Genomic DNA, 72,089 nt, shown 5'->3' on the forward strand with positions numbered 1-72,089 from the left:
TAAACAAATAAGACACTTTTTTAAAAAAAAGTATATTTATGCACACATAATGGCATGCTCCCTTTATATCACTAGTGGTATTTTGTCAATTACGTGGATAAGATTTCATATTTTTATAGAAACGACCTTGGTACTAGTGTCAATAATTTCTTTTTGGCCAATTATGGACCAGATCAGGGAATGACAGAAGCCCTGAGATTCAATACATTTAAGTGCTAGGAACTTTTCAATTCACAAGAGGACTTATTAAACTTTGTTGTCTAACCTTGACTGAATCTCAAATAATTTAGATGGTTGTATGGGAGAAATGATGTATAGAGATAGTAGAAGAAGAAAGGTTGACTTATAGAGTATTTCTTTATATGCTTGCTTACTTGTTTTGCTTTCTTGTTCTTAAGTTTCAAAATCCTGTAGTAACTGGAATGTATTTAACAATGTGCTGCCCAGAGGGAATCAAGGCTATAAGAGAATGAAATAGAGATTCAGCCTGAAGAATGCCTGCCTATGCTACCATTGCAAATATGTTGTTTTATGAAAATATATATAATGCCCTTTGCTTAAAAACCTTGTACTTTGTTAAGATGTTAAATATGCCTCCTTTTCATATGGGCCTACTGTTTTTTGGTTATCACCTTAACAGAGAGAACAAGAGTCTACTTTTATCCTATGGACAAAGTCCCACATTGATGAAATTTTGCAGATAACAGCTTATGGCAGTCTTTTAGAAATGTTATTGTTCCTGGAAATAGGAGTAGACACCTCCTCTTTATCCAGATCTATAAAGCGTCAATTGTCCCCAAATGACGCTACTGACCTGGAATTTACATTTTTTGAAGGTAGTGATTTAATATTCCTCTGTTTTGCATAAGGTGAAAGTAGTATTTTCAATTAAACAACAATGTGCTTCAATCATTCACTCTGCCTCCTTCTACAAAAGAATCCCCAGACAAAAGAATGTATTATAAAATATGTTACTTCATTGAATATATACTAAAATGATATATCTCTGTGTAAATTGGTCACTTATGTGTTCGCCAGTATTGCTCTAATATCTTAAACAAATATGATACTTTAGCCAGAGTAGTTTCTATAACTGCTTTATAACTACTATAACTTTGGCCTTTATTTAGTCTATGTGAACTATTATTTCCTGAAATCCAAGTAGCAGGAACTAGCATTTATGGGAATTTGCTCTGTGACAAAAAGACTGTCAAGTAATTTAGATCTATCATCTCAGTTGATCTTCATGGATGTATCTGTGAGATAAATGTCATTATCCCTATTGCGCAGATGAGGAAATTGTGGCAGAGAAAATTCAAGTAACTTTTCTAAGGTCATTTAGATGATGTGTAGAATAAAATACTGAGCCTCAAATTTATACACTATTTACTATATCACCACTAGACCATTATTATGTAACTACAGGTAGTGTATGGAATTCATTTATTCATCTTTTCCTTAAAAAATATGCATGTATGAGCCGGGCGCGGTGGCTCACGCTTGTAATCCCAGCACTTTGGGAGGCCGAGGCGGGCGGATCACGAGGTCAGGAGATTGAGACCACGGTGAAACCCCGTCTCTACTAAAAAATGCAAAAAAATTAGCCAGGCGTGGTGGCGGGTGTCTGTAGTCCCAGCTACTCAGGAGGCTGAGGCAGGAGAATGGCGTGAACCCGGGAGGTGGAGCTTGCGGTGAGCCGAGATCACGCCACTGCACTCCAGCCTGGGCGACAGAGCGCGACTCCGTCTCAAAAAAAAAAAAAAAAAAAAATGCATGTATGGGCACAACATTGGGAGACTTTAAGAGGCATAATATGCACCTGCCATAGTAAGATGGGAAGAAAAAATCTAAATCATTGTTTTAAAAAACCCTCCGCATATGTGACAGAGAGAGACTGATTGACAACACTGGAGAGATGGGAGTTAGTTAAACAGTGACTTTTAGAGATGGAGGCAGAACTCAATGAAATCAGTAGGAATTAGCCTTGGAAAGAGCAGATGTCCTACCATGGAGGCATGAAGGATATGAAGATAGCTGAAGTCCAAGAGATTATTGGGTATAGAGAGAAGGAAAGGCATGGGATCTTGGTAGGGAGTCTTGGAATTGTTTAGCAAAGTATAAGATGTGTCAACTGTCCAGAGCGATGGGTGGAATTTGGAGTTTAAAGACAGAAAACAATTTGACTCAGTAAATTTTGGGACTGGGCTATACAAGGTGAAAGGGAAGGATGAGGAAGAGCAAAAGGATCCAGGAACATTTCGACAGCCAGATCAGCAGAGTCCCATTATCTCTACAGAGAAGCTTTTCAACCAGGCATTACAGCATACACTGTATAACATTTGTGCATGTCACTACCATGACACTAAGATCAACTGTTTCTGTGCCTGTCTTTACCTAACACTCTCTGATGGTGGGCACTAGATATTATTTGACTCCATGTTACCATGTTACCAGCATGGAGATGAATATCATCTAGTGCCTGCCATTGAGTGTACAATAGACGCTCAGTTTACATTTGGCTAATGAATATCGAGGGACATGGTGGAAGATCAGGCAGGGAAGAGTTCTCAACCACAATGCCAACCCACAATGGTGTGTCATTATGAGACTAGGGTTGATTACGCCTCTTAAAGTGTCACAGCCTGTAATTTGAGCACATCACAGGGAATTGCAGTGTACAGAGCTGCTGTCTTTTGTGGATGGGCAAAAAGTGAGTATGTGCTGATGCAGGCATTCTCCAGTGTCAGGTGAGGTAAGGCAGAACATAGCTTCGGTTATTAGTATATTAAAAAAACATGAGTAACAAGAGAGAGCAGAGATCCCTAAAGAGGCCAAAGGCAGTTGGAGAGGGATTCAATTAAGACATATACCATGATAGGCACTAAACATCTCACTTTATGAAGTATTTAAGGAAATGATTTATCTAGGTTAAGATCTTAAGACAAAAATTATTCATGTGAGACAAATTGTAGTGGAATTTTATTTTCAAGTCTTTTTTTTTAAAGAAAATTGCAGGCTGGGCGTGGTGGCTCATGCCTGTAATCCCAGCACTTTGGGAGGCCAAGGCAGGCGGATCACAAGATCAAGAGATTGAGACCATCCTGGCCAACATGGTGAAACCCCGTCTCTATGAAAAATACAAAAATTAGCGGGGTGTGGTGGCACAGGCCTGTAGTCCCAGCTACTCAGGAGGCTGAGGCGGGAGAATCGTTTCAGCCCGGGAGGCAGAGGCTGCAGTGAGCCGAGATTGTGCCACTACACTACAGCCTGGCAACAGAGTGAGACTCCGCCTCAAAAAAAAAAAAAAAAAAAAAATTCCACGATAGTTGTGTTGTAATAGGTTTTATTGTCACAGACTTTTACCATCACTGAGTGTATGATGAGAACATCCTGCTTTCTCACAATGGTCACTGCCAGAAGACAGAGAGCATGTTTCTTGTTGACCTTGATGCAACCTTGGACAGCATCTGTGAAGTATAGGGAGAAATTGCTTTGACTTTGGGATTTGGTGACAGAAAAGTAAGAACTTGAGAGACCTGAGCCTGGGTTCTTAATTATCTATGTCCTAAATGTAGGAGATATTTCATGCCTGAAGAAGACCTTGTCCAGTTTCAAAGTTGGCTTCTCTCTGTTGGACTTTGTTGGTTTCTGCTGCCCTGAGTCCTGACCATGGTGGGAAGCAAGGCGGGAAGTGAGTCCTGAGTCCTAATTTACCCCCAGTTTAACCCTATACCATTACTCCCCACCTTTCCCTGAGTCTTCCTGTTTGGACTGTTACCCAATCCTAACAAGATAGGCAACATATACCAAATAGCAGCACACAATCCAAAAATATTTTATGATGTGTCTCTGTCTAATCTACATTGATATCCAATTCATAGCCAGTTGGATTTGTGGGGGGTGGGTGGAAGTGGTGAAGCATCCCTTTCATTCTCTTTTTAAAGCACCTTCTAGAATTTTGGGTGGTTTTTAGTTTTTGGTTTGTTTAATTTTACATTGTTATGATAGCTTATAAGTAAGAAAGCATTCCAAGTGCTTTTAGTGACATTTTCTCATACAGAGGCTGCCATCAACACATTTGATGACAGACTTTTTTTTAAATGATAACTTTGCCCCTTTCTCTAAATCACAGATAATCACAAGCAGAGTTGGTGGTTTTTTCAAATGGTTGCAAATCTCCAACCCATGTGATAAAAGATGCTGACATTAATATTCTGGTGTGCAAGCTAATTCCTTCAGCCCAGCTGTGAGGCAGAGGCTCTGTGACTGAGGTGAGACCACCGCAATGTGCAGCGTGTACCGGGTCCTCCGGAAGGCTGATCTGTTACTTGCACCTTGTGCAAATTGTGGCAGCTTGACTGTTTCCATGGGTGTGCAGAAGTGGCTCTGTTTTCTCGCTGCTGCTTTCAATTTACTGGCTGCCTTGAAAGGTTCAGAGAGGGCCCAAGGTTTTACTGTTAACTATTTATGTCCTATCAGTTTCTAGACTTCATTCATCCTTGAACCCTCTGGCATCAGCACGTGTTTACTTACTTATATAGGAGGGACGAGTAACCCTAACAAATACCATTTAGCTCTTGTGTCTGCAGTATGTTCATTAAGCAAATCTCCATGTTGCTTCAGGCCCCATAAAGCAACCCAGTGTTTAGAGATGAAAACTATGTTAAGTTGCAAAGATGTCCCTTTGCAGAGGCAAAGTACCCCTACTCACCTTGCTACTTTCAGAATACAGCAGCAGTTAACCCTATAGTTTCTTATAGCATTGTCTAGTTATTTCTTGCATGTGCTCTTGTCTTTGCATACAGATTTTCAGGTCCTTTGGTTTACAAGGTAGTGTCACCTTCCTCGAATCCTCCCCAGCTTCCAACTATAGAGTAGGTTGCAAAACAACCCTTACTGCATGTGCAGAGCTAAGCACAGTGTGCAACATACAGGAAATGCCCCATAAATGCTTGTTGTTACTGAAATTAAGGAAAAAAAGAAGCGACAAGTTTTGATGCAATGAAAGAGTATCTGTATAATTTTGCCAAATTCCTTCTTTTCTGTCTGCTCTTCTTGACCTATGGACTGACATATGGAACCCATAAATACCCCCATCCCAATCTTTGTGATCTCCACCAACAGCATATGGTACTCTAGCTGAAACCAACTCTGCAAGTCCCTGCAGCCAAGTATCTGTGCCAGCCAGCTTCCTAGGTTCATGTGGTACTGGAATGCCCTCCTGTTCTTACCCAGGTGAAAACCTCAGGCCTCTGTTTGCATAAGGCTTTTTGGGCATGACCTCTACCATGAGGCAGATCACTCATTTGTGTCTCCAGATTAATCTGTACCCTCTTTATTTTATTGATCTTACTGATTGATTGATTTTATTTACTTACATCTCTCTCTTCCCTACCAGATGTAAGCCCTCAGAAAACCAGGCTGTGTCTTATTTATCCTTGTAGCTCAGTACATGACTGTATTAATCCGTTTTCACATTTTTTTATAAAGACTGGGCAATTTACAAAAGAATTACCATGAGACTGAGCAATTTACAAAAGAAACAGGTTTAACAGACTTACAGTTCCACATGGCTGAGGAGGCCTCACAATCATGGCAGAAGGCAAGGAGGAGCAAGTCACATCTTACATGGATGGCAGCAGGCAGAGAGAGAGAGCCTGTGCAGGGGAACTCCTGTTTTTAAAACCATCAGATGTTGTAAGACTTATTCACTATCATGAGAACAGCATGGGAAAGACCTGCCCCCATGATTCAATTACCTCCCACTGGGTCCCTCCCACACACATGGGAATTCAAGATGAGATTTTGGTTGGGGGATGGGATGCAGCCAAACCATATTAGTGACATATAAGGTGTGATAAATAAATGTTTTCAAATGAAAGCACCAACATCTGTCCTCATGTGCCCATTTCTAGGGTGACACTTCTCCTTCCCCACTCATACACTCCATCTCCCTAAGCTGTGAGCTCCTTCCAGCCTCTGACCAGCTTTGTCCATCCAGCAGGGCCTGCAACCTCTTCCTGATACTTGCCTGACAACTCTTAATTACTTTTGCTGTTTTGTTTGTTTACTGTTTGGATTTCCTCTGCTAACTCTTGATGGGGATCTACTAATTATTGTTTATCTCCAAAATTCTTTCTTCATCTGAGAGGGAGGTATGCTCATGACAGGTATTGATGGAGAAAATAAAAGATATTAACTATCTCGAAACAGTTTAGTTCACTCCAGCTCTCCAACACTAGGTGCTGGTGCAGATCTCACAAGAGACAGTTCCTGCCTGCAGGAGCTTAGAGTCTGGCTAGACAGAGAGAATCTATGAGAAAGAGGAGGCTGCATATATCAAGTCACAACTTTTCAAGACAGCAAGCTGAAAAATGTGAAGGAAAATGAAACATAAAGAGAGGAAACAAAAGCAGTCATTTGGCTCATTCAGTCAGAGATGGTCACGAAGCTGGTCAGTGGTTGAGCTTACACCCGAATCAAGGTCTCATATGGCCCTCCAAGGACTTGTTCTATGAGCATCTAGTCAGAATGAAAGCATTCTGTGCTGACAATCATGATGGATCTTTTGGGCATATGCATGGTTCTCCATAAACCTGAGTCTTAATGTTGCCTCTTAGGGGTGGAGAGCAGGAGATGACAGAGAAGCTTTTTGTTTGTTTGTTTGCTTGCTTGCTTGCTTTTAATGGATCAAAGAAACAAGATGGCTAAGAGAGAAACTGTGGACCCACCCTGACTGGGTTTCACTCTTGGCTCAGCCTGCCTTTAGCAATAAGAACTTGGTTATGTTACTGAATAGCAATTTCTCTGTTTGAAACGTGGATGATAATGATACCTACCTCCTAGGCTTGTCAAGAGGATTAAATAAGATAATGCCTATCATGCTATTAGCATTATATCTGGCATGTAGCAAGTGCCCGGCAAATATTACCAATTAACAATTAGAATATTTAATTTGACTTCCATGTTCAAATAGCTCTATCAGACTTGTTGATATTTCCACTGAATATTTGAGATCATTGTGATTTATAAGTCACTGCAAAGAAAATATTCTAATGTATGAGATTTACTCAGTTCTGTAGATCTATTGCGTCCTACTTTCAACATAGTTATTTTTTACATGATGCATTATGCATATAGCTGATAGATATACATATAGATGATATATGTCTGAAAGCAATGAAGGATGCCTGTTTTTCTAGTAGCCACAGATGAAGCAAGATAAAAGGAACGTGGCAGAAATACAAAAAGAATCCTGGTGCCTATGGAAATAAGGACAAGGTACAATGAGTAAAGAGGGTTCAGGCAGGGAACTAATTTGCCCCTTGTCACTCCCACACTCACCCAAAATCAGTGCATTGAGCTGAGGGAGAGCCCCTTGTGGGCTGTTCTTGGGCTCCTCTCCTTCTAGGGCAAGAAAATCTCCACTCTTCTGCCAACAGCTTTCACATATCTTACAGGAGATGTAACCTGTCCAAAGACACAAAACTTATGCTGGACAAGCCAACACCAGGATCTGCATCTACACCTCCAAAGTTAAAACTTGGAAAACTTCCCAGATACCTTACAGCCCTATTCAGGAGAGGATACTTCTGGGTGATCTTTCATTTCTCATAGCCCTACAGAAGTGTCATGAGGATAGGTCTATAATTCATGTGTGTCTTATGGACTAATGAATGAGTGTATGGATGGAATGAAGGCAGCAAGGATGAATGCAAATAAGAAAAAGTCCCAAGACCAGAATAACAGGAGGGAGAAGTATCCATATGGTTACTTCAACAAATGGCTTTGAGAACAAAAATTCTTCTTAGCTGTGTGGGAGAGAATTCTCTGCAGATACTCTACATAAATATGGTAGCTGCAATCATGAAGATCTGGGGGAAAAAACGAAAATGACCTAGCCTCCAACACATTAAAATGAGAGCACGGCAGGGAGTCAGAGAGAGAAAAATATTTTTTGAGACAGAAATGTTCTATTTTTTCTTTCCTTTTAACCATTCCAGAACTAACCATGGTGGGGTAAACTTTAGGAACAAGTAGGTCTTCATACTCAGTCCTGAATTTTTTTTTTTTTTAATTTGAGGAGCAAAGAATCAGGTCCCAATGGGAGGAAGAGCAGAGTTGTCGTGTTTTTTGTACTTTGGTAACATCTTAAGTCAAAAGAATCTTTTTTTTCAGTAGCTAAAGCTAGAAGAGCTTATAAGAAAGTGTAGAATCGATGAACGCAGTGCTGAAGGGACCTTGGGGTCCTCCTATAGACATATCTAATAGGTGATGGAACCTGTCCATGGTCACCTCACTCACCAGTGAATGAACCAATACCAAGATCTACATCTGCACCTTCAAAGTGAAGAAGCCAAAAGCTTTCCAGCCCCCTGTTGCACTATTATTTTTAAAATAGTAAACAGATATATTGAAGGAGGCCTACTGTTTATGCTATTAGAGATCTATTTGGTTTTAATTGAGATAAGCTGATTAATGTAACATTCTACAAAAAGAGAATTACTACAAAACCAATCAAACATGACTTTTCTTTTAGTTATAATAATATGTATATTCAATATAATTATTTTATGTTCTTTTGTTGATATGTGACCAGGTTGTTTGTGATTTAGTTTCAACACAGATAAGGAACATTTATTTTACTTCATGTTAAAAACAATAATGAGATAGCCCCCAGCAAAAAAACTTTGAGATTTGTATTTTTATTGGCATAGTTAGAGAAGATGTAAATAATGTACCTTTATCAGTGATGTTGTGGAAAACTGTAATATTTTAAACAGCACTACGATTTTTGTTGTGTTTTATGCCAATTCTATTAAGTCAAGATGTAATGAGTTGCCAAATTATTCCATTGACAGAAAATGGGCTTGATTCTATTCCTACCCTACCCCCAGGAGGGTGAGTTTAAATTATAATTGAAGAAATAGACAACAGTTGACAATAAGTGGTGTTTGGATAAACAAATGACTAACAGGATTAACAGAGGCCCTTTTGGTGTAGTACCCAGGTAAATTTATGTTGCACGAGATTCACCTTCCCACAGAACATATTTAGAAGCTGAGGTCATCTCCCTCTTTTAAAAACCTTCAGTGGCTCCCACTGCCTACAGGCTAAAGGTAGACCGTCTTGGCCTGATATTTGACACCTAGCCTGGCACCTGTGCACCTGTGCCAGAGGAGCTGTCTCTACTCCTTACAAAAGCCTTGTGCTTCACTGAACTAATTTCCTAAGATTGATATTTCTTGGTAAATAAGTAACATATAGTTCCAGAAAATGTAAAATGACTATGATCCAACAGAACTTTCTTTCATGATGGAAAAGTTTTATATGTGCTTTCCAAAACAAGGGCTAATGAGCACCTCATATGTGGCTAGAGATACTGAGACACTGCATTTTTACGTTTGTTTAATTTTAATTAATTTAAATTTAAGCAACCACATTTGGCTAATACCATACTGTAGCACACAGCTCTAGAATATCACAGTGGATTACGGATGCATGCTTTAAACAACTGTTTCAATTATTTACTGCTGCATAACAAAACACTCCAAAACTCAGTGGCTTAAAACAACGAAAAAATTATTTCTCCAATTTTGTAATCTATTCTAGGCCTAGCTGAGTGGTTGCTTTGCTCCCCATGATGGTTGCTGGGAGATCCAAGATGGCTCCTTCACTCAGCCGTCTGGTGCCTCAGCTGTGATGGCTGAAACAACAGGGGCCAGCTGAGTTTCTATTTCTCTTTCTCTTCCCACAAGGTCTCTCCAAGTGGCTAGCCAGGCCTTTTTACAACATGGTGGTCTCGAGGTAGTTAGAGTTTTTACATACAGCTGGCTTCCAAGAAAGAAAGTGGAAGCCTCCAGACCTCTTGACAGCTGAGATCAGAACTAGTCCAGTACCACTTCTTTCATATTCTATTGACTAAAGCAAGTCGCAAGGCCAGGCCAGATTTCAGGGGAAGGTATCTAGGCTTTATTTGTAAGGAGAGAAGTGTCATATGCATAGAAGGAGAGGAAGAATTGTGGCAGCCATCTTGTGAGATTACCACAGCAAGTCTAGCAGAGTTGACAGGGCATCAACAGAGCTGGTAAATGAAAAAATGAAGAGCCACTTAGAACATAAACAAAGGTAGCTTTGTACGGATCAGAGAAAAGAGAAAGGAAAGGGAAGTGGAGAATCAAGTCCACTCTAGGGAGGCCTATGAAAGCAAAACATGATCAAAACAAACAGAAACCATAAGATGACCACAGCCAAACTACAAGAGCACTGCTACCCATAAGAGGTGTGATAGATGAGCACTGATGGTTCCAATGCGAAATATGGACCAAAGGTCTCTCTGGTCCAACTTTGCCTGCTGCAGCTTCACTTGCAAGCTCTTCATTAGTGATCATCCTGACCCTCTCTAGGATACTTGTCTTGATGTTCCATGCCCTCAGACTTAATGGCCCCTCACATAGAACCAAGGAACCTATCAGATTACAGCGTAGAGCTGCAAGCTTTGGTCAAGGGGAAAAACATAACTGAGGAAGACTCTGAAGCCTTCTACCTAAAGGGCTTATGATGAGCTAAACCACATTTGCCTTGCAGCAGAATCACTCCCACATCCCAAATTTGTAGAAATGCCACAGCGCCACACATGGGGGAAAGTGCTGGCAATGTTCCTGTTGGAACAAAATGAGGAGTTTTGACGAGACATTGACCCAGTTATCAAAACAGTGCAGGCTTCCTTATTGCAACAGTGATAGTATAAGACAAGAGACATAAAAAACAGAGAGGTTTGAATTGTCTCTGTGTACCTTGGACAATTAATTTAACAACTGAATTTTTTATTTTTCATGCATACAATGAAGATAATTCCATCCACCTTGCAGGGTTGTCAGGGATAATGAAATGCCAGAGAACATGGATTCAATGCTACTTCCCCTCCCTTATCCTCATCCGGAGTTTCCTTGATATCTCTTTTAGGACACTGAGTGGAGATAATCTAACTGTTAAAGAAATTATTAAATGTTCCACTGAGAGGGACAACCTCAGAAATTTAATAGTATTCCTGTAATAAATAAAACGTTTTCAGAATTTAAGTTGCTTTCAATTGCATTCCACACTTTAGAGAGGTTTAAATTTAGTTGTCTTTTCATCTGGAAGAAATAATACTGCACCAGTCAGTAGCAGAAAGAGTCTTATCTAAGTTTGGTGAATTTAATCCAACACAAATCTGCACAGATTAACTGCCATGGGAATGTACCATGTTAACTTATCCAATTTCACAGACTCCCACACAATGCTTCATCGTTAAATCAGCCAAATGTCCTTGAAAGCCTACTATGTACTCAGGCCAAAGGGAACAAAGAGACATTTTGATTTCTCAGAGGACACATGATCTCACTGGAGAGAAAAATAGACACATTACAAGATAGATCACAATGCCAGGGTATGCGTGGTGTATGCCAAATTAATGGTAGAGACCATAGGTGCTGTAAGATATGGAAGGAGAGTACAGCCACACCATGCAGTACTGCAGGCATGAATGCACCAAGAATGGAAGCTTTATATTAGGCCCAAAAAGAGAGAGCATGTAAAGAATGGGAAATGAGAAGAAAGTGCATTACTGAAAAGCAAGAGGCATGACAGTGGTCTCACAGAGGATGTGCAAGGCTTCATGCAGACTCAATGAGAATGCATGTCTGACTGGGGCATGCATGACTCTTGGGCATGGTAAGAGAAACTGGGACTGGACCCCAAATCCTGGAGCAACAGGACTGAATAGAAAGCACTTGGGGAAAAATGTTGAGATCAGGAGAATGACATGCACCAAATGTTCTCTGGGAGTCTGGACTTATTGCTCTCCTCCGTCTCCATTTATATTTACCTAAATTTTGGTTTAAACATGACAGCCCCTGCTATAAGCAGATCACAGAGCACCTAGCATAAAACCTTATGCATTGGTGATCTGTAATTTCCTGTTGAGCTGAATTGAAATAATGACTCAAACAGCATTCTATAACTTCCCTTGCTGGGTTCTATGGAAGAAGTTCCCGACAGCTGTTATCACCTTGGTCTCCTTCCTAGAAATGTGATTTCTTATCCCCTTAGCCAAATATGGAGACCAAATAGTAGCCTGAAGTCAGCAGTGAGAGGGGCAGAAAAAAAGCTAAAGTTAGTAAATAAAGTTTTAATACAAACATTTCTTCTCATTCCTAAGTGTAGCAAAATGTATATAAAATACCTAGAAATGTGAGGGCCCTGCAGGTAGATTCATATTTTAGATGTGACCTGGGGCAACTGGAAAGTCCACTCCCTGACAGTCTTCCTTGCCATTCTAGAACCTACATTCAGAATTGTGGATTCCTGTGCACCAAATCTCTCTCAATCTGAGCAGACGAGTTGACTAAATGTTTACTCTTGAACTTCTTTGAACACTAACTTCTGCTTTTCAGTTTGTCGTGTCAATTTGTCTGAGCACTGAAATGGAAAACTGAATAGTTATTTCAAAAGTACAGATGGAGCCCCTTGTTTACAGTATAATTCTTTACACCAAATGGAACTGCAGGAGGTTCAAAATTTGTAAAGGTCTTCCAAAAATCCAAACACATTATTCATTTCCACAAATCTGACAATTTTTGAACTACATAAATTCTTGAACAATTTTTTTAGTCCATTCGTGTTAACTGAGGTTAATTTGAAGATATTGCTACTTTCCAAAAGAAGTAGTTGAATTTCAGAAGGCAATTTATTCAAGAACATAATTCAGTTGCATTCTTCTATCCTGGGTGAACAAAGAAATTACCTGTTAGTAAGGACATTAAATTAAAAAAAAAATCAAGTCAAACTCATGTTATAGTTACTAGATAAATGTTTTTAACAAAGTGGGTAATGCATATCAATCTGCTTGCATGAAAAATAAAATACAGACATCACTTTTTCATATATCTCATTAATTCTTATATTATTTTAATTACATTTGTCATAAGCATTTAGTTTTGTGCTTCAAAAACAGATTTTTTGGTGAGGTTGGGAGAGTGAAATTTAATGGAAAAAGAGAATAATTTTAATTTACTTTAGCAAATTGCATTGGCTAGAGAGATTATGGCCTAAACTAGCTAGTATGTTGACAATTCTCCAGTGACAGGGTGTTACCGTTATAGGTGATTTTCAAAGCATGCGTTCGGAGACAGCACTGTAAATATGTGTTCTTCTGGCATATTTTTAAATTTTGAATGCTAAAACTGCTACCTATAAAGGAAAATGAACAGAGAACAGTGAAAGCTGGAAGTCTGGCTGATTGCCGGGCTTTTCGACTTTCTTTTTTTTCCAACAGAGAAATAAAAATTGCTTCTCAAAATAAAATTAGTTTCTATATTTGGACATCCTCAGTGAGACGTTAGTGTTCAATTTGATTTAGATGGGGGAGAAACCCAAACCTGATTTCTCCAAATCACCTTTGCATTTCACTGCTGATTGACACAATAGTATCAGAGAGCTATGCCCCAGAGAGCAGGTTCCCAAAGAAAAAATAAACGATTTGCAAAGTGACTTGGATAATTATGTGAACGGCCACCCAAGTGTGCCTTGCTGATACCATCAAAGATAATTGTGGGGAGGACGGAATCTAACCTCTCCTTTCAAAAACGAATATCCTTCAAAACAACAAAAGAAAAATTTGGAATTTCATGAGGATTACTCAGAATCCTCCAAAATAGTCTTAGCTTTGTCAAATCTGGATTTAAATGTCAGTAATTTAAGGCTAGCTTTATGAATACAATGTCTCTCTCCTGCAGCTGGGCCATATTATTTCAGTGACTTTTTTATGCTGAAGTTGGCTATAAGTTCTATGCTTGATTTATGAAGCAAAACACTCTATTTACTGTACAATGCTATAGTGCTGACATGAGGGGTCACTCAGTAATGCATTTGGAGTGGAGCGTGGGAACAGGGTTAAATGAGCAACATGCAATGGTTTATGAATGCAAAATGTGGCTTTTACAAAAAGAAAGCAAGATTCTAAGGGCCCAAATGAAAATTGTGACAAACAGTAGCAAGCTGTTGAATTTATTTGTAAGCACAAAGATTACATTTGACTCGGCAACTTTGAATCACACTGTAAAGTGCAAAGTATAAAAAAGTAAAATAAAAATGAAAGTACAGACTTCTCAATCACCCTCAGGGTAGGAAGGTTCCAAATGCTCCTATGGGTTCTCCTTTATAACAACAGATTGTTTTTCAGGGACAGAGGAATATGGGAAATAAATAGGGAAATGGAGAGTACAAATATTTTTGGAATTGATCATAATTGTCAAATTTAAATGATCGATTACCTGAAAAACCACAGATATGTGCATTAATACAACACAGAGATAACTGTATCATATTCTGAATTTTAATTATAAAGTTAAAGCTAAGCACTCATATAGCTTCTTTCTTATAAAATCAACGAAAGATGAAATGAATGGATGAATGGTACATAGGGCTACTGATTTGTCTCTTCGGGTAGTTTTCTGTTTAGGGGAGAGGGGAGGAGAGAGAGCAATTTTTCAAATTTTATTAAATGGCCGTGAAAACCATATGGAATTCAGGTGTGAGGTGGAAAATATAAATGGAGAGAAGCAATCAAGTGATGTGCTGGTTCTTCAATCAATCTGTGATTTTTACTCTTATTCAAATTCTTCTAAAATCATTTGACTAACTAGAAATAGCAGAACTTTAGAATGAAATGTTCCAAGTTTGCCCCAGGTGGAAATTGTAGAATGCTTTTCTTAGCATGTTGAAATGTCGGAGAACATACCAAAGGGAAAAAAAAAAAAAAAGAGTATGCTACCAAAATGTGAGTCCCAGAGAGTCAACAGCCTACAAAGAAAAACAGGCAAGAACTATGCCTGACCCGACGAACAGCTGGAAAGTCATCAGTGAAAGGAAAGAAAAAAGTGAATGAGAAAAACACGTTGGTAGAAAGGCATTCTTTTGGAGGCAGATTCATTTTGTTGCTTCCATTTAAGATTAGGCAGCCACCACCACTTAACGCCTGTCAGGGCTGGATACTATTTTACAATGAAAACAATGCCCACTTGAAGAAATAAAACTGATTACTTTTGAGAAAACATTCAGACAATTTTTTCCAGATTCTCCTCTGACATTACGGGAGACTTTGCCAGTGTTGCCACGTGACTCAAAACGATGCTGATCTTGAAACTGGAACAGCTGTGTAAAATATTAAAGCTGACTTAAACATGTTCGCTCTATGAAAAAAGTAATCAAAAGGTAATGCCCCAGAGCAACTGAATACTGTAAACTTATGAGGAGATCATTCTTAGATACTAAGGGTGTGACCCAAATGCTTCACTGAAACTTAATTTCCTGCTAGCCAGGCAAAGAATGACAAACACCTAATTTGACTAAGTCAGGAAGAGAGCTAGTGGTTCCTGCCACCATTGTGACTGAGAAGATTTCAGCTATAATAGCTGCAGTCAGGGAATAGCCCCTGTCTTTATTTGGGACAACGCTTTTGCTATCAAGCTGATGGAATATTTACAAATCTAAGAGAGGGAGAAAATAAAAGCATTTACATTCCCGAGCCTCTTGGAAAGCCTCATTTTGACTTGTGCTAGAGGGTTGGATCTGGTAGCATCAATAGCTCAGGAGATAATCTAAGGCAATGAGGGTGACGTGAACCCAGTGCAAAGCACCATTAGATAACAGTTCTTTCTGATTAAACAAAGTTGAGAGTATAATGCCAATTTTTATACTTAAATCTGTGATTGCTGTTCTTCCCCTAACTACCCTATCGACATTTTGAAAAGCTATTTGATATTTTGCTTGGAGTAAAAGAAAGACTGAAAGTGCTCACAATTAGTATAATCTAGGACAATGTAAATCTAGACTCTGTGTAGCTTGTACTACCAAGTGTCCACGCAGTACTGAGCAGTAAGAAAGTCCACAATAAAATGCTAGCTTCAAAGGGGTGAAAATACATTTAAAAGAAAAGGAAATCTTTTAAAAATTAGAGATGGCATAACATTAGATAGAAAAAATGTGAAGGAAAATATCAAATCAAGTAATACAAATGGAAATAATTTCCAAGAAGATCCAACCTTTCATCTTTCTCCCCCATTTCTGCTTTTTTAGCAGCAACCTAAATCCCGCTTGTCAAGGTTCAACCTGAGTCACCTTTGACTTCCTGTTACTCAGGCACTCCAAGTTATGAATACTTTTAACCACATTCCTCTTAAATGTGTTCCCCCCCCCTTTTGTTCCTATTACCTTTGTTGAGGCTCTCATCACTTCTGTGTGTTTGTTTGTTTTGTTTTGTTTTGTTTTGTTTTTGAGACAGAGTCTCACTCTTGTCACCCAGGCTGGAGTGCAATGGTGCAATCTCAGCTCACTGCAACCTGTGCCTCCCAGGTTCAAGCAATTCTCCTGCCTCAGCTTCCTGAGTAACTGGGATTACAGGCACCCACCACCATGTTCAGCTAATTTTGTAGTTTTAGTAGAGAAGGGGGGTCTCACCATGTTGGCCAGGCTGGTCTTGAACTCCTGACCTCAAGTGATCCGCCCACCTCGGCCTCCCAAAGTGCTGAGATTATAGTCATGATCCATCATGCCCAGCGATTCTTGACACTTCTCATCTTGTCTCCTGGTCTCCGTCTCTACTATGTTCTTTTCATTCCCATTCATGCTATAAATGAGTGCCCAGGAAAAAACATGAAATGAAGGTCTGAGCATATCATGCCTCTGCCCTGAAATATGCATTTGCTCCCCATTGACTAAGGAATTTAATCGCTAACTCTTTCTATTGTCCTTGGTCTGCTCAAATAGCTCCAACTTATTTTTGACCCTCCCTATACACCAGACACTCCAGTCCGACAATACTTATCACACAGTCCCCTGAACCTAAAGTTTAATGCTTTGAATCACCGAAATTCTACTCATTATTAAGATCCATTTCAATTGTTATTTCCATCTTTAAATTGTTCCTACTCATCAATTAGACGTACTAGCCCTTCCTTACTAAACTTTCTTTATGACAATTATTTTATGTTGCCTGCTCCTATAGCTGTTTCGGTACTTATTGCACCTGAATTTAAGCTCCTTGAGGGCAGGGAATCTCTTAATCATTTTTAGTATTTCCTACAGCACTCTGAATAGTCCCTTAAACATCATAGCTACTCCATGAATATATGGTGATTCAAATAAGATGGTTTAAGGGAAAAACAAAATTTTGTTTTCTTTTCAATAAAAGAGGAATATTTTGAAAAACATTATATATGAAATTTTAAAAAGGTAAATAGAAACTTCATTTTGGGGAAAAATATTAAGGAATGTACATCATTCACATTCTAGAATGAGCTGCTCACCCCTCAGAAATGGAAAGCATTACCATTATTCCCAAACCTAAAATTATAGAAATTTAAAATGGAAAGGAGTAATTAGGTTATATTGGTTTTTTGCCCTGTCAACTTGAGATCCTTATTTAATTCCATTATTCAGTGTTTCTGAAAGCAGAAGTCAATTTTAGTCCATTTTCAAGCCTTTCGACAAATGAGTTTTAAATGAGTCATGTGATTTTTCTTTAGGAGGCTGGTTTCATCAAGTAATAATGTATTCTAATGCATAAAATCTTCTCAACTCTTAAGAGATCACTAGTTGCACAATTGTAGTTGCCGTATTGATTCTATTTATTTTGAATAAGTTGGTCTGGTTTTTAACACCTATCCCCTTTCCTCCAAAACCTATAGAATATGAAATATTCAAAGGCTTTGAGATGCTTTCCTTTGGAGTGGTGAGTTTTATTTATTTCAGATGTCATTGAGAAAAATGTTGAACACTGGCTGCTTCGTGCCCATTGAAATTCCATGTCGGGGCAACTGCTAAGATTGGTGCTGGGTCATCAATCAGGAACTGAGTGCATCAGGAAACCTGGCAAGGTGACACATTTGTTCTGGTTTACTTGAGATTTTTCTCAGTTTTAGCACTGAACCTCCCGTTTCCCAGAAGACCCCTCAGTACAGGGCAAATGTGATGGTTGGTGGTCCCACTGTTAAAAGTGGTACCTGGGGGAAGAGTATCTTTTTATCATGTTCTCTTTTATACAACTCTAAATATTGTATTGTGCGTGTAGTATATATTCAAAATTTTTGAATTAAAAATGTAAAATCATGATTGGGAGCTCTAACAACCAGCTGGGGTGGGGAGTGGGAAAGGACAGAAACATGTCAGATACTCCAAAAAATAAAACCTTGGTTGATTCCATGTTAGATCCCAGAGAACAATGCCTCTCTAGACCAGCAATGTGAACCTGGAGATTCCAGGCCCTTCCAAAACTATGGAGTTTTCACAAGAAGTCTGCAGATCCATATGTTCACCAAATAATATCTGCAGACAGAATAATATGACTCACACATGTATGTATCTTTGCTCTTCAGATATTCGTAGGAATTACTGTCATAAATAAACCAAAAATTCATTTACAATTTTTAAAAATTCAGTGCATGAGTTTTAGAACTACAGAGTTTCAGAGCCAGATAGGACCTTGGAGATTGACTCTTCCGGCCCCATTCTTTTACAAATGTGGAAGCAGAGTTGCACAGCTAGTTAATGGAATGTGTGCTCCATGAACGAATCTACCTCATGGTGCTAAGCTAATTACAGTAGGGTTTACACAGCTCTTATAGAATTGTGATTAAGTCCAGTGGGGATATGTGATAACCAATTGACTATCTATCTTCAATGGCATTAAACAGTGGCTCTCCCCTCTCACACCCCCCCACCCCGCCACCTTGATAGCAGACAGTGACAGCGTGGAGTACAGTTGCAAGGAGACAGAGACCTGCATCACAGGCCTGAGTCTCCCACCACCTAGTCGACTGATCTTGGGCAAGTCATTTACTATCTGGAGCCTTCACCGTTATTGCCTAGAAAAAGAAAACGACTAGTTAAGGTAACCTCTGGGACCCCTTTTTTGGCAACATTTTATGAGCCTGTGAACCACTAGGAGAACTTTCCTGGTCAAAGCTTATAGAAAATTGGCTCCTGGAGCTTTAGCGGAAGCCAAGATTACACACTTAGTCAATGGCAGAGTTACAATTAGAATCTAATTCTCTGGACTCCCTGCCTTTTTATCTACTTTGGTCCCCCCACAGTACATATAATTAAGCTTGCAATGACTGCCATCTGCCCCTAGGAAGTGTGGATCACAGATCAACACAACTATGGAAAGGAGAAAAGCAGAAGCCAGTTCTAAAGTCCAAGCTTGGTAACTTGAGATTTTCTATTTTGTGCCCTATGTACAACTAGTGACCATTACTGATATCATTATTATCATTAATATTATGTTAATGACATATTTGAGGAAAGCCTTAGAGTTCACAAATCACATTACGTATATGATCTTATTTAAGCCCACAGCTATACTCTGAAGTATTGCAAGAAATCATTTTTATCAGTAATTCATGAGCATGGTGATTGGTGCTCCAAGACTACACTCTCTAGTAAGTTAGCTATTAGCCATATGAGGCTATTTAAATTTAAATTACTAAGATTAAATAAAAGTTTGAATTCCGCTTCTCTATTACACTAGCTATATTTCAAGTACTCAGTAGCCACATAGGTGACATGGTTAACGTATTGCATAGCACAGATATAGAGCATTTCCATTACAGCAGAAAGCTCTATTGGATAGCACTGCTCTAGGAGATTGTGACTTGCTCAAGTTTACGTAGCTAGTAAGTGGCAGAGCCAAGGTCTTGGGCCTCTGACCCCAGAGCTAGTGGCCTCATCCCAGAGCAGCTTTGCCTCACCATCTAGCCTACCTATAGGTCCCTTACCACTTAATTAGTAGTGTCCACTAAAGAAAGGTAAACCAATTTTCATATCACCCTTAGAGATGCACAAAAGGGTAGCACCTTTCTAATTTACAAAATGTACAAAAGGATCAGGTGATAGGGAAGACAAGCAAAGTCTGAAAATAAAGAGCTAAACCTCAAGCATGTTCACTAGCAACCTGAAAATTAAGTATTTGTTGCTCTGTGTCTATTAAACACCCAATAATTTTCAAATATTATCAGTGTCAAGCCTCTACTTTTCAAATATTATTAATGACCAATTCTGAATCTTGAATTAGCCACAAGACAAACGGCAGACTGGAATTCATACTAGTCAGAATTCTAGCCAGAGCTATTTCACTCACATTTAACATCCCAGTTTTTCTTTCAAAAAAAAAAAATATATATATATAGGCAGGCATATTAGAGGAGAAATTGGAACATTATCATATTGTTTGCCTGTGCTGATTTTTACACAGGTGTCATAGAAAATAGAAATAGTCATCATTATCTAGTTCCACATCGAAGCTTCATTCAAAACAGAGAGAGCACACTGAAGTGCTCCCAAAAAGGCGACAAACCCTAAGGAATTTTTTTTCAACCCACTTTGGAATAGATCAAAGGTATATATCCTAAAAAAGAAACAGCATGGTATCTGTAAAGTCTTGAAGCCACAATAGGTCTTGGTTAGAAACTTCACTGACTCTTTCCTAGTTTCTTGGCCTCTAGTAAATCCCTTAAACTTTCTGAGACTCAGTTTCCTCATCTAGAAAAAGAGATACAATATTTCCTACCTGACAAGGGTTGCTTTGAGGACTGATGATAATGCCTGTATAGCACCCAGTTTTTCTGAGTCTGGTGTATTTTCATCCACTCAAGGAGAGGTTAATTATTAACACACTGAAGGTGAGATGGCATACATGATGGCAAGTAGGTGACAATTCGTACTGGTAACCTAGAATTCTCTTTGGTGAAAATTTTCACTTATTAATAGCTTGACTTTCTTCAACTGAAAAAATGACACAATTGGCTAAACAGTGCCAAGTAAAATGTGATCTTTAGTAAGAGATATTATTATTAATTTCCCTTAAGGGAAAATACTAACACATCATGTAGTTTAGCCATTTTTCAGCTGAAAAATATCAGGCCAGGTGCTGTGGCTCATGCCTGTAATCCCAGCACTTTGGGAGGCCAAGGTGGGCAGATAACCTGAAGTCAGGAGTTCGAGACCAGCCTGGCCTACATGGTGAAACCCCATCTCTACTAAAAATACAAAAATTAGCAAAGCATGGTGGCAGGTGCCTGGAATCCCAGCTACTCAGGAGGCTGAGGCATGAAAATCGCTTGAAACTGAGAAGCAGAGGTTGCAGTGAGCTGAGATCACGCCACTGCACTCTAGCCTGGGCAACAAGAGCAAAACTCTGCCTCAAAAAAAAAAAAAAAAAAATCAAGCTGTTAATAAGCAGAATTTTCATTTAAGATAATTATGTATTGCCACTCCAAATTGTCACTTAATTCCCATCTCACCTGCACTGTATTTATTTCCAATAAACCTCTCATTGAGTGAGAACAATACATTGGATCCAGAAAAGTTTGTTTTCAGATCTCAATTACATTATGTGTATGTTTATAGATTTTACCCTGGGGAGAAAATACAAATACTCATCTTGTACCTATGTTTTATAAGAACAAGTTCTATGGTAACTTTTAAATTCATTATTAGCAAAGGTTATATTTAAGATTCTTGTGTCTACTGCTTAATAACACCCAAATTAGTCTCGATGGAATTAGCTGTAATTAAGGACATTGTGAAATATGGTGGGGCAAACAGAATTACGCTATATTACTTTATTAATAATATTCTTTAACTACACTGTAAATTGCTATTAGGCCTGCATATTACTGCCTGGATATGGAAATAGTCTTTTGCTATGCTAATCTAACACAATTTTCTTTTAAATGTAAACAAATTATACTCTATTAATATGCTGTTCTACTTGCATAGTTAATTATTGTAACAGTAAGGAATAAAATTGTTCTGCTTTCTCTGTTTCTGATGGAAAAAGGGCTACATAAATAGTTTAATGGGGAACTAATTATGCAAAAAATTTAGATGCCTAAAATGTGTTTGTAATTACATTAAAATGGTCTTCTGTTCAAATATTGGAAAGCCTGCTAATTGGAGGCTAGCTGAAAATTTAAATATTGTGAATCAATGATTTTAATACAGTACATGTTTAGTTGTGTTTCTGTTCATATTTGTCTTGAAAATGAAGAGAATATTTAACAGTGTTTAATAAGAGGGGGTCTGAGTTTCATACCAATGAAGTTAGTCTGCGGCAGACTGGAATTTTAAGCATGTATTTTACAGCATTATCTTTAATTTACTCAAGAGGTATGGACAAGTTTTGGCTTAGCAACAAGGAAAACAAAAGTATACTGCTTGCAGGATAAGTTGATGTGAAAGGAAAATCTGATGTGGACCAAATCAAAGAGTCCTGGAAAATGCCCCACGACAGGCAGACCAGAGTTGATATGGTTGTAAATTGTTAAATCGTTTTAGATAAATAAACACATGTAGCAGATCACCTGTCTATTCTCCAAAGATTTCCAAGTGCATCGCTTTATCTGGTCATAATTAAGGAATGTTAAAGATGCAGTGCCTTGTCCTAAATGATTCTTTGTGGCATCCAAGCTTTTATTTTGATGTGGAACCGAGGTTCTTAATCTGAGAAAAAATGCAATGCTAAAATAAGCCCACTCTTTTGGAGAGAATTTCAACAACCTGTCCTGAATTTTAAACTATTTTGGAAAAAAAGAAGGGCAAACTGTTCATTATAATTTTTACGACAATACAAATGAAAGCACTGCATATGTAACCAGGATTAATTGCACAGATAATTGGGAACCCAGAAATAACTTTACAATTTAAAATTCTTGCCTACTTAACAGAGCTGTTGTGAGGATCAAGAGATATGATGTACTTGAAAGCCCGCTGAACACTGGAAAGCTCAGACAGGAGGTAGCAGGATAATCACCATGGTTATTAATGAAAATGAAAAGATGAAATGTCATTTTTCATATAACATAATCCCTGCCATGGTTCTTTCCACTCAAACTTCTATAACTATCATACCTCGATGGTACAAGCAGTGGTTGGGTTTGCACTCTGGACATAACAAACGAGGGTGTGAATCTTGGCTGTCCCTTTTAGGGCCTGATAGTCTGCAAAACAGTGCTCTGTGGGCCTGTTTTAAGATTTAGTACAGGGAACAGTCACAATCAGTCAACTGACTAATTTCTCCTTAACCACTGCCACATTCTTTGACCTAAAGGATATCTTTGGCCAATTTTTAAAGATAATAAAAGACCCCCAAATCCATTGCAAGCACTTTAAAGATACTGTGCATTGGACTGAGCCCAACAACTTAGCCTGGTCATGAACTTCTGCCCTCTTTTCACTCCCTACCTATCACCTACCTATGCAAGTCCTCTGCTCTACTCAGCACAGGGGAGTCCTTCTTTCCCAAAAATGCTATGCCCCTTCCCACATCTGGGCTATTGAGTCTGCCATTTTCCCCACTTGAAATGCTTCCTCCTCTTCCCATAACTCTTCTTTCAGCCTAACTCGAATTCTCTTTCCTCCTCTAGGACCTTCATTGAACATTCCAACACATACTTAGCAATTTCTCCCTTTCTTTTGAATTCACTAGCACATAATATCTGTACCTTTTTCTTGGCACTTGGTCTGTTATCTTACTTGTTATCCCACTTTCTTAGTATTGTATTTCTTTTCTTCTAACTGGATAATAGGCTCTTTCAGGAATTTTATACATCTTTGTGTTTCTAGCACATGCTATGACCTATACATAGTAGACTTTGTACAGATGCTTGCTCTTATGTGAGAGCAAAAGCACATGGTGATCAAAGAATGTGTGGAAATGCTCTCAAGTCAGGTCAGCCAGTTTACACCAAATAATCAATTTAAATGGACAGGAGGGTTTGAGCCTACTGGCAGTTCTGTAATGCACATGACAGGCACCTCTGTTTGTCTGAGAAAGCATCTTGGGTTATGGTAGAACCTGAATGGTTTGTATCAAATATTTTGATGAAGTGGTGCTTTGTCTAATTCTATCCTGTCATTACACAACAATTATCCACCTCTCTATATGCACAGAGAACATACTGTGTGTATACTCAAGTTAGACATAAGACACATATCTGAAAATTGTCAATCCTGTTTTTACTCTACTAAAATTATTTCTCATGTCTCTTTTCTTTTTTGTTTGTTTGTTTTTCGAGACAGGGTCTCACTCTGCTGCCCAGGCTGGAGTGCAGTGGCACAATCATAGCTCACTGCAGCCTCAAACTCCTAGGCTCAAGCAATCCTCCCACCTCAGCCTCCCAAGTAGCTGGGACAACAAGTGCACATCATAGTACCTGGCTAACTTTTAGTTTTAGTTTTTGTGGAGACAGGGTCTCACCAAGTTGCCCAGGCTAGTCTCAATCTCCCGGCCTCAAGCAATCCTCCTTCCTCGGCCTCCCAAAGCACTGAGATTATAGTCATGAACCACTGCACCCAGCCTCATGTCTCTTCGAACTAGAAATTTCAAAGGTGTATGATTGCTATTTACCGTAACTTTTTATTTAGGGTATTTGTTATGTCTCAGGAAAGCTGGATGACTATCTCATTCTCTGATGATGGAGAAGAATACTCACAACCTGCTCCCCACCTCCCACTGGTATGTTAACCAAAAATATCTACCTTTTTAAAAATGCCACCAGACTTTTATACCAATGGAAAGTTGGAAAGTTGTGTATTGATTGATGCAGTCTTCAATTAATGCATTCTCTTTTTCCTTCCCACAATTATTAATGAGCAGTGAAATGCCAATATGGTGGAAACAGAAGGGAGAAGAAAGAACAGCGGAGACACTGATCATTCGAAACCAAAGAAGCAGCTCATACATAATGGAGAGCTATCTGCATGCAAATTGCTAGGAGGAGTACTTCCTATTTTTCTAGGATATTGTATTTAGCCCTCTCTACTCTATTCAGAAGAGTTCTATTCCCCAGGCCAAGAAGGTAAAATGCGGATTGTACTTGGATAGTCTTGTGAATGAAAAATGGCTAAATTCTTTTTATTAAGTGGAATAATCAAACTGGCAGAGTAATTTCCCCAAATTTAAATTCCCATTACAGAGAAGAGACACATTCTTGCCCACTTATGGCCTCTGTTCTTTATCACGTGCTTTCTCCCTAGCTGCAGAAGCCTAGAAGAACTTTGTTCAACGGATTGTCACAGAGAGATCCGAAGGCTTGGCCAACAGAAAGTAGGGCACAGGGAGAAGCTAGCTCCCTAATTTCTTTTTCTTTTTTCAGTTGAGATATACATGATGCTTTCTTGATCTTTTGCTCTGTATCCATCAGTTGTATTATATGTGCATATAAAATGTCCATTTAAAATACCATATAGTTTGTGCCAGACTAGTCCATTTTCACTATCTTCTGATCTCTTACAGACAGAATATTAAAATCCAAGAAGGATTTAGCTCAGTGCACATGTTGCCACTGGTAACCCATGGTAATAAGGTAACCCTATATATTCACAAGTGCCATATGTTACATGCATAGATACATATGCAGACAGAGTGACTGTTTTTAGAAAATTCATGCCTTCCAGTAAAAAAAAAAAAAAAAAAGTGTTCCCTGGAGTACATCACCAGTGCTTTGGGCTATTGATGCAATTTACTCTCCAACTTTCAGAGCTTTATTTCTGGTTTTACAGGAATTACAGGAAAACCAAGTTATAAAAGTTCTCAAGAAACAAAGAATGAGTATTTACTGAAAAGTCTCCGTGAAATGAAATCTATCAGTAGACTTCCAAATGTAAGCCACTTAAAGGTTTTCATTCAAGCCGGAAAGAGATTTTTTCTTAAAAAAAAAAAAAGAAGTATATTTTTGTCGTCATTTTCTAACAAAATAATATCCCCTATTCTTGACTGTTAATATATTAATGTAACCAGTAAAATTTAAAAATTATATATATGTAAAATTTAAATTTTACATATATGGACATGTAAAATTTTTTGATTATGTATATTTGGATTCCTTAACAGATTGCAATTTTTCCATATCCTCCTCAGAAGTCAAAACCTCAGGACATAGGAGATATATTAACAGGTGAAGTGAACTCATATTTTTTTAGCCCAGCAAGACAAGACCAAACCTTAGCTGTGGCTCCACTTAGTCTAGTAGAGGAATGTGTAACAGTTTTTTAAAAGGGAAAACTACTTTCTCAAAAGACTTTATAGCTTCTTAACACCTTGATTTGATCCAGGATAGAAAAAGAATACCTTTAAATTCTATAGAAAAATTTAATCTGGAAGAAAATAGGTATATTTGTTTAGGTTTCAAAGACATTAATAAATGCCTCCAGTAAGATTACAATCAAGCAACATGAATAAAGACCAAGTCAGAGCTTCTGAAGCGCCTCAGTAAGCTCTCTTATCTAGAATCACCATCTGTTGAACTGAATGTAGAAGGCTGCCTCAGTTTCCTCAATGGGGCTGTTACTAGGCAGGGTGTGAGAAAAAAGAAATTCTACTCTCAGGTACATTTATTTGCTTCCAATTCCAGAGAGCACAGTACAAAGGAATAGTGGAATATGCTATGCTATCAATTTTATAAGTGACTTCTTTGGAACAAAGGTGCTTTCTTCTACATATTCTTGAATATTCCTAAGAATTTTTTTTTTTTTTTTTGAGACAGGGTCTCCCTCTGTCACCCAGGCTGGAGTGCAGTGGCGTGATCTCAGCTCACTGCAACCTCAACCTCTCAGGCTTAAGCAATCCTCCCACCTCAGCCTCCTGAGTAGATGGGACCACAGGTACGTGCCACCATGCCTTCCAGGCTTATTTTTTGTAAAGATCCAGTTTCACTATGTGGCCCAGGCTGGTCTCCAACTCCTGGGCTCCACCAATTTGCCTGCCTCAGCCTCCCCAGTTGCTGGGATTACAGGTGAGAGCCACCTCTCCCAAATCCTAAGAATATTTTTATATTACTCTATACTTTGTGTTTTCTCTGATGGTATGTATTTCCTTGATAGCCAGAATAAAAAAAAAAATGGTTTTAAGGAGGACAAAAGCAATGTCTGACAGTCCCTTCTTCCACCCTATATTACAAAAAAAAAAAAAAAAAGGTCTTTATTTTCAGACATGCCCATTGTGCCTGAAGGCTTCTTTTCCCCTTTCCTGGCCAAAGATGCCTCCCTCCACTGGGAATGCCAGGCCCCCATGCCCTGCTTGACCTCCTCTTCCATCAATACACAGTCCCCCCTTCTTCTCCAGAGGGCTATGCTCCTCTCTCTTCTTCGTCACTTTTATATATGTTTACATTATGGTGGCCTCAAGGAATTGTATTACAGGTACCAGACCTAAAGTGCCATGAAAATCCAATACCCTCACCTGCCCACATTACACAGCAGCAGGAAAGGAGAAGTCTTGTTCCAGGCTGAAAGTTACCAAAAAGTCAGTTTATATTAGCTGTGATAATTCACAAAGCCTTGTGCATCCTAGTAATTTGGTTCTTTCTAATGCCTCCAATTCTCCTGTTACAATCGATAAAAATTGGATCCACAAGTCGGCATATCTTCTTTTTATCTCAAACTATAACAATGTCCCATAAATGTCCAGGAAGTAGATAAATTCGTAATAACATAGAGAAGCTACAAGAGAAAAGTAAAACAGATTACTCTCTTCTATATTTTGAGTTTTCTGTATGTCCGCACACAGTCATATATTCCTGGGTTCTTGTATCTAACCTCTTTTTAACACATCACTTGTTTTCAGTAGATGGATAAAGGAAAGACTCACAGACTCTTTTAGAGCAACCAAAGAATCTGTAGACTATTGTACTTTGAAAAAATAACCACTTCAACATTGTCCTTTACCCCTTCCTCCTTCAGAGTCTTCTCATTCTCTGTTGAGCCTTATAAGCTCTTCTGTTTCAAGACTGCTACTTTCAAAAATAAGTATGAGCTGCTCTGGGAAACAGAAGTTGTTTGTTGTTTGTCACTTCAGAGAAATGAAGGTGAACCCAGTGCACTGTGGGGAACCAGTTGTTGCATAAAGCATGAATTTGCTATAAATGCAGAGAGAGGTACAAATCTCAGAGACAAATACTATAGATGGATTTAAGATAAAGTTGGTTTTATTGACTAGAAAAAAAACAGGAATTAATTATAACATGCTACTTAAAATATACTGCAGGTAAAAAAGGCAAAAATATAATAAATCAGCTATGGCAGTAATCTCTTTATATGATTTCTGTAACTTGATATTTCCCCTTATGGAAGTGAGGAATCAGCTGTAGGGCATTGAAAAAAAATGGAATTCATGCAAACATCTTCCTTAACTTTTTTTTAAAAACAAAATCTCAGGATAATCTAAGGGATTTGTTTTAATATTTCTTTATTCAGGAAAATCTTATGGAAATTTGACAATTAGGGGGAGAAAAGCAGTAATAAGTAAACCATAGTGCCTGAATGGGAGATCAGGTGAGAGAAGAAATCGACTGAGTGAGGCCCAACTGTGGCCAACCCTGATTGTCAGTAAGAAGTATTTATAAGAAGGCATCAATTAAAAACTTAAAAGTATGTATATTTGAGTGTTTTTTTTTTTTACTTTTGGTTAAACTTCTTTGCCATATTGTTTATGTAATAGATTTTCCACGAATGTGAAAATGTACCACGTTGTTTACATTTTAACCAGAATACACTGAAAGTCAGCAAAATGAGACTTTCTCTCTAAATGTAGCCTTTTCACATTTTACCAGTTCTTTCTTTGCCCTGCTCTCTAGACTCCATTTCTCCATGCCCCCTTTATAAGGCTAATTGCTATTTATCATTGTGTTCCACTTAGTGACACTCCCTAAGCAGGTCTTCCCTGTAACCCCACTCTAAGACAGGTACCCAAGCTATGTGATCCCACATCACTCTGAAATTCCCCTGGCAACATTCATTCCAGTTCACATTACTTTTTAAGTGTCTTCCCCATTAGACCAACTTCCAAGGGCAAAAAATCATGTCTGTCTCATGAACTCTGCTGTCTCCTGAACATTCAGTAATATCACCTAGCACTCAAATGTTTATGTTAAAGCAAAATTTATCAGGCTACTTAAATTAGGCCCAACACATTTCTGATAATTCAGTGATTAAAAATAGAATGGAGAAAGGATTTTCAAATTACCAAAATATGTCAAGTAAACGGCTGTAACAAGTTTGAACTCTTTAATCATTCAACATCCTTGTATTTGCTATCACTATCAGCTACTTGCATTCTCTCCCACAGTCTCGTCCTCTTCCTTTTCTTCCATTTGGAACTCTGAGTCTATGCCAGTAGCAGTCACTGTCCTCTTACTCCAAGACACCATCACCATGGAGTAAAACTGGATGGTCACAGTAACAGCAGATATAGTTCAGAAATAACTATATTTCTTCTTGATGGGGTCACATTCTCAGCTCTAGCTGCTGTCTGGCTAACCACAGACACATCTCACAGATACAGATTTTTAAAGTGAACAAAATACAAGGTTATTTACTTGAAATGAAATCATGTTATTAATATTTATGTTACCTACATAGCCAACATCCAGGTACATTCTCGCTATGTTTCAGGAGTCACTACAGTGTCGTTTAACTCCTTGCTGCTCCTGGAAGCAAGAGTTTCCCTACGGACTCAGTGTGACTTCGTCTAGTGCTGCTGCCACTTTTGCCAGATTATGTCTCTCAAACTTTCAGATGTTATAGGAGAAAGTTGCTTAATTTCTGAGCATCAATTTTCAAGAATTTTTTTTGAACAGTGAGAAAAAATTCCGGAAGCACGATTTCTGAAATGCCCCAGAGACAGCTGAGATAAGCCTGTCATCATTGAGCCTGAGTGATTCATCAATGATTCAAATGACCAATCAACCAAAAACAAAGAGGCAAAAGACTTTCATGATGTTCATTTGCTAGAATCAAGATCATCTAGAAAATAAATGGCTGATGTAGAAAATGAAGGATACAGTTTCACAATTAGCCTTTAGGGGGAATAAAACCTGCAGAAGTAACTTCTACAAGAAATGATCACTGTTGATCTTATTTATCATGTGTTTTACTAGGTAATGGAAAAATACATCTATTTATGGATTACCTAGTAGGTTAAACACCACAACCATTTTTTAAGTTACAAACTATTTTTTAAATTGAGAAACACTAAAAACATAAAACATAAAAAGGCAAGCCACAGTCTGGGAGAGAAAATATATATCTTTGATAAGAATTTATGTCCAGAATACATAAATAACTCCCATAAATTGATGCTAAGAGGATAATCAGTAATAAAAATATAAAAAACAAATTTTTAAAGTGAACAACATACATGAATAGGCACTTCACCAAAGAAGACATCTAAATGGTCTATAAAGACATGAAAAGACACTCCAAAGCACTAGTAATCAGCAAATTAAACTAGCGAATTAAAACCACAATGAGATGCTACTACACACATAGTATAATGTCAAAAAGTAAAGAGTAAAAGCACGAAGTTCTGGTGTGCTTATCCTCGATGAGAGTATATAAAATGGTAGCACCACTTTGGAAAATTGCGTGGCATTTCCTAATGCAGTTAAACTATTACATATATTCCATCCTAGGTGTATATTGAGGATAAATAAATGCATATGTCAATAAAAGACTGCTGGAATAAGAATGTTCTAAGCAGCTGTATTCATAATAGCCAAAAAAGCAGAAATATCACAAACGTCTATCTGCAAGAGGGTACGTATCAGTGGACATCTATGTTGTTGAATGTATCAATAGCACATTCCCTTTTATTGCTGAGTGGTAATCTACTGTGTGAATACAAGAAAAGCTCCTCAACTTCCAAGTAGGTGCCAGAACCTGTATTAGTATCCTACAGCTACTACCACAATCTGTAACTTGCTTTTTCGATAAAATATGGTATTAACATCAATATTCTACATGACATAAAATTATTTGTGACATATTTGAAAGACATATATGACATATATGCCATTTTCATTATTTGCATTATTATAATGAGTCAACAGACTTTGTTACATTTTACTAACTCAAATTCCAATGATCTCTGACCCAGGTAAGACACAGCAGAACTCACAAAGCTAAAAACAATGAATGAGGTTGATCCTTTAATGATAATTTTTAATAATGAATATCCTGTAAAAAATCTACAAATACTACAAACAAGAACCCTAAGGGCTTCCTTGACAATTAAGAACAGAGCTGCTTAAATGTCCCTACGGAGTCATGTCAGTTTGTATAACAGATGTCCGCATTCTACCAAGGACAATATTTATATTCAGAGTATATTGTAAATAAGACTACCATCCTCTTCAATATTCTCATTTAATTGTATTTACCTAGAAACGGATTAAAATAAATACTAAGAGAGCTTTAATTTATTTTTACTTTTCAGGTAGCAAGCGCGATGCAACTCAGTAAATCACACTAGATAGAGTGCATTTTCCCACCAGAAACAGCCAATGTGCGGTTCAGTTACTGAAACATGGCAACTGGGGGGTTTTATGTAGGTTAATTTCAAATATACTTAACCCGTTTCCTTCACTATTTTCTGCATTTGTTATCTGTGCTGTTTCATTTGAATTATACAATTCATGAGTGCTAGGCTGTATTTTCTTTGTAAATTGGAAAAGAACTTGTCACATGAAATGAAATCTCAATATGAACAATGATCATAACCTGTACATCGTGAAAACTGCTTCAAGTGATCACTATAATATTTATTGATTAGGGTCGTTCTAGCCTACAAAACAGACTAAGTAGCCATTCATAAAGGAACTGTTAGGATTTTACTCTTCAGCAGTTTGGAAAACAATCTATGGTATAAATATGAATTCCCAAATACTTAGAAGCAAAGCCTTGTTGTATAGCTAGCCCTTGGCATCCCAAACTGAAATATTCAAAGTCTTTCATCAAGAAGAATCTCTGTTGAAATGACCCATTACCAGGATTATAGGCTGTGGGGCTGTTAAGTTAGCCCTTATGCTAACCCTTAAATTAACCTTTTAAGTTAACTCCTTATCTGACGTTTACAGTTTAGTAAATTACATCAATTAAATAATGCCCTCTATTACGTTTGTAGATGGTAAATGTTCACCATGGGCATTACAGCTTTGATGGAGAAAACAGTACAGAGACGAAAAAAGTCAAAGGGGAAGTTTTGAACATGGAGTGCCTCTAGGTGCCCAGGTTTTGTGGAAGCCTCTAAGCAGAAAGGGAAGCGCTCAAGAGCTCAGTTCTGAAGGAGGAGCAGACACTGAGAGGGAAGTGAGGAATATACCAGAGAAATGATATCATCTTGGGAATATGTTCTAAGATGCAAAGACCAGAACAAACGACCCTGCACAGGGCACTAATTGCCTTTCACTTTTTTATGTACAGAAGATTTTTAAAAATAGAAATAAATACTTGGCCTTCTTGGAGAATAAAAAAGGTAAAAATATTTCTGGAGTTAATTGGACACTCTGGATAAAAAGCTTTAAAACTATGCATATATTTTGAGGCAGAAATACAAATGTTAGGCAGGATGCATTGGCTCACACCAGTAATTCCAGCAATTTGGGAGGCTGAGGTGGGCAGATCACCTGAGGTCAGGAATTTGAGAGGAGCCTGGCCAACATGGTGAAATCCCATCTCTACTAAAAATACAAAAAGTACGGATCACAATGTCAGGAGATCAGGACCATCCTGGCTAACACGGTGAAACCCCGTCTCTACTAAAAATACAAAAAAAAAAAAAAAAAAAAAAAAAAAAGCCGGGCGTGGTGGCAGGCGCCTGTAGTCCCAGCTACTTGCGAGGCTGAGGCAGAATGGCAATGGCGTGAACCCGGGAGGCGGAGCTTGCAGTGAGCCGAGATCACGCCGCAGCACTCCAGCCTGGGCAACAGAGCGAGACTCAGTCTCAAAAAAAAAAAAAAAAAAAAAAAACCAAAAATTAGTTGAGTGTGGTGGTGCATGCCTGTGATCCCAGCTATTTGGGAGGCTGAGGCAGGAGAATCACTTGAACCTGGAAGGCAGGGGTTGCAGTGAGCCAAGATCGTGCCACTGCACTCCAGACTGGGTAAAATAAAAATAAAAATAAGCAAACAAAAAAGAAATACAAATGTTAGGATTTTTCTCCTGAGAAAATTATCAAGCAAATATGGCAAAGATTTATACCTGTGCAAAAAAAAGTTGCAGTGTTATTTATATTAAAAAATTAAATCACCTAAATATTTATCATAGAGATTGATTGACTATATCATCAAATATCCATACAGTGAAATTCTTATATCCAGTAGAAAAATGAGTATATAGTGCTCTATTTATTGACTTAGAAAATACATGTATGATATTTTCAGTGAAAAAAAAGAATATTTACAAAGCAGTGTGTAGAGAGTGGTAAAAGATTTACATTAGTATAGAAAATAAAGGGCTTGAAAAATCTTCACCCGTGTGTGGTTATCACTGCAGTGGGATTATGACTAAGTTTATTTCACTTTTTGTATGCCTTTTATCCTTTGCTTCATAACAGGGGAAACACATTGAAGACAACATTAATTGTTGGAACTAAAGGCAGAAGAATCAGGAGCATCTTAACTCCATGCCCTGAACATGATAGGTACTGAAGAACTATGGATTAATTATTTTTTATAGATTGATTGATTGAAAATGTGTCACTACAGAAAAGCAAATGTGAAGCTTACAGAGGGAGAGTGGTGCAGTTAAATGCTAAAGTTAAATCTACTTTTCTGGCAGCTGCAGAAAGATTCCTATTCTGCCTCCTATAATTGCTCTGAGGATATTTAAATTATTGCGCTCTAAGTGGCTGCCCTCAATTTGCTTCAAAGATAATAACTTCACCTTACAGTTTATAAAGCACCTTGTTACATCCCTTTGGAGACCTACAGCAATCCTATATGAATCTAGGGATTATTTATTCTTTTTTTCAAATAACAAAACTGAAGCACAGAGGAAGGAGTTACACATTAAAAGCCACGGAACTTGTACACTAATTAAGGTAATGCTGGTAGCTATAACAAATAAATGTGAAAATCTCAGAACTTAATACAATAAATCTTACTTTTTGATTACCCTATGGCACCATATGGTGTTCTGGGTAGATGAAGAGTCATCCACAAGGTATTTCAGGGATCTAGGCTCCTTGAATCTGTGGCTCTACCTTCCTCTAGTCTTCAAATCTTCTGCATCCAACAAGCAGATGGAGAATGAGGAATTGGAAGAGGCATTCCTTTGTTTAAGCTCTTTGGTCCAGAACTGAGACACATAACATCTGCTGATACCCTATGACTAGAACATCACCTGGCCCTCATCTGGATACAAGAGGATGGTACTGAGAAATAATTGCGGCCTGGGCAGATGCTTTTCAGTGCAATTCTATTCTAAAGAAGAGGCAGACTGAATGCTACACGCCAGTAAGTAGAATCTCCAGGACTCAAAAACAGACACATGACATTAAATCCAGTGCTCTTGCTACTACAACACACTGCCTCTGTATTCAGAGTTGCCTCAGCCTAGATTGTAGTTTTGGAGAGAGTTAGAACCTGACCCTAACACTTCACAGTATTAAAAGGGGGACTGTCACCAGCAGGATGAACCCTTGAACTAAGCATGGGGAGAACCTGGCTTATGCCCTGGCTTTGCTCTACCTGACTGTTTGAGTAAATCATGAAATACTCTGCATCTCTTTTTTTCAAAGTCATTGATACAAACCTATACTTCTCAACTTTTCCCAATTAAGCTACTAGATTCTTACATTATTTTTCCCTAAGATGCTCAGACATTCCTATAATGTTATACGAGTCCATGTTATAAGAGCCCCTTAACAGTAAGTGGTAGCTGATTAAACCATATCAATACGTAATTCTATACAAAGGTAAGAAACTGGAAACATTTATTTGGTCTTCATAGGCCTTGCTTGGATAACTGCTCAATTTCTATGAAGGTATTGAAAGTATTGGGAGGTGAAACTGGGCACTCCTGTAACTGTTTCTGCAGATCTCCAGTTGGGAACCATAAAGCTTCATGACCTAAGGCTCCCACCAGTTACCATCTGAAAATGTCTTTTGTCTCTGTAATCTTGACAAGTGAATTCCAGTCACACCCATCCTAAGAAGAGTGTGCCTGGAAATACTGGTTTTCTTCTTCTCAAGTTGTCTGAATCCAGAAGTATATATTAATCTGGAAGTGGCTGGAGGTGATGGAAAAGAGAGGATGTTGAGACAAGCACCCTTGGTGAAGTGGAGCAGCAACTTGCTCAGAAGCCTCATGAGTCTGTAACATCGTTTGAACTCCAAAGCTTTCTTCATCACTCATAAATCCATAATCATCACTCCACCTCGGAAAAATCTCACTCTGCTCTTCTCTATCTTCTACATGAAATGTATCAGGAAGAAAAATTAACATAAGGAACTTTCACAAGCTTTATAAAATCTTAACCCTTTTGTATACTTGTTTCTGATAATTTTAAGAACTAATATAAATAATTATTAAAACTGTGTCTCATTTTCCTTTTTCCTCTCCCAGAGGTAATCCCTAAGCTAAATCTGAATAAACTGAAAATCTGGTAAACATCAGCTTGATGTTGATTATTTCCATGCATAAACATTCATTAACAATATATAGCACGTTTTTTTTGCATGGTGGCAAACTTCATATAAATGGCATCATACTGTATGTATTATCCTACATTTGTTTTCTTTATTGCTTAAAATATTTTTAAATTTTAATGATTGAAAGCATAGTACTCTAACACATTCATTTTAAATGCTATAAAGCCATCTTTTCTATAAATACACCCAATTTTAAAACCCGTTCTCCCTATGGAGAAATAATATATCAATAAATGATATAATATTGCATTAACATTATTATATATGTTTTCTTGTACAAAAGTATGAGAGTCCCTGTGATACACATACGTAGAAATGGGTCAGGGATAGCATTCTCTTCTACTTGACTAGATATTGACACATTTTTCTCAAAAGTGATTTTGACAGTTTCTAAAAATTCCTGTTACTTCACTTATTTGCCAAACTCCTTTTTACTAATCTGATCGGTTTTGAGGCAGGAGGCAGGACTCGACTCTGGATCAGATTGAGGACTAGCTGAAACAGGGAAGAGACACCTAAAGCACTTCTCCATAAGACACGACCACTAGAGCCATAACAATTTACCATTGCCATGGAGACACCTCAAAATTACCACCCTTTTCCATGGAGACAACCTGGAAATTATCATCCTTTTTCTAGAAATTTCTAAATAGCCTGCCCCTCAAAGTGAGAATAAATATGACTGCAGAACTGCCCCGAGCCGCTGCTCTCAACACATTGCCTATGGGGCAGCCCTGCCTTGCAGCAGCAGTCACGGCGCTGTAACACTGGTGCCTCAGTAAAGCTGTTTTCTTCTACCACCAGCTCACTCTTGAATTCTTTCCCCAGCGAAGCCAAAAACCAGCCCAGACTCAGTCCCAGTTTTGGGGCTCATCTGCCCTGCATCAGTTTGAATTCGAATATCAATAATTCCTGGTATGATTAGGAAGCTTTCATGTATGTACTGGCCATTTGGGTTACCTATTCTGTGAATTTCTTGTTCATATCCTTAGCTCATTTTTACACTGGGTTTTCAAAAATAATTTATAGAATGTCATTATGTGTTCTGGATAGTAATCCTTAATTAGTTGTTGAGTTGAAAATATCTTTTCCTAGTATCTATTTGTATGGCTTATGTTGTTGTTGTTATTTTTAACTTTACTTTTAATGTTTTTGTTTGTAATAATTTGATATTTTAGTACAGCAAAAGTCCTAAATCTTTTCCTATATGTTTTATGCTTTTTGCATGTTATTTAAGGAGGATAGTTTGCACTCACAAAGATATTTCCTATTTTTGTTTTCTGAAACCAGTAGTTTCCTTTAACATCTGAATATTTTATCTGCCCTGAAATTTATATGTATGCACTGGTGTAATGAAAAATATAATTTCATGGAAAAGCAATTGTTCGAGCCCTGTTCATCGAACTAGTAGAGCTAGTTCCTTTATTATTATTCAGAATTCATTCATTTTTCTTGGCTCTTTGTTACAGTAATAGTTTTAGAATCATCTGATAAGATTTTTTCAATTAAAATAGCATTCCATTTATAGATTAGTTGTGGAAATAGGAATTAATATCTTTATAGTATTAGCTTTTCTCATTTAGGATCTTGGTTTATCTTTTTATTCTGGCATTCTTTTGTCTTTCAGTAATGTTTGTAAGGTTCTCCACAAAGATATTACTCATCTTTAGTTAAATTTATGTTTAGGTACCTTATAGCATTTGTCATTATTTGAAACAATGTTTAATTTTTAATTATATTGTAATTGATTATTTCATATGGAAGAGAAGCACTATTCAATTTTTGTTTATTGATGTTTTATCCAACAACCTTTCTGAATTCTCCTGTTAGTTCAAATAATTTGTCCATATAGTTTCTTGGTTTGTCTGTGGTTTTTTTCTATAGAAGAGTTACGTTACCTAAAATAAGAACAATTTTGTCTATTCTGTTCTAATGTGTGCAATTGTTACCTCTTTTTCTTATCTTACTGCACTAACTAGAACTACCAGGAAAATACTAAAGCATGTTGATGGTGGGTATTCTTGTCTTTTTGCTAACCAAAATGGAATGTTTCTCATGGCTCACAGATAAATGATGTTTGCTTGAGGCTTTTCAAAGTTCATCCTTTGGGTTTGGAAAATTTTCTTCTATTCTTAACTTGCTCTGAGTTTTGTATTTTGTTACTGTTTTGAAATTATGAATGAATGCAGAATCCTATCAATTCAGTTTGCATCTCTTAAGATAATCAACTACTTTATCTCTGTTTGTCAGCTAATGTGAATTACTTTAGTACATTTTCTGGAGTTAAATTATCCTTAAATCCCTAAAGTAAATCACTTGTTTATATGTTTTTTAAAAAATTCACCAGTAGAGGATAATTAGATATTATTTTATTTAGGATTTATGCAACTATGCTTCTATGACTAATCTATGTTTCCTTCTTTTACTTTTCTTTTAGAAGTTTTGCCAGCATTATAATTTTTCTTCCTTTTCTGTGCTCTGAAGTAGAGAAGACAAGACATGATACATATGCTTCTTAAAGCTTTGGTGATGGGACCTGAGTTAAGTATGATCATCTAAACCACTAGTTATTTATTTGTAAATGTTATCACATTTATTGTGATATTTTTATTTCAATAGCTATATTTTTTCCAACATCTCTATGTTTTTGCATATCTTCCTGTTCCTGTTTCAACTCTGCCTGACTTTGGTTCATGGTCTTTTTCTTTTTAATGAGTATAATATTTTCCTTGATCTCTTTGAACATTCTAAACATTTTCATCTAAGTCTTTTCCTAACTGCACCATTAAATTAACTCTTGTTCTGGTTGTTGATTTTGTTGATTATTTTGTTTAGCATTGGATTTCTTTTCTTGTTTTGGGGTTTTTTTTTTTTCCCTGCAGAATTTGTTCTGTTCTCTCTCTGTTCCTATTTGTCTTTCTCTCTTTTTCTTCCTGGGTTCTCCCAGTCTTTAGCAGTGAAGACTGATACCCAGTCAACACCCAGCTCATATTAGAATGCATTCTTTCTCCTGCTCTACCATAATTTGAGAGATATAACAAATCAAATAATCAGATGGGTTGGCTCAACTCCTTGTTGTGAGGCAGTGTTTCTGTCTGTTGTCTGCCTAGGCCCACAGAGTCCTATAAAGTTATGACTTCAGGCAATGACTCAGCAGTAACTTTTTCCAACCTCAGTTCCTAGCTTCAAGCTGTACATTTGCCTAAGTATGTCCTCCTTACATTTGGCTAAGTATGTCATCTATATGTTTGGTACCAGATCCAAGCTGCCATTACCTGATTCCAGAGTTGGAATCTGGCAGAGCTGCATGTTCAGCCCTTCTGACACTTTTCGTTCCTGTTTTATCTGTGATTTACAGATATGTTTATCCCATTTTGGTGCCTACCTACATCATCTTGGTTATCTTTTTTAAAATTTCATCTGTAGCTTCCAGTTGCTTGAAAGAGAGGATTTTGTTAAAGCATAAATTCACTTAGCAATTTTACACAAAATTGCAAAAAATTATTTCTTAAATTCATTTTTCATCTTTCCTAATGCTTGGTAAGAGCTATGCACACTATCAACCCTTATGAATTACTATGAGATGAATGGATGAATAAATGAGTGATGAAGGAAGGAATGAAATAACATGAATAATTAGAAGAGGAGAAAGACTATAAAATGCTTACTCAAATAAGCTTGAATGAGTAGAATAATTAATAATCACATAAGTCAAAGTTCCCAAATGGTATATGCTTGTGACAATGTCCTATCAGGACCACAGTCCTATTTCTCTGTGATTCTCTTAACTCAGCCTTTCTCCGACCTGGAGCTGCAGTCTACCTACTAGCAGCGACTAAGGCAATCTGCTTCTTCCTTCACATTTAGTAAGAGAAAGAGAGAATGGCTTCACACAACTCTCTCAAGATAGAGAAACAGCCTTACAAGCCTCCCATAACCCTCTAGCTGGGTTTTATTTGATAAAACCACATTACACATTCTCTCTCAAACAAAGGACTTGCAAGGGAGATGGAATTGTTCTTATACCAATATGGCCCATCCTTTAATTAGGGGTCATTTCTCTAACCACATTGCTGCCTTTTACTGAGACAGAAGATGTGGAATGAATGCTGGAGAGTCAAACACAATATTCACTCCAGCAGGTAACTGACTTATCTTTTTTAATGCCAGTACGTAAGTTATTGGATTGAATATGGAAAAAATGGTAGGTGTAAGTTAGATGTTATTATCCAGACTATGTTAAGGAAATTTTTTTAAAATTTGGTCTATTCATGAAGTGATAATTGTGTGAGGGAGAATATTGCTTAAAATCATTCTAAATACTGTATTCACTTGATGTATTTTTATTTTTGAAAAAAGCTCCTTTTCAAAGTTCTTAAGCAATCCTAAATAATCTTGTGAAGCAGACATTGTTACTACTGTTCTCATTTTACAAACGAACACTGAACTTACCAAACAGTAGATGCCAAATATTTGAGGAAGATGAGTTTATGGAGACTGTGTCCAAATAATATAACTGTTTGTCAAGTATTCACTTTCTTCTTGCACCTTCATGAAGGAATATAAGATTCTGCTACTTTGATGCTTGGCCATGTGACTCAATTTATCTAATGAGATACTAGCAGACAAGAAATGAACGGATATTTGAAATATACTTGTGCAATTTGGCTTGTTCTTCTGCACTTCTGCCATCACATGAAAGTGACACGCCCAAGCTGGCCCACAGGTGCCAGGAAAACAGAACACACATGGAGCCGAGCTGGACTCACTTGCAGCTTGGTGCCAGCATCTATTGAGCCCAGCCTAAATCCACCAAGTCCCTGCAGTTTGACCAAATTCAGGTGCATGAACAAGAGGAAATGATTGTTGTCTTAAGCCGCTAAGTTTTGGGGTGGTTCGTTAGGCAGTATTACTGGGGTCATAGCTAAGTGATGCAGAGAGGAAGAGAAAATGGAAAGCCAACAGGTCATTTTTAAAAAGAAGTAAATAAGTACAAGTAAATATTTTGATTGCTCAATATCACTCCGAAAATGGGAGAGCCAAATTCAAATCAAATTCCTCTGCCTCCACATGTTTTGACTTTTCTAAGTCATGGATTGGCTCTCTGCAGTAGTAGCAATGTTGCAAGCAGTTTCACTATTTGTCTGTGGCACTGTAATTTCAGTGAGTAGTTCTCTCACTCATATTATCACATGGATGGTTATTATATACTGGTTGTTATCAATGAGGAGATATAGTTATTAAATATGAGAAAAATGGCTAATAACTAACCACCATTTTAAAAACTTCTTTTGCGCCATAACACATCCACCACATTTATATAGAGCTGCTCTGTTCAATATGGCAGTAGTAATCTAATGTGACCATTTTAATTTAAATAAAATTAAAATTAAAATTCAGCTCCCCATTCACAGTAGCCACGTCTCAAGGATATAGCAGCTATATGTTGCTAGTGGCTACCATATTGGACAGCACCGATATAGAATATTTCCATCATTACAGAAAGTTCTTTTGGACAGCACTGTTATAGAGAATATGCAAAAAGTAACACCCTCTTTTCAATTATGTCTAGTTGACTCATTTATAGAGCTTTGGGATACTTTCGACATGCTGTGCTTCACCGGGAATCCCTTGCTAAATAAATCTCTCTTGAATTAGGACATGGGGAGCCATACAATTCTGTCAGCAAAGCTGGCTGGTGACGTTAAAGAAAATGTGTAAAGGTAGTCCTGACCTCTGGACCCTGATTCAGCTGGAGCTTACAGGATAAAAGAGCTTCTGTCTCCATCTGAAAGCATCTGGAGCATGCTCAGCAGTCATGCAGCTGTGCTTACCTCCAACTTGCTGCCAAGCTCAGAAGGGAACAAAATCAATTAAAGGGATAGATCACAGTGTTTACCAAGGAGGAAAACCCCCACATCTGGAACAGTGAGAAGAGTGGGCTGGTGATGAAAAAACACTGGGCACTGAGAAAATTACAAGTCTTAGTCCAGATCAGCCTCTATCTAGAGAAGTCATTTTCACTCTTTGAATTTTGTATTCCTGTCTGTAAGATAAACTGAGCACATTTCCATACTGCCAAATGCCATCCTGCAGAATTTCCAGGCTTATCAAGCTATGATAATCCCCACCATCCCCTTCAATGTCATCAGAGAGCTCTGTTCCATCTACAGGCTAACAGACAATGTTCAATTGCCCTTTGTAGAAATCTGACATTACACATGTGCTAGAATGCCTCCCTCGGGAAAAGTAAAAAATAAGTGAGCTTCTATGTAAAGCATTTGGGGGTCTTGCATCTTGAGAAGCAGCTACCCGTCTCACAATGCAGATTCTCAGCCTCAGAAAAAGGCTAAACATTTAAAGACTGAGTATTTAAAACATAATAGTTACACTAGCAACTTTTTAAATGCTTGAAATACAAAAATGAATACATGCCTGGTGTGAGCAGTGTTTTACAATTTCTCTTCCAAATGAAAGAGGCCCCCTGTTTCTTTTCATTTGGTGGCTTGGTTTATACTTTCATTTTTACAGTCCAGACAACCAGCAAAGTCAAATTCAAGCCTACTTTTGTTCTTTACAAAAGGAGCTTGTTTTAAAATAAAAAGGTTAATAAAAAAATGAATAAAAGAGCTTGTTTGACCTTTTCTGAAAGGTAGATTATTACCATGGAGAATGAAGTAATCACTTATTCCATAAGTATTTTATTCCACCTGAGTTTCCAAACTTAAATAAAACTACCAGCACTGAAGGTCTTATTGTACTTGCCAATATAGAGACCATTCAATTCCAAACTGTCCTAAATTCTAAAAAAGAATTTAGAAGTTAAAAAAATCAAACTTATTCCCCCTCATTACTCAAAATATTTTATTTAAGAAAACAATAACACAGACAAGTCACTCAAATCTACCTGATGATTCAAATCTGATGATTCAATGCTTCATCAATTATAAGCACATAATTAACTGATAATTGTTGATTAGTATTTTCTGAAATTATTTATTTATTTATCCCAGGAATACAATTCTCATTAAGGTATATTATATACCCAAAGGTGTGGTTGAATTCATCACAAGGCAATTAACTACTGTGTAGAAAGCAATATAAGAAGACACTACTAGCTCAAAGAGATATACATAAACATAATATGTCATGGTTCCTGTTTTCTAGAGTAATGATTTGGTAGGGTTGAAAATACAAGCTACTCACCATAGGTCTAGGTACAGTGAAATAGAGGTATCTACAAAAATCCAAATGAAATGCAATACATTCTGACCACTCGGATCACAGAGGACTTGGCAGAGACTGGTGCACTGGAGTTGAACCTAAAACAACAGGGGTCCCAAATCCCCAGGCAATGGACAGTACCTGTCTGTGGCCTGTTAGGAACCAGGCTGCACAGCAGGAGGTGAGTGGCGGGCAAGTGAGCACTACTGCCTGAGCTCTGCCTCCAGTCATATCGGTGGTGACATTAGATTATCATAGGAGCATTATTGTGAACTGTGCATGCGAGGAATCTAGGTTGTGCACTCCTTATGACAGTCTAATGCCTAATGATCTGAGATGGAACAGTTTCATCCTGAAACCATCCCCACCCACCAGGTCTATGGAAGAATTGTCTTTCATGAAACCAGTCCCTGATGCCAAAATGACTGGAGACCACTGCTTTAAAGGATAGGGAGAAAGTGAGGAAGAGTGTTCCAGTCCATAAGAAAGAAGTATAATTGCATTTTCATGGAGGTGAAGTTAGCCAAGAGAATAAGCATAAGGCATGTGGTGGAGACCAGAGGAGATGAAGCCAGAAGGGAACATTGAAAGCAGATGATTGAGAGCACTGAATGACACCTTAAGGGATTTGAACTTCACTTGTAGATCAGAAGTTTACTTTGTGAGTCGTCAATCCCCTGCCTAGAGATTTCTAAGCGGGGGATTGACATATTCTTATCAGCATATTAGGAAGTTCATCCTGACAGCCCATGAAGTATGGATACAGCTGGAATCAAAGAGACCTTTTAGGAAAATGTTTTGTGGTCAAGAGATGGTCCAGGTATGATGTGGGGCAGGATGTGCAGGAGACAGATGTGTACATTTCAGATACACAACCATGGAAATGGCTTTGAGACAGAGGGCAGAGCTACATTTGTAGCCTTGATGAATGAGAGGAGGATGATCTTCTAAAGCAAATCAATTTTGCCTCTGTTACCCTTTTGTTTCAAATATTATTTATTTATGGATGGGCTAAGATCCCCTAAAGATACAGTGTTAACATATGTATCTATATTAACATATTTATATGTCATGCCCTGTTATTTATCTATCACCTGATCCTAGTATAAAGCATAAATCCCAAAGCAGGTAAGTCTTCAATAGCAGGTAGTCACTCATGCGTTTATGTGATCAACAAACCTTAGTTGAGCACCTCATTAGGAAATAGGTTGTGAATAACGTATACATAAACAGCTATTGCAAAACCCCAATTTTTTTATGTTCAGGAGGAAAGAAATGCTTCTGTAAGAAGGATCAAGAAAACATCTTTGGAGGTGCTTATAGTTAAAGTAGGCCTGAGAGAATGGGAAGGATTTAGATAGAGATGGGTTGAGAGAAAAGGCAAGAGGGTAGGTAAGTTAGATGTGCCTGACAAAGGGCAGGGAGTCTAGGTTTGCTGTGGAGTAGGATTCATAAAGAGAATTAGTGAAAGCTGAGGTAGGAAGAGTAAGCTGGGAACTTATTTTGGAACACCTTGAAAATTAGGACTTTAGAAGACAACAGTCACTGCTGAGGATTTTAACCAGGTGCTTGACTTGCCTAAAATATTATTCAAAAACAATACTGGAGTCAAATTTTTACATATTCTAGAAAGCTCATCTTCACTTATTTTATGTTTTAAGCCTATCATAAAACGCAAGGAAAATTTTCTCTCTCTAATTTGAGTAATAATTAGTATACGGAGAATGAAAGTGTTTGGGGTATCATCAATTCTAGGTTCCATCTCTGCCATAGAAACATCATCATGCTGTTAGGAATAAAGGGCAAATGAAAATATATTACCAAGAAATTAACTACAGTTTTCAATGCTTCTGTGAAATGGCCAAATTTTATTTAACAAAGGAAATTTTCATAATTCTCACTGTTAATTTGTTTTCATTCATCCAGAACATTTAAATTCTTTCTCTTTTTTCTTTTTAAAAATTGTTTTATTTTTAATGTTTGTGGGTACACAGTAGTTGTCTGTATTTATGAGGTACATGAGATATTTTGATACCAGAAAGCGATGTGAAATAAGCACATCATGGAGAATGGGGTATCCATCCCCTTAGGCATTTATCCTTTCAGTTACAAACAATCCAATCCAATTACACTCTTAAAGTTTTTTTAAGTTCAGTTATTATTGACTATAGTCACCCTATTGTGCTATCATATAGTAGGTCTTATTGATTCTAACTAATTTTTTGTATCCATTAACCATCTCCACCTTCCTCCCAGCACCCCCACTACCCTTTGCAGCCTCTGGTAACCATGCTTCTACTCTCTCCATCCTTTAAACTCTTCCTTAATTCAACAGAAGTAAATAAAAATATCTGGTCTGAGAGCCAAGTCCTACAATTTCATAACTGATCGCGTCTAAAAATTGTTATGGCTGAGCAATAAATCCCTGAAAAGTGATGCTTATATTCATAACAGAAATGTCACCAGAGCCTTAAGTATAGCAGCTCAACTTATCTTTACTACTGTGCAGCAAAGTCAAATTTGTAATTGATTTTGACTTGTACCTGCTACCATGTGTGTTGAGTTTGGGAGTGCTGGACAGCATTTTTTAAAAATTTGAAATCTTAATTTTAGTCTAATGAAATTAACCTGTAAGTCAATTGTCTACACTTATATTTTTACATACCTATCTTTCTCTTCTAAGAGCAGACGAATTTATTCTTGGACTATTTTATTGGCAAATAATGAATTTCAGTAGTTGTTAAAATAGTTCTTAGAACTCTTTCATCTTCCATCTGCTCTTAAATGGAGAGAGGTTAAAAATGGAGAAATCTGGCCTGGCGCAGTGGCTCATGCCCATAATCCCAGTACTTTGGGAGGCCGAGGCAGGCGGGTCACCTGAGGTCAGGAGTTTAAGACCAGCATGGCCAACATAGTGAAACCCCATCTCTACTAAAAATACCAAAATTAGCCAGGCATGGTGGTGGGTGCCTGTAATCCCAGCTATTCGGGAGGCTGACGCAGGAAAATCATTTGAACCCAGGAGGCAGAGGTTGCAGTGAGCCAAGATCGCATCATTGCACTCCAGCCTGAGTTTCGACAAGAGCAAAACTCAGTCTCAAAAAAAAAAAAAAAAAAAAAAAAAAAGAGAGAGAGATCTCCAAGTGAAATTTTTCATTTATACAGAACTGAACTTCGGATTAAGAAGGCACTGATGGACATTCTACAGCTGTTATGAAACTATGTGTCAACATTATTTATCAAAGTGATTTGATGGTAATTGTGGTCTCCGTTATGGTATAGGAGTTAGCAAGCCAAATAGATACACGTACTTAATGACTTTAGCATCCACCACTCAAAATCCAGTTAATTGTTTGTTGTTGGAGCCATGTAAAGCAGCAGTACAAGCTGTCTGTGCAGAATACAATAACTGTATGCAGCAGTATGGATTCAAAGTTTCAAAAATTAATTTACAAATGAGTTTCAGAGATTCCACCAGATGGGAGAGCAACAGAGTTATGTTTAACCCTTGAGCTGGCAGTCTATGTTAGGAACATTGCCAGCTATAAAAAATAATAATCAGAGGCCCATGAACTGCTCTTTTTAAATGGTTACATTAAAACCCAGACACCTGTAGTTTTACTAGTTGCTAAAACGGCTTGTAATTGCACATGCATGAAACAGATGTGTAACCAGAGCTGTATAACTGGTTTCCATTATACAAACACAGGTGAATGAATGGTGGGCAGAAGGGGGAATGGAAAACTGAGATTTGTATCCGCGAAAATCTAACGTCGGAGATTCATATGAACCTTTGAAAACATTTTTTGCTAAATATATTGGCCTGTCTCTCAACTGCTTTTAAATCATGGATATTTACATTTCTCAAAATAATCTGCTTAAATTTGGACAAGATAATAATGACTAATCCCCATCCCCTAAGACACGTGTTCTTCACTAGTCTTACTGAAACGGCTGCCAATGCTATGCAGGAAACTTTTTAACCGACTTGAACATTTTAGGGTTTTTTTTTTTTTTTTTTTGAGAGTTTTGTTAGGAAAACAACATAGCTTAAGAGTCATAAAAAAATCAACATTCAAGGATGTTTCCAGAACTTTAGTCTTTCAAAAACTATGAACCAAGGTCTCATTTCTAGTGTCCCGGAGTTTGGTTGTTATAAAATTTACAGTATGGTGTGTCAGTTCATTTGGGACTGAGTCACACAGCCCAGGACGCGGTGCACTGAGGAAGTCATGTGAACCATTGCACAAATACCTTTTTGTCAGTGTTTGGTTTGAGAGCTCGGACTCAGCAGAACTTTGGGGGATTGAATTTTAATTCAAATGTTCCAAAATTCTGGTTTACAACAACATCTGGGACTTGAAGAATGGATCACTTATTTTGAAATTCCTTAGAAAGGAAAAATGAAATGCAGACAATTATAACATTCAACAAGAATTGTCCTTCCAGAAATCCTCATCCCACCTGGGACAGAACCTTTGAGCCAATACTTCCTTTCAGATGTCTTAGCAAAAAGACTGCAAACAGAATGAATGAGTTGGAGCAAACAGGGATCTATGTGAAAATCTCTCTGAATTGAGAAGGAAAACAGGATATGTGTTCATGCTCCCATAACTCATCAGGAAAACTCATTCCAAGTCATTCCCAGGGATGATCAGCTCCCCCAGAAGACCTTATCTGTCCACATTTTTTCCATTCTGAAAACATACTTTTAAGAAATTAAAAGTCGTTCTTGGAATGAAATTGCAGCCTCTTGCAGAATGTGAATTAAAGACATTTTGACCTGTAGGTGCACATAGTATTTTTAAAGGGCTACATGGTTGTTCATTCTGCAGCCCCAGCAGTTCTCTGAATTCAAATAATTCCTCAGAGACTACAGCACTAGTCGTGATGAGGAAAGTGAGGTGTAGAAAGCACCTGCTAAGTCTTCAAACTAGAGCCAAAAAACAGCAAATGGAATCAACAGGGCAAAGCTGTTTGGACATATTGCAAAATCATTTTGGATATTCCCACTATATCTGTTAAATATTCATGTATATTCTGACAACTATGCCCTTGTTCCAGGAGCCTGAAGTTATTGGGTCTTTAAGTTAGGCTCAGAGTATAAACTGAGCACTCCTTGAAGTGTATTAATTCTTTCAGACTAGTGGTATACCATTCACTGCATAAATGTTCCATGCTCAATTGGTGAGCCAGAGCACCAAAACATTCAGCCCGCCCATATTTTAAGATTGTGTGTACATTCTGGTTCATGTGACAACATAAGGTGGTAGTGTTCCAATCTGGCTGTGCATTGGAATGACCAGTAGGGCTTTATTAAAATGCAGCAGTCTGATTCCCCTCCTAGATTTTCACGCAGTTGGTCAGAGGTCCTTTCATCTGAATATTTTCTAAAATGTAAACCCACTGATAATTTCTATTATGTTACCAGGACCAGAAAATACTGATGAAGAGTGAAATGTTTATTAAAACTCTGCTCAGGCACACTTGCAAAGTAAAACTTACAAACCCATGAAAATGCAGGATAATTGAGCTCATTGCAGTTATGTAGGTCTGGTACGTTAAAAAATGTGCAGGAGTTGAGGGACTACAAAAATCAGGGAACACAGGAGGCAGTGTAGGGGTGCTTTCTTAAGTTCATTTGTGCCAGTGGCTCTTTTCCTGTCCCACAAATAATACTGTGATGGCCAGAAGTTACAAAGACTATGATGGCAGCTGGCTCTCAGCAATGTTACTGGGAAGGATTTCCCTTTAATTGTCAGAGGCTCATTTCTAACATCTATAGTAAAAACTGGGAGATAGCACTCAACAAAGTCATCCAACAGAGGTACCTCCAAAATGGATACAACTGTTGCCAAAATAGGCCCAGATAAGGCACTTCTCCCAAAACAATAACAAAATCAAGGTTATCCAAATTGAAAGTATTACTTCCCTTTCATCATCATGGACACAGATGTCCATTTTAAGTCTGTATCAAGGATCAGAAGAAACCCCAAAATACCTGACTTTAAGAGGAAAAACTGAACTTATCTTTATAATGCTCTTTCTGTGTAAGGTATGAGTTGAAAGTGTTTCATGAAGGATTTCTTTCTTGAGTTTGTGCTAGTAACCAGTTATGAAGCCCTTGTCCTCCATTCTAAAGTTTTGAGCAAGAAACTTTTCATAGCTTCTTAGTAGTGAATAAAGAAATCCAGGTTATATCTACACCAGGGACCAAAAGTTTCATACAGCAAAGAAAACATTCAGATATCTGGTTTACAGATGCAAGCATCCCCATCATTGACTGGTTTTTTAACTTTTCATCAGATACTCTGATACTTTATAAAACATCAATTTTATAACTTCAGTAAAATCACTTAATCATGACTTTTTAAACCCGATTAAAAAAGAGAAAGAGAATACATATAAAACATCTTGAAAATCAAATATTTCAATGCTACACAACTCAAATTATTTTTCATCTTTTCCCTTTTTTCCATTAAGGATAGAATAAAAAATGTGTGCTTCTAATTTGTGCTTTGTTTTTTACTAATACAAAATATTTATGTCCAAGTCCGATTGTTTCAAAATCCTTTGTGTCTCTGATAACAACTTTCATTTCAAAACTGGAATTTATAATATTTAATTACTGTTAGATTGGAATTATAGGCCGTTGCAGTCTTTCATTTGTTCTTATAAACATATGTACTTTTTATTTGTATTAAATATTTCCCATATCTTCCAGAGAACACAGTGCTGTTGAAGCAGCTTCCTTCAATCAGGTGGTATGGTGAGGAATATCTTTCCACAAATTCTGAAAATGCAAGGAAAAATAAATGAAAGGAAAAAGAATCTCTGTTTGATCACAAGTGCTTTACCTTTGAGAATTACTGTCTGGCCTTATAACGTGACCCATTCTATATGTAGCTGCTTTTTTGTTATTGTCTCACCCTGAATTCATTTTAAAATGACAGTATCCATAATAATTTAATGCAGCTGTTAAGACATCCTCTTTCTTTTGATCATTGTTATTAATGATGTGCCATAATATATGCAAGGCTAGCAATACTAGCTACTCTTCCTTACCCAGACCATTGTGTACTCTCTTCGAGACCCTGTCCTCCTGCCCTGTTCTTCCAGCCTCAGCCAGCATCAGCCTCTCGCAACTTTTGAGGAGGCTCATCTGCTGATGGAAGCTCATTTCAGAGTTATTAGTCCAGGACTTGGGAACTATGTGGGCCGTTCTTCTGTGGTATACACAGTCAGAAAAGAAATTGTTCTTCACTATTCTCCAGAGAAGCTGCTTGGCCTGAATTTTAGTCTTCTGTTTGCTGTGGAATTGTTTATGGCAGAACCTTAATGTTACCTTTTTGGTAACTGTTATTCCCCTCGATGTTTTGAAATTGCTGCTTCATAAATGTATTTTCCGTCCCAAAGTCAAAATCAATTGGTAGAACCCTTAAGGTTCTAAAAGAAAAAGAAAAAGGTATTAACCGTAAATAAAATGAGATAATACAGGGTTGGAGATAAAATGTTCGATTATAAGCAACTTTGTGGGAAAAAAAGTACTATACAGATTTGTATATAATACTAGGAAATCAGCATCACCTCTAACACTTTATTCCTCCCTATATTTTTCAAATTTGTAAAAAAGCTCGAAATCCATAATCACTTTTGTGATTTTAATACCTCCTTCAGCAGATGCTCATTCAAGAGGGCTTCTTTGATTTCTAAAGTTTTGGGTTCTTTTGTTGTTCCTGTTGTTCTTTCTAAAACAAACAAAAAAATCTGTTCTTTGAACGAATCAAGTTTTTTAATAGGTCAATATAGAAAAGTATTGTATCTTGGGGAATACAGTTGTTGACATTGCAGTTACTTGAAAGTTTGCAAACATATTTATATGGTTTTCATTTGAAGGTTTCTTCTTGACTTTTAGTTGATTATTTGATTAGTGCACTCAAATGATCTTTGGAAAAGGCTTGTTTTTTGGGAAGACTTCCTCAACGAGCTAAAAGGCTGTATACTCCACAGTGAATTCCGATGAGGAATATACTAAAGAATTTTAGGCTCTGGAATAAGAAAGTTCTTGGAATTGTTTTTTCCGGTAAAAAACAGTCCAAAAATTGTGTCATGTTTTAATCGAAAAGCATTTAGATAAACGACATAAGGTAAACGTCTCTGTAGCAGCCAAAACATTATCTTAGTTCTTGATTTACGAAATATTAATGTCATTTTTGTGGCAGGAAACCTTTTTTGCTTTAAGCATCTCTTTAGAAAAAGAATGTCAGAAAACAGAAAATGTTAACTGTGTTGTGGAAGTGTTTTTAAAGGAGCATATCAGCCAGGTCTTTGAACTTCTGTTTCTGTCATAAGTCAGACTAGGACACGGAGGTAGGTTGGCGAGGCTTTGGAAACTGTGCAGAAGGTCACTGCTGATCTCGTTCCTTTATGGCGTTCTTTATTTAACAATGACATTAACTGCAGGCAAATTGCATGAAGATAAATAAGTCCATAAAGGAAACTAGGGGAAAGGAAGGGGTATGAATGAAGCTAAGATTTTCAGGAGAATGACGATCAGAGGGAGACGGTAATGAGATCAGAACAAAGACCTGCAATTAGAAAACCTTCTCTAGTTCTTATTTTAATGTGGACGTTTTAACTAGTCTCATTTCCTTAACACTGAGAATAGGTATAACGATCAGAGGAATATCAGATGACATAGTGGGTGATTTCTGGCCTTGACTTCCACAGTTGCTGTCATGAGAAATAAGGAAAGGAAACCAATGTATTATCTAGGAGCATTTTTTTGTCAAAGAATGACTTGCATTATTGGTGATATTTACTATTGAATAAAGTTATTTAAAAAATATTTTTGACTGAAAGGGTAAAAACATGAATGAGATTTTTTCCAAGTACTTTGTAATTCCTTAAAAAGAAGTCACCCCACTTCATAATAATCATGGAAGTCCTACATCAACAATGCTTAGCTCCAGGAGTGACAACCCAGGTGAAGTCAATTTTCCATCCCAATACTAAATAAAGTAAGCAGAAAAATGGACACTTTACAGTTAAGATCGAGAGTAGCTTCCCAAAGTAGAAATGAGTTACCAGCTTCAAGCATGTGGCAAATCACAGCAAAACCTTAGGATTGCGTATCAAGATTAACCCTGAGTCTGGCTGTAGTCAATTTTATTCTGATATTCCTCCACCCTGCTCTCTCAATCCTGAAGTCAGTAGCTCACACATACACACACACAGAGACACACAGTCACACACACGTGTGTGTGTAGGTATGTTCATGTAAATGTGTATGTTTAGGTATACATACACACTGTGGATATGAAAATAATGCCCCTGGCATTCTTTCCTGTGGTTTGTTGACTGGCTAATAGCAAATAAGGGGCTTTGCAAGATTAATTCCAGGATTTTGTTAATCTCTAGGATATGTTTTTCCCTGAGATTTTCACTACCATTATTAACAAAAATGTAAAGTCCAACGTCTTCGAGTCCAAAGGGCACAGATTAGTTTTATAAGAAGTATAGTTTCAGATGGGGCCCTTCCAACCTCTTGATGACTCTTTCCAATTAAATGGCATAGATTGCCTCTCAGGAGATGAATCAGTTTGTAATTATTGTTACTACATATTTTTCTTAAAGTGCTATGAATCAATCTAGTGAGCAAAGCCTTACATGTAAAAGTTTCCTCTTCTCCATTTTCTTCTCCAACTTCCCAAAGCAAAGGAACGGCACATAAATGAAAAAAAAATATTTCATGCTGCAATTTTTTTTAAATTGCTCTGTGGGCAAAACAGGTGCCGAAATGTGAAACCCTTTGGAGGAATTTTCTCAGTAGAACAAATGAGTACTAACGCTACCTTAAAATGAAGCTGGCTTTAATGTGGAATGTCATACAAACGCAGTGCCTATTGACAGATGATCCATAGATGACTGTCCCAAAAAGACCAAAAAAAAAAGTATACTGTCACTTTAAGAAAAAATAAACTAAAATATGAACTACCAAAAACCCTGCCATTTCCAGCCTGGGCTTGATTAATGATTTTTCTATCTAATAAAAGGTTCACAAACCATCTGTTTTTCTCCCTAATGCCTTGCCCAAAGGTTTTTCGTTCCTATTTCAGGCTCGGGGCCAACTGACATTCCACTCTTTTTTTTTCCCAGCCTTGTAAACAAACCCTTCTCTCTTTTTAATCTTCCAGTGCTGTTTCCTACCCATCGTTATGCATATTCATTGCGAGTAAACATTTTTAGTGTCTACACTTAATCTCTTCCACTGGCAATTACTGTTCTATGCTGTTTTGTAATGCAGAAGGGCCAACGCTTTCCGTTCTAATAACAGCTGGGCCGCAGATGGGGCCTGCAGTCATTGTAGAAAATAAAAATTTACAAGATGCCAGTGGAATTTATTTCAGTTTTATGGAGTCACAGGAGGAACCTTTCTGTTATCCGCCTTCAGTGAAATCTGCAGGCACAAGGCAAGCTTTTGACATTTAATCAAAGGGGGGTTCAGGTAGGGTCTGGAACAACGCAAGGAAGAAAGCAGGTGGATGGTATTAGGCAGTGCCATGGTTAATTTATTTAGAAGTGATTGGCTTAGATGTGTGCAGCCAATATTTGACATCATGTATATATCTTGTTTAGCATCCTGCCTCTAAATTGTTACCACTGGAGAGACAGTGAGCTGTCACTGTGGACCAAACCAGGTGTTTGGTGGGGTTGCTACTTAGAGGTGCTGATGGAGATGGCACTGTACTCACCAAAGACGAAGCTTTTTGTGTGGTTTCTAAAAGTTGATTCATTTTTACTTCACCGCATCGTTCTCTGAACTACTGTAAGGGCTTCTTCAGCAGAACCCCAGATCTTGCGGATGGGCTTTTGAATACGGGCTGCAACCTTTAATTTAACAATGTGGTTTAACTGGAAATTTTCTGTTATACGACTCGAGTATGTGAAAATGGATTTATTTGCGAAGCTTAAATTTCCGATGTGCGCTGTTACGCTGATCCAGGGTGGGATTAGAACGGTGCCGTGACATACTGAGCCACCCGAGCCTGGTGGTTAAGAGCTAACTACGACTCCCGAAATGAAAAATAAATGGTCACACACACACTGTAAAACTGCAACCCAATTCAGATACGACGCCCTTTCTGGAAGGATTCGCTGTGGTTCTTGAACCCATCCTGCTTGATCCTCCACTCTGTAATCCTTCCTTACCCCCACACCTTTCCCTCCAAGTGCAGAAAGGGAATGCAGGAAACCCACCCAAGGACACCCCATAATTAATTAAGTAAATGCACATGGCTTTCTAGACTGGATGAAACCTATGCCAAAGGTGCTTATGTTTTCACATTTGGGGCCCTCTTTTGCTACACACCTTCAGCCGGTTGCCTAGCAACCAGGAGAGACCCACTGAGCATGCTCACTGAGGAGCCTAATTGCTATCACAATTTACTTTTGTTGGTGTTTTTTTTTAAGCCCATTAACCAAAACAGGATGCTTTCCTTTTTGAAGGACAAGTAAGGTCTGCATGAATTTCAAAGGCAAGAGAGTATATTTCGATACCAAGACAATTCAATGCAATCCCAGGTATGCAGGCGGGTACAGATAACAAACATAAAAATTGGAGCAGATTGACATTAAATAACGTATAAACTCCCATTTATTCAGATTTTTATAGACTCATTTCTTTTATTCTCCATCTTTTCTGATTGTGGCTTTCTTTTTCCTCTAAGAAAGTCATTAAGAGGGAAAAGTGGGATTTAATGTCATATGATCAAGTACATTAAGAAACCTTATTAAAGAATTTACATTGATAGATAGCATTTTTTCTTCCATCCTTCCTTTCCTTCCTTTCTTCCTTTTTTTTTTCTTTTTGAAAAATTTCCTGGTGGTTCCAAGTCTGTGGCTACGATTTAACTCCCTTAATCTTTTCACAAAGGGCAAGAAATAATTTTGTGTATCTCAGAGAGAAAGGCAGTTTTTCCCTAACTTCAAGAAAAAAACACATTTTATGTTAGGTTAATCTAATCTATTCATTTGTTGAATTCTTATTACAGTTGCATGATTTTTTCCAATTTCTAGGTTGGTATATAAAATAAAATATGCTTGGAACACCGTCTATTTAACTAGTTTCATTACTAAACAGAATGCCCTTTCATAGGAAATGTTATACATGGTTCAAAACTACATTTCCATGGTGTTTCCCTATTTCTTTTCAAATTTTCTAACTCATTTGGGAAAATTAACTCTTGTTCTTTTTAACTCTACATATTTTATATAAACTACCTTACATTGCGTGAATCTAGGAATTCTAATATGAGCATTGGCTTTTTAACTAATTCCATGACCCATCTCCTGTCCAGCTAGTCCTATGGAACCAAACGTGATGCACTTATTGGTATCAAATGGCTTTCATGGTGGGAAAGACTGTTAGGATAAAGCTCTCCCACCCTCCTTTGGGAACTTAACAGGTATCAGCAAGGAATGAAGATGAAATAAGCTCCCGAGGTGAGGCAGGGGCAGCGTTCTTATCTAAGCCGTAGATGCAGAACAACCCTCACCTCCTACTCCAGCCTCCCCTTCTCTCCCAATCCCTCTCAACTTTTTATTTTCCTTCAGTGGCCAAGGCATTCTGGGAAGAAAAAGTTGTGCTGGTTGTGCTACTGGTGTCAGTGTCAGAAGAGCACAGAGCTAACTCACAATGTACTGGTACTGTTTCCCTGAGGACAAATTGGTGTGTGTGGTGCGTGTGTGTTTTCCCAAACAATAGTTCTTGTTTATGTGTGAGCCAGTGGTTTTGCCATTCCCTCAGAGACAGCCAGCAGAGGGAGCAAATTTAGCACACAGCAGTATTCCCTAATGTCCTAGCATTGGTAAGAATTCGGGAGGACATACTACATAAGAAATTAATAAAATCAAATGATTTGATTTCATTATGATTAACCCCGTTATGCACAGAAGCAGGTCAAGCAATGAGGGGTAATGAAGAACTAAACGAGGCTAATCGGCGCAGTCAGGAGACCCCGGCTTGGTGGTTGTGAATACGATGATATAGCTGGTAAAATGGCACTTGTTTCCTTTTTCCTTCCAAAAAAACTACTAACAAAAAATTTTTTAAAAACACATACACATATACACACAATATGTGTGTGTTTTTAATTCCATGGCTGGAAATACTTATGTTCCATTTATATAGTTTCACATATGTTCTTTAATATGTGAAAATACATATATATATATATATTCCTTAGGGAAATCTTTCTTCAATTTCATTCATGTTGACAACTCTTTTTTCTCTCTTTCCTCTCTCTGTCCTCTGTTTCACTGGTCTCTCTCTTTCACACACACACACACACACACACACGACTCTGCAACAGTTTTAGTCCTCAATGCTTTGGAGCTACTCTAATGTTTTGAGGAAAGTAATTTTTCAGTTTCTGTTTTACCCCAAACCTAACAGGTGACTGGCCTAAAGGGACTTTGTTCCCCATACCCTGCTTAATGCTGCTGGCTCACCATAGCTCTAGTGACTCAGAATTTAAATCAAATGCGAACATTTGGGAGTAAAGCAGGGAGTGATGAGAGCTTTTATGAACAGAAAGAATTGAAGTAATTGTTTGGTCTTTTTTTCTCTCTCTCTGTCAAAGCAGGATCAGAATTGATTGTTTCCTCTCACCTGTGGTCATTTTCCTATTTTTAGAGCATTGATGATATCTGGACCCATGTCGTTTTCAAGTTTTCTAAACCTTAATCTCTAGAAATCCTGTAGAGTGTGTCAAATTAGAACTCCATTCCAGCAAATACATCTTCACATTTCCGTGCTGTTAATTCAAGGCATTCATTAGAATGTAAGGCTCTTAACCATTTTCACTTAACGGTATGGATTTTCTCCTCACCCCCTGCATCTGTGCTTTTCCCTGTTCCTTCCTTCCCGCTCCAATCTCCTGATGTATTTCAAGTACTTATACTCTACACCCTCCCCAAAATCCTGTTGTCTTCAGCTTGTAAAAATCTCCATAACACACCTATACCCTCTTTAGACAAAACCTGACATTTTGGCTTGTGATGGCAGCAAAAGTGGTACACTAAATTCACATGTAAAAATCCAAAGTTTCAGAAAAAAAGTGACTAGATTCTGATACATAGTATGCTCTTCTCTTAGTTATAAAAGCAAACTTTTTCCTTCTCTTTTCAGGTTCGATGCAAAATGGCAAAAATATAGCGGATAACAGTAAGTTATCAGATTTCCATATAGACTGCGTGCAGGCAAATTAGCAATCAAAAGTTCCTAACACGGTGGCTGTGTTTGGAGACTCAAAGAATTGCAAAGCAATTTTCCTTCCCAAAGTGCATTTGAGTCATTCCTAAAACTGTACAGAACCCTTATTCATAGAAATTTTTAAAACTCCAAAAAATTGACAAACTGTTTTCTTTTTATTAAAAAGGGGAAACTGTATGCATGCCTACCGGCTTACTACAATTGAAATTCCTTTAGGATACAGAGTGTGTACAATAAATGATCGCACAGTCATCAGAAACCGCAGATATAAGAATCTCCTGCTGTCTTGATAGCACAGATTTTACAAAGATTTGGGTAAAAACTGTACATATTTTCCTCCTAGAAAAACAAACATCTATATGCAAATTTCATTAAAATAAACAGAGGAGTGCTTAAACTGGGAAAGATGGAGTCAGATGTTTTTCATTATGGGTTTGAATGCTATAGAATTGGTAACCGCATTTTTTTATTTTTTCAGTAGAAAAAATCACAAAATATTTTAATAATGCATACCTAACGTTTATTTTCTTATTAGTAATTGTTATAAAACCAGACCGTTTTGCCAGCCTATCTGACTGCACCTGTTTCTAGATATTTCCAAGAGACTCACTCACACACCAATTTTGCCTGCGTGCACTGGGTGTATTTCCCGTTGTTTTGATGATACAGTCAGGGCACAGGCAGCTTGCATTCAAAAAAGAAGGCACATTTTATTCAAAGAGAGAAAGTGATGTCCTTGGAACTTCAACCTTAATGAAACATTTTTTAAAAGGACACACTGTTTGGAATGAGAAGGGATCCAAAGAGAGAAGGATGGGTGCATGATAGAAACGAAAGGAAAATGGATTCGATTAGCAAAGCAAGACTACAGTATCCCAAGAGACTTCTAAAAAAATCTGTATGAAGTCATTACAAGCACACAGTATAATCTTGCAGGGTAGATGCATGCTTCAGAGTGCAAAGAAAGTTTGCCCTCAAGATTGAGTTTCTGAGGAATTAATTCTAAATATTCCCTCCAGTCTTAGGAGTTTTCAGTCCCAAATTGCTTAAATGATGATTAGTTGAAGTTCCTCTGACTAATTTCGGCAGAAGTAACATTTCTAGCTGGTTGATTTGGGCATCAAAACGAACCAGTGTCTCCGGACATCTGTACTATAGAGACACCCTTATGCTAAAATCCGACTCCAGCACTACCCTTACAAAAATAGCACATTTCCGTTCATGCAGAACGGTGATTAGACTTTCCCAACACAACTCATACTTTTTAAAAGGCGCGTCAGAATTTTAAAGTGCATTAAATAAAGGGCATTGGCACATTAATGCAGCTCTCTCTGAGGCAAGATGCCGCATAATTTCCGCTGAACCGTCGCACAAACCTTCAATAAAGAAAGTTCGCAAAAATATATATATATACCCATGCACACATCCGAAGCAGAGAACAGTGTCCTTGGGAATTAAATAACACTCTATGTCTAGAAAACTAAGCCTTTAAGATGCTTTGTTTCACATACTTAAGGAGGAGCAAACGTCCCCAGGGCACTGTTGTTTTGTTACCTTATTTTAAATATTCTGTTTTTCTGCAGCTGTCTGCCTACATGGTAGGACTACACAGGGTATTCTGCTGGGTGATTATTTTTTTAGAGAGGTGCTACTTTCTTCAACATCTAAACATGCATTTATAAGAAACAAATGGCTTTCTGTATTGAGGGCTTTCATAGTGACCATGGTGTTGTAAACACGCTGCCAAGTGTTGCAGGAACAGTGTGACAGGTGGATTAGCTCTCGCTTAGTTTAGCCTCTTGCCTGCTCATCCCGGGCAGCTGTGCAGACGTACCTGATGCCACAAAAGATAAAGACTATGTGCCTAGAGAGTACCAGCATTACGTTGAGCCCTCAGTTTGCGGTTCTATGTCATGGTCTTCAAGCCTGTTAAAAGTGACATTGAAAATACAAAATGGGGTGGCACGCAAAACCCGACCCCAAATTAGGCAGTTTTTCAAGACTGGAGGAGACGTCCCTGAATGGCTGCAAAATCATCAATAGCAGCTGGAGAGACTTGTTTGGTGGATTTTACTCCACTTTGAAATATGGTCGAGCATATTTCAAAGTTTAAATTCTTAACAAAAGGAAACCTGGGACCACAGGAAAAAATCTTTTTTAGGAGGAAAAATAGTGACAACCAAACATCTCAAGAGTTTTTATAGCCTCTTTGGGTTAGAAAGAAATGTCTGCTTCAGTTTGCTATCATTTTTCTATTTACTGAGCCTATGCTAGTCATACTTATTGTCAGGTTGGGACACATAGAAAACAAAACAAAAGAATTTTGCTGTGAGCAACGTTAATTGAGCAACAGTGTTGGTCTTCTGGGGGTGGATATGCTCCCATCAAAAAGATCTGGTAGCTAAGCCTGCCCAGATGATTAAGCTGGAAGAGTTGCTGAAGTTCATGGTTTAAGTAATGGCTTTCACCTGTAGGCTTCTATTCACAATCAATTTTGCCAAGAAAACCCCATAAAAGTGCTCAAAGGGATATAAGTAAGCCCCCTTTCTAAATCACAGGCTGCGCCATCATGCCTGGTCATTGATTTTTTTTTTTTTTTTTAATGCTGGATAATTTCAGTGGCTTCTTGCTTTTTAAAGTCAGCAACTCCTGATTCTTTTCTTCTTTATTCCATGTCTTTTGCCTACTCTAACTAATCCAGATTTCCTCTGCTAAAGTTGTAAACTGCCCCAAACTGGGCCAACCAAGATAAGGTGAGAACAGACAAGGTCACCAGAAATATTTACTAAGCAGTAATGACTCCCACTCCTAGTTTAAAAGAGAAAAAAAAATGCCAAAACATTTTTTTTTTTCTAGGCAAAATTCAGGCATCAAAGACCAAAACTATTACATCCCTAGAAGAGATACCTCCCCACATCACTGAGACACATAACTAAAACACCATGAAAGACCTTTTTTGTCATGAAAAGATGGTAATTTATAAATAAACAGAGGATATTAATTCCTGATGTGTTGAGGTGATGAGCAGAATGTGGTCAACGCTGAATATGCAAAATTACAGAAGAAAGTACTATTGGCATTTTTTAGCATATTTTGGTGACATGGTCATATTATAAAAGATAAAACATAAGACTCAAATACTTACACCAGAAAGAAATTCTTCTGGGCAAGCCCTTTGAGATGTCAGAGACCAAGGATCCGTTTTCCTTCAATAAAAAAATGAATTGTGCATGCACCCCAAGAGACAAATTACAGATTTTATAATTCTCATAGAACAACCTACACAGCTTCAGCTTCCAGCATGTGTATATGTAACTGTGTAGGGGGAGAAATGAGATGCACAAGACCCATTAATAATGGCAGTTGCATGCTTAATTTCATGTGCACTGCAATGAAAAATTACTTCTTACTATCTAAACTAAGATTCAGGAAGAGCCTGGGAAATCAGGAGCTCTTCCAACATACCTTTCTAGTCCGAATGTGAATAAGGAGCTGGTGACTCATTTAGCAGACATTCCGCAGACAAACCCTCAGGGCAGATTTGATATGAACAACTCTTAGATCAAGGATCTGCTCACAACAAAGGAGGAAAAGTGTTGTCAAAACCTTGCAATCCTTTTTACATCCAAGCAAGAGAAACATGGTGATTTTACAGAAACTTCTCACTGTGAAATAAACAGCAAATTGAAGAGCAGGTAAGGCTTGCATTGGGAGGCCCGAGTCACAGGTTCAGATTAGATCTGAAGAATTAACTGACTAAAGGCAGGGACCTTCCAGTATGTTAACCCCCAAAACTAACTTATTCATTGCTGATTTTACCATTCTTCAACTTTGTAAATGCAGTCAGTTAAGGTAATCTTAGCTGTATTCATAGGTTCATAGAAGTTTAGAGCTGAAAAAAAAAAAAATTTTAAGATTCCTGTCCTATTTTTAGATTTTATAAGTCTAAATCGAGTATTAATTATCCCCATAAAAAATAAAATAAAAGCAAAAACCAGCTTCTCCTCTAGAGAGACCAACTCACCCCAGGACTTTTGACGGGGACTTTTATGCTTTTAGCACTGAAAGTTCCACATCTGATTTGCCTTGCCTCTGTCCAGGCAAATCTGCATGCCTGATCACCATTTACAATCCCCGGAATTCTCCATCTGTGTTGGTGGCACTGCCATTATCTCCAGGGCCCCAAGCCTCAAAGTCATCTTGACCTCCTGACCCTCACATTCAAATATTCAAGGGCTTCTGTTTTCTATCCGAAGACTCTTCTCTTTACTTCCTCATGTTCACTCCCAATGCTTCATGGCAGCTCGAGCCCCTATTACCTCCATCCTGAGCCTCTGTGAGCTCCTGCCCTTTTCTTCCTGGCCCCATTCTTCATACAGCACCTGGTCTACCCATAGGTCTTTGGAGATGACAACTTCATCATGTTCAAACATTGTCATTGTGTAACTCAGTTTAATTAGACTCTTAGCCTGGCATTCAATCACTCATGATGCCTCCCCAATTTATTGTTCTAGCTTTATGATACAGAAAAAAACAGACAGCTTCATTGAGAAATAAAAAAATGTGTCCCCAATTCACCATTCTCCTTCATTAACTAGTTATGCTAATAGGGCAGGTCACTTAACCTCTCTTAGCTTTGGTAACTCCATTTGTGCAATATGTTGCCTTCCTTAAAGGAAAAAGCTATTCTAGTTGGTCTCATGAAGTATTGATCCTGAAAAGTTATGATTTTCTGACCTCCTACTATCATTATGTGTAGAGTCTATGTACTATTGGGTAGCTCCTTATTTTAGGAACCAGCCCTGAGTTTTCCCAGCTCCATGCATTGTATGAATGCAGTTCTGTGTGTCCTTAAACCTCCCTTCAAGTCTCCTGTGACTCTCTGGAAACGGAGTCTTGGAAAACGTCTACCCATCACCACCTCCTTCCACAGACTCAGTTAAATCTCTCCACCTTCTCCAAACTTCCACAGCTCATTGTTTTTACCTCTCCTATGACACCAATGAAGTGACTCTAGCTTTTGTATTATTGCTATTATTTGTGCACATGCCTTATTTCCTGTGCCTCTGTGAGATCCCTAGGGACAAGGATTCCATCATACTTACAGACAGGTACAATGGTGTGCTAATTAAGAATTGTCATGGGTTGAATTGTCTCTGTCGAAAAAGATGTGTTGGAAGTCCTAGCTCCTACCCCTCAGTACCTCAGAATTTTACCCTGTTTGGAAATAAGGTTGTTACAGATGTAATTAGTTAAGATGAGGTCAGACTGGAGTTGAGTGGCCCCCAATCCAATATGACTAGTGTTCTTATAAGACCAGCATGTGAACACACAGGGACACAAGGAGAATGTCACATGATGATGAAGAAAAAGATTGGAGTTAAGCAGCTACAAGATAAAGAATGTTAAGGATTGCCAGAAATCATCAGAAGCTAGGAAGAGGTATAAAAGGATTCCTCTGCAAGTTTCAGAGGAAGCATGTCTCTGCTGACACCTTGATTTTGGACTTCTAGCCTCCAGAACTGGAAGAAACAAATTTCTTCTTGTAAGCAACCCAGTTTGTAGTCTTTTGTTGTGGCAACTCTAGAAAACTAACAGTCAAACTGCCTGGATCTGACACCTTGTTACGCTGCTTTCAGCTGCATGACTTTCAGCAAGTTATGTCAACACCTGATGGCTCCATGTCCTCATCTATAACATGATCATAATAATAGAACCAATATCCTAGTGTGTATGTAAGGAATCAAAGAATACATGCATGTAAAATTTGTATCAGCATCTGGCAATAAATCAAAACTATTTTACCTTTTCATTATCCTTCGGTGCTATGCATATAGTCAGCATTCAATAAATGTTTATTGAATGAGAGAATATATAAATTGGTTAAAGAAAATGTGAACTTATCCAGACATATATATATATATATATATATATATATATATATATATATATATTCAACTTGCCTTTGTTGACTTGGTAATTTGATTCAACACGGAAAGATGCTTTGCTTATTATTCACTTTATATTAAAGTGCTGAGTGAGTTCAGGGCCAGGTCTAAATGCAGGTTCGGCTGGTTCTTTGCTGTATGACCTTGTGTAAGTCTACTTGACCTCTACAATGCTCCATTTCCTCAACTTAAAATGGGAGAAACTTGGTCCATAGAGTTATAAGTGAAGGTTAAGTAAGACGATGTCAAGCAAACTTGATTTTCATAAATATCAGCTATTGCTATCACTCTTTTAAATTTTATTTTAAAGAATTTTCCTTCTAATGTTTTCCTAAATTCTAGATCAGTATTGTAAAAGACTAGCATTTTCAAAACTTGCATGAAGACAACAGCATAGAGAAGGAATCTGACTCTTAAGCTGGCTGGATCTCAATTTCCTGATCTCTGAAACAGTGCTTCTCAATTGAGAGCCAATCCCCCACAACCCCAGGGACATTTAGCAGTGTGTTGATATATTTTTGACTGTCATGATTGGAGGGTTGGTAATACTGGCATCTAATGGGTGGAGGCCAGAGTTGCTGCGACTCTTCTTATAATGCACAGCACAGGCCCTAACAATGAAGAATTATCCAGCCCAAAATATCACTAGTGTCAAGGCTGAGAAACCCTGGTCTAAAATTAGGTGGTTGGGCCAGGTAATGATACCAGGTAAATTTTCACATTCCTTCCAGCTCAAAAACGTTGTAAGTATCTGATTTCCATAATGCATTGTAAATGCCATGCTCTCAGACTGAGCAATTAATTATTTTTATCATTCTCTATTTTTAAGCTATTTTTTTCGGAATGCCAAAAAACTAATTATTTGAGATAATCTAAGTTCTCTTAGATTTCAACTCAGTTCTCAATGTTGCACTTTCTAGATTGCTTGGCCCAAATGTTTCTATAAAAGCTTTTTGATTCACTGTTTTAGTTGGGATATAGGCTCAGAGCATGAATTAGAAACTTAAAGTAGCGGTGACTTGAGTAAGATAAAAGATGATTTTTCTTTCACATTTATTGCTCTCTCTAATCCCTGCTAGGAGGTGGCTCTCCTCTGGGAAGTCATCAGGACTCTCGTCTGCTGTGGGGCTACATGGAGCCCAGGCCCCAGGCTCCTTCTCTCTTATTGTTTGGCCATCCTGGAGACTTTGCCCTCATCTGCAACCCCAAAATGGGGAATCACTGTGTCTACATTCAGCCTGTGGAATGGGGAAAGGAGAAAGGAAGCATGCCCCTTCCCTAACGGTATGACCCAGAAAACATAGGCAGGAGTTCCACTCATATGCCAGACACCAGAACTTACAAGGCCACACATACTTGCCAGGAAAGCTTGAATATAGTCTTTATTTAGTATGGTCATGTACCCAGAAAACATTTGACAAAGTTTTGGGATCATGTTCTAGAGTAGCCCCCTTAGGGATGAGGGGGTTAAGAGCGTTGATAGAAGGGAATGGTTTTAATTATAGACAATCAAATCTAAGCTCAGTATCAGTCTTGGAAAGAGCTCAGATTGGGCTTTCTTGAATCAAATCTCTTCCTCTCATTCCCTACCTATGCCCCTGGATATTCAAACTACCTGCTCACCCCCAAACCTGCTTCCCTAGTCTCATCATTTCTCCTCATTTCCTTAGCTACAAAACTAGCCCAGGCTCGTAATTATGCAGTAGGAGTGATAGAAGGCAGAAATGGCTGGTAGCCCTCCTTGCCAAGATGTGGAGAGAAACTTTCTAAAAAAAAAAATCAATAAGGAAAAAGATTTCAGAGAGAATAAAAGAGCCTAAGTTTTGAAAGTATTGTTTGCACACCCTGAGCCAGAAAAGTATAGGGACTGCCCATCCCCTTACAGCTCCCAGTGGAATCAGTAAATCCTCCTTTTTGCTCAAGCTAGTTGAAATTGTACTTTCTTCACTTGCACCCAGAACATGTCTCACTAATATAACCTTTAAGAAATTCCCATTCTAGTGAAGGATTGCCAGGAGGCAGAAGACTGCTCGACCTATTAAACTTTAATCAGTTCCACACAGGGCCAGTTGCTCTTTTCCACTATTGAGCTAGAACATATACATTTCCAGGCAAAAAAATAAAAAGTGGTAGAATTTATAAACTTTTAGGAAAACTTAACATTCAACTTTGTGTCACCCACTTTGAATAGAGACTAATATTGGATCATAGACACAAATATTGGTATCTATCACATGATTGGCTAATCTTAATTTTTTAAAATACCTTTAAAATGACCATTTTAAATAAAATGTTCAAGGCAGCTAGCTCTCTTCTTGTTTAAAAATTAATTATATTTTTTAAAGAAAATATTCTTCCTGCAGATAATACACATGAGAAAACCTTGTCCATTATGTTCTTGGGTGGCCTTGAAGCATAGGTGGCCACCGCAGGGCAGAATCAATGCATCTAAGGACATGCTGAATGCCTCCATTAAGGCTTCAGTTTTAGTGCCAAGGGCAGAATTCCATAACATTGGGCATTTGCTCAAGAGTGTCTTCTGTTCAGGCTGAGTCAAGGCTAACTTAGGTGCCTCAAGTAAAATCAACTAAAAACAGACAATATACTTCAGGCTTAGGATCTGGAACTACTCAAAGCCTCGTTCACACTTGAAAGTGGATTTGGTGCTAAGTCTTCAGCTTGTTTGAAAAGGATTATCAGAGCCAATGAGAGGAGTTTTGGAGCCAGGACAAATGCTAAATTTTAGGTCCATGAGCGTGGAAGAGTGACTTGGCCAGTGGAAAATCACCAGACAGCTCTTGCCAATTTGAAAACACTCAAGGGCAGCACCAGAACCTCTGGGCTGGCGAGAATGTCCCTGGCCATTCCCTCCTATTGGCCGCTCCAGAGAAGAGTGCCATGATGGGAATGTTCAGCTGTAAACCTGCAGGCAGGCTGCTGGGCTGGGCCCTGGCTGGAGCCTACATAAACATTTTCCCTTTCCAAGCCTGGACATGGTGCTCCACAGTAGCCGAGTGCCCACCTCTCCAAGCTGGGACCTTGGTGTCTCCTCCAGAGTTTTGCTCTCCTTTTTCTCTCTCTATCCAATTTGTCATCATCCCCCCGCCACCCCGCTGCCGGCTTCCCCAGAAAACTTCCTCAGATTTGATCTCCCTCCCTCTTTGCTCTGTCAATTCTCCAGCCACCTGCTGGGGCCATGATGACAGCTTCTTTGCTGTGTTCTCTGCCAGGCCCAGTTTTATGCATAGATGGAGCTGAAGGCTACCCATGAGTCCTGATTTCAAGAGTGCATAAATGTTTGTGGAGACTCAGTATACTGCCACTCCTGCTCAATGACGTCTGACATTTTCACAAATAATAGTCATGACTTGGGCCAACCTTTACTATGTGCCTGGTGCTAGTCTAAGAGCTGTACATATATTAACTCATTTAATCCTTTCATTGCAAAGTGAGAGATGAGGTTTAAAGTGGCAAAATGTTTGGCAGAGGTTGTCTCCGCTGAAATTCATACTAGAATGTCTACAGCTAACTACAGAACTGGTCCTGTTGTAATTTTTATAAATACACAGAACTGTCTCAAGGAGAAGTTGTGTGGCACAGCAGAGAGAAGAGGACAAAGAAAGGGGATATGGCACACGAACATTAACGACCTGATAATACTGCCTGCTTCACTCCTGTCTTCATCTCCCTCATTTACCTCCAGTCATTCAAATAGGCCATACATATTGTTTTGCAGGAGTGTTAAAATCCTCCTGCTATATCCCCTTCTCGCATTCCTATAATAGCTCCTCATGAACCCTAGAAAGAAATTAAACTTTCACAAACTTCCAGCAGCCCACGCATGAATTCCCCTTTACTTCCCCAAATACGGCAGCTCATTTTCTCCATCTCTCCTGCTTGTCAGACCTCACAATACAATCATCAGAACATGGTTTTTTTGGCAGCAAACCCTATGCCTGCTGTAGAGTTCACAGAAAACAAGATCAATATAGTAAGTAAGTTTAAAATGTGTAACCTTTATATACACGACAAATATTAACTTAATATTATACCACTGTCTTCAGGATGCTTTATAGGGATTAATTACATGATGTCTGCAAAGCAGTTTGAGAACCTCCGGGAAAGGTGCTATAGAAATACAAGGTATGATTATTTTTAGTAGCTGCTACTGCTGACATTCAGCATAGCATGAAAGAATGAAAAATTATCTCCATGTTCCCCGTCGTGGTAACAACTTCAGCTTAGGGTTTAGAAAACCCATTTATAGAAAGTGCTAAAATTAAAAAATGCATTCCTCAGATGAGCTCATCTATGTAGCTTGATCTATGGAAGAAGAGACCTTTCTAACCACAAAATTTTTAAAAAAATGACGATATAGGCCAAAGTAAGAAATTTAGAAATTTAAAACCTTTTCAGTGAAGTACTCAGACCCCTGGCTCAAGTTCAACTCCCTGCCTCCAAGAGAGACTATATGTTTGGATATATGTTGCCTATCCCATTCCTAAAGTTCTCCAGAGGAAAGAGTCCTCAATCAACTCAGCCACCTGTTTCTGCTTAACAGCCTTAACTACTGGGAAGTTCTTCCTGATACCTGACTTAAAACCTTCCCTGGAAATGTACCAGGTTTTCTGTCATTTACCCTTAGTGAACCCAGAGCTCAGCCAGCCAGTGATTTGTTGTTGTTGTTGTTGTTGCAGTTCATATGTAGCCTTCCTGTTATAATCCTTGATGTTTCCTAATAATTCTGTCACCCTTTGCAACTTTGGGAATAAGTAATTCTGTTCTTAGAATCACTTCCTCTAAATGTCATTTTCCACCTATATTATTGCAAACCTGCCAATCTAGTGGAATAAAAGCTCTATGAAAGTAGAGGTTTGTGGGATTTTTTGAGATGGAGTCTTGCTGTGGCCCCCGGGCTAGAGTGCACTGGCACGATCTCAGCTCACACAACCTCTGCCTCCTGGGTTCAAGCAATTCTCCTGCCTCAGCCTCCTGGGTAGCCGGGACTACAGGCATGCACCACCATGTCTGGCTAATTTTTTTGTATTTTTAGTAGAAACGGGGTTTCACCGCATTGACCAGGCTGGTCTCGAACTCCTGACCTCAAGTGATCCACCCGCCTTGGCCTCCCAAAGTGCTGGGATTACAGGTGTGAGCCACTGAACCCAGCCGAAAGCAGAGGTTTTTTTCTGCCTCCTTTACTGCTAGATGCCCTGTTTGTAGACCAGGGCATGGAACAGAAGACATACTCTTTGCTGTATATCAAGTAAATTAATAGAGTTGTCATGATTAAAGTATGAGAGGGCTTAGTGCTTTAGCATGGGACATGTGCTGCACATCCTAGAAAAATATCATTTCCTCCTTAATATCTGGACATTTAGGAATAGTGGCCAGAGGACACACAACGGTGCCTGTTGATCCAGCCCTCATACTTGGATTGTTTTTAGCTCCCACGATTTTTTTAAAATTTTAAATAGTTTTCCAAAGTTTTAAACTTTTTTAAAATTGGAAATTTCTACTTAACGTGTGGATTTCTATCTTCTCCTGAAAAATTGGAAGACCTCGCAAAAAAGAGATTCCATTCCCACATGACTACAGTGGCCTGGAGGTGAACAACAGTCTGCTTTTTAAATGGAACTTTCACTCTCCCATTAGCTGCCGTCTCCACCTGGTCTGCGGCACCCACATGCTCAATCCACGTGCTGTAGATGGATGGATGGGGTGAGAGCCCTGCTGGGGATGAAACATTCAAACGGTCAACTGTGGTGTCCACTTCTCAGCCCAATAAAGTGCCACCTAGAGGCACTCATAATCAAGTCGTTTAGTCCTTATAACAACCCTAGAGGCTATACATCATCATAATCATCATCATCATCATCATCATCATCATCAGTATCATCATGTTTCATGGTATGCAGAGATAATAAACTAAAGTTCACACAAATTCCTTGTAGGGAAGCATCCTAGTCTTTTAGTTCCCTCTGCAGTGAAAAGTTTCCTATGTCCAAGGTCCACAGACTAGGCTTATGGGTGGGATGAGTTCTCCCTGCCCTCCTTTTGAAAATAGCCATCCCCATTCATTTACATATCGTCTACTACTGAGCCATAGCTGCTTTTTGAGCTACAATTATAGAGCTGAGTAGCTGTGCTACATAGATCATATGACCTGCAAGCAAAGCCTATAATGTATACTATCTTACTCTTTACAGGAAAAGTGTGCTTACTTCTGGCCTATTTCTTTGTACTTACATTCTTGAAAGAGGCCTTAAGATGCCATGTAGCATCTCCTCCCTCCCAGTAGGGATCAAATATAAACTATACCACACTGATCGTTATCCAGCTAATTGGAAGCATACTGTCATCAAAAACTTTACCTTGGCACACAGTGTGATCATGTGGTTATTCTGCTAATTCAATAAAGAACTTTCTGTTTTTAAGAATTAAAAAACTTACAATTAAATTTAAAAACTTAGAATAGATGCAGGATTTATCCCTAGGTAACCTTACCTAAATTGGGGCACAGAAAAATAAAAGGTAACATAAAGATATATATACATATATACACACAGTTTATTTGTGTGTGTATATACATTACATGAATATGTAAATTCAACTGAATGCATCTAAATGAGCAGAAAAAGATTGGCAGAAAAACACTGGGATCAAGCAAATCCTACTAAAGAATGAGATGCCTTTTAGCTTTTAGCAATGTGTCTGCGTGTCTGTGTGTAAGTAAATTCATCTTGGTATAGATACAGAATTGTGAATACCAGGTATTTGGGTTGCCACAGACAACTCTGTTCACTACTCATACTGCAACAGGCATTGCTAAAATGATTACTGCCCTTTTGCCTGGGCAGCCTGAACATAGCTTCAGAATCCTACTTAACACAGTGCTCCAGAGAGCTATACAAACTGAGCGGAGTTGGCTCACTTTGACATCTTTTAAGAAAAGAGACTAGTTAGCAATGAAAGGCAAGAGATTTTGGTTCTCATCTCAACTGTATTTTTAGAAACTAAGTCACTTACACTATCTGTGTCTCAGGTTTTTCTATACAAAGTAGGGCTAATTATATTTTTTTATCACTTGCCAGAGTGTGGGTAAAATGAGAACAAAAGAGTTAATGAGGTTCTGATAAGCTAAACATGCTGAACAATTGTAATGTATTATTTTTATGGTATAGGCACATGAACATAAAAATATGAGAAATAAAACAGCAGAAGCTACAAAATGAAGATGATCCTAAAATAAAGAGCCAAGCTGAATGTTTCCCAGAATGAATTCCTTTGTAGATTTGAACCATAAAAATCTCCTACTTGAAAAAAAAAAAGTGACTACTTGAGTTCAAGGAAATAATGTAGGTAAGAAAGTGGAGGAAGATGATCTTATTGATGGGGTTGAATTTAATCTTCTTAGAGCTCATTCAACAAACATTTATAGAATGCCTACCACCAGGAAGACACACCGTGTTAGTTGCTTTTAAAAATACAATGATGTATGAATAGGAGTTGGCTGTTCCCACAAATCCTTTTTTGAAATAAAGTGATATGATGGTGTGAGTTCAGAATTGCATTTGGTTGCTGGCTACAGCTGCAAAACAGTAGATTAAAGAGACAAGGGCTTATTTTTCTCATATAACTAAAAGTCTGAGTCAACAATGGCTGATGTTAGATCAGCAACTGATTCAGGATGTCAGGGACAAAGACCTTTCAATTCTCTCAGCCTTTCTCTCATGGTTCCAAAGTAGCTGCTGCAGCTCCAGCTAATACATTCAAATCTCAGGCAGGAAGAGAAAAAAAAGAGAGAGTAAAAATAAAGAAGCTCTACTCAACGACTTCTACTTATTTTTTAATAGGTTCCTATATGCAGGGAAAGCTGGAAAATGTGGCTCCTTATTTTTGTTTTTAACTGGATTCATTGTTATCCAACAGTATTCTTTGTTGAGGAGAAAGGAAAAAAATGAATATTCAGCAGTAATTGGCAATCTCCACAACTTGTATAAATTAAATAAAATGTAATAGTTGTTATAGGAGACTAATCTTTCTTTCAAAGAGCTTCATTCTAACGGGGAAAATATATATACAACTTAAATCAAAATAGAAAGCAATTTATCATCTAGATAAGCTATCCACTGTCCAAAGAATACTATATTATATTTACATTAAAATATCTCTGTGCTTTTTCTTAGGCAGAGGACAATGGTTAATTTTTATTTCCCTCTTTTCGATGTTTTTAATTTCCAGATGTCCTACAACAAATAGTAGAAAGAAGGCATCACAACAGAGAGGTGGCATGAGCGGGTTTCCACATCTATTATTTCATTTTATCATTGTAACTGCGACTTTCAGAAGAATGTGAGGGCATAATTAAACATTTAATCACGAACCCATATGAACTTAATTTTTGGAAAAAAAAAAAAAGGTGAAAGAACTGAATGCCTAAACTGGGCACTGAGCTCAACCATGATGATAATTCTCTGCACCCGAAATATATAGAATCATAGAATGTTATGTGGGCTGTGAAAAGCAATGACAATCTGGGCTGTCATTTATGCTTCTGAGTCCAACTCATTTCCCATTTTCTAAAGAAAGCCATTAGTGGAAGAACGCCAGAAAATGATTAACAGCACAATAAGGTGGGGATCTGGCACGGGGTGCCACCTGAGCTCTGCAAATCCCAGGATCTGGCCATCGGCACCTTCCCCAGCATCCCCTGACATCTGTACTAAATGGTCCCGTTTATGTAACAACTTTTAATGCCATGGTCTCACCTGTCAAAATTACTAATATCCATTAATTTACACAATAACAAATTAAGATTCTCCTGGGCCTGTGGGTACTTTAAAAATACATGAGGAACAGTAAGAACAGGGTAGGGGGCAGAGGCCGGCTGAGAGTCCTCTTCTAAATTGTCTTAGCTTCCCCACATTACATGGGTCATTGCACAGGTGGCGAAGGAGAAATCCCATTGTATCGAGATGTAACGCAGATAGGCATCTTCCGAGGAAATGCTCAGACAACTGAGTTATTTCTGTTTCTTTTCATGGTGAGATTATCTTTATCCTTTGACTTTTTTACTCTCTTTTGGAATGACAGGTTCCTTGCCCTATCCAG

At 38.0% G+C, this 72,089-nt stretch overlaps 1 long non-coding RNA gene across 1 annotated transcript; it reads left to right on the top strand.

Moving 5' to 3' along the window:
* Nucleotides 1-2,672: 2,672 nt before the first annotated feature.
* On the top strand, nucleotides 2,673-35,412 carry LOC116468076 (uncharacterized). The gene is made up of 4 exons (XR_004247984.1): nucleotides 2,673-2,710; nucleotides 24,466-24,556; nucleotides 24,698-24,899; nucleotides 33,431-35,412. It is a non-coding gene; the product is annotated as an uncharacterized LOC116468076 (long non-coding RNA).
* Nucleotides 35,413-72,089: the final 36,677 nt, after the last annotated feature.

This window comes from Hylobates moloch, unplaced genomic scaffold (genome assembly GCF_009828535.3).
Source record: "Hylobates moloch isolate HMO894 unplaced genomic scaffold, HMol_V3 SCAFFOLD_5, whole genome shotgun sequence".
Lineage (NCBI taxonomy): Eukaryota > Metazoa > Chordata > Mammalia > Primates > Hylobatidae > Hylobates > Hylobates moloch.